This window comes from Tenrec ecaudatus, chromosome 2 (genome assembly GCF_050624435.1).
Source record: "Tenrec ecaudatus isolate mTenEca1 chromosome 2, mTenEca1.hap1, whole genome shotgun sequence".
Lineage (NCBI taxonomy): Eukaryota > Metazoa > Chordata > Mammalia > Afrosoricida > Tenrecidae > Tenrec > Tenrec ecaudatus.
The window spans coordinates 285,725,585-285,797,673 of NC_134531.1; positions in this window are offsets into that span (position 1 = coordinate 285,725,585).

A 72,089-nucleotide genomic window follows, 5' to 3' on the forward strand; every position below is an offset into this window, starting at 1 on the left:
TTAAAGTGATGGAAATTTTAATCTCTGATTGTATATAGCGAGGAAAGAGACTTTGGCTAAACAGAGCACACATAAATCGTCCAGTATTGGTATAATGGCAGGCACATAGACAATGGAACAGAATTGAGAACCTAAAAGAAAATTCACCTACCAATGGACAGTTGGTCTGAAAGCATTAAGTGTGGAAGAGATCATATCTTTAATAAATGCTGGTGGCACAACTGGATATTCATTTGCAGAAAAGTGAAACATGACACATATCACACTATATACAATAATGAACTAAAACTGGATCAAAGACTCTAATGTAAACCCTAAAATTATAAAGAATATCAATGGAAACTAGGTACAAATTTATAGCCCTTAATACATGGCATAAATATGCTACCAAGAATACCTGAAAACACTGAAGTAGAAAAAGACAAACTAGATGACTGGTACTTTCTAAAATAAAATAATTAAGTGCATCAAAAGATTTCACTAAAAGAGTTAAATGAGAACTCAGACTGGCAAAATTTGGGGCTCTAACATATCAGACAATGTGACTAAGCTCTAAAACTTATAGAAAACTACAACACCTTGACAACAAAAAGACAATGGAAATAATCCAATGGATAAATGGACAGAGAACATGAAAAGACACTTTGTGAAAGACGGGCAAAAAACATATAAGGAAATGTTCACAATCAATAGCCCTAAAACCAATGCCAGCAAGTTGTGACTTACAGAGACACTACAGGACAGGGTAAAACTGGTCTAACGGGTTTTCTCTTAATGGACAAATCTTAGTGGGCTCAGAAAGTTTTATTTTCTACTGTGGAGCAACAGGTAAGTTTGAACCATCACCTTGTAGACAGATGCTTAACCCACTATATTCCCAAGTCTCCTTTTCACCAGCCATTAAAGAGAAGCAAATCAAAACAACAGTGAACTATCATCTCAACCAGCATTCATAACAAATTAAAAAAAAACAAAAGGAAAAAAGAGAAACAGAAGACAATAAATACTGCTGACATTGTGGAGAGACTGGAACTCTCAACCATTGAGACGGGGTCTGTAAAATGGGGAAAATACTTTGGGAAATGATATGCTGCTTTGTTAGGAAGTTGGAAATGGAAATAGCATATGACTCAGCAAGCCCAATCAATACCTGACACACCCTGGAGAAATAAGACCTGCGACAAAAATAGATATATGGCCATCCATATTCATGTAAAGGCTATTTACAGTAGCAAAATATGTCAATCACAGAAGGACAAATACTATCTGAGACTACTAATATAAAAAGTACAAAATGGTTTTTACTTTAAGAGATTCTTTGATAGCTCCAGAGATGGAAGGGGAAGGCCAGATGAATCACTGGAAAGGAGAGCCATATAAACTTGGGTGAAGTGGTGTGTGTGGGGGGAATGTTATGTATAACAAGAACAAGAAATCTACTTCCTAAAATATATAACTATTAAAAATAAAAATCAATTACCACAAACCCCCAAAATGTATTAATGGCAATGGGACGGTTTCTGGCATCGTACTCAAGATGGGACCCTCTGCTCAGAAGTCACGCAAAACACAACGTGGAAGAGCAGCCTTCACCTTATGCCAGAAATTGAAAGTATTGTATCTTATCATTTCCAAACTTCAAATGACTAATACTTAGCCTTTAACATTAGTTTTCTGTTACTAACCTGTGTTCATTTCCCAGTAACTTAGAAAAGGAAGAACAGGTTTCATACTAATTATTTTTCTCTTTATTATCTTACTGTAAACTTTTCTCTCCATCGCCTGTGGCTTGCTGTGATGCTGGAAGCTGTGTCAGTGGTAATTCAAACACCAGCAGAGTCACCCAGATTGAACACATTTCAGCAGAGCTTCCAGACTCAGGGCAGACCACGAAGAAGGAATATGCTGTCCATTCCAGAGAGATTAGCTTCTGAAAGCCTTATGAACAAGAACGAAACATTGTCAGATACTGTAAGTCTAATGAAGAGAAGGAGAAAGTGCCAGAAGATGAGCCCCTCCAGCACCCACATATGGTTGAGGAAAAGCTGCCTTCCTAGAGCAGAGTGGACTGCAATGACTTGGATTGAGTAAAGCCTTCCCAAGTAAAGCTTCGCTTTGGGGACCTTTGTGCTGCATCAGGCATGACTCACAGTGAGAAGAAATTGCCATCAATACCAACTAATCATCACAACTTGCACGGAGTATGAATCTAGGAAAATTGGAAGTTGTCAAAGAAGAAATGGAACGCACGAAGATTGATATTGCAAACATTACTGAGCTGAAATGTTCTGGTAATGGCCATTTTGAATCAGAAATCATATGGTTTACTATGCTGGAAATGACCTAATCAAAAGGAATGATGACAAACTCCTAGTCAAAAAGCACAGTTCAGGATTTATCTCGAAATATCACGCTGTCTGTGGTAAGATAATATCTATCAGAAAACAAGAAATCCAGTCAATACAATGATTACTCAAATTTATCACCCATCACTAAAGCTAGTGATGAATAAATTGAAGATTTCTACCAACACCTTCAGTCAGAAATCGTTCAAACATGCAATCAAGATGCATTAGCAATTATTAGTGATTGGAATGCAAAATTTGGAAACTAAGAGGGAGGAATAGTAGTTGGACAATATGGACGTGGTGATAGAAACAAAGGTGGAGATCACGTGATAGAATTTTGCAAGACCAATGACTTGTTCATAGCAAATACCTTCATCAGACAACATGGACAGTGAATATACACGTGGATTTCTACAGATGCAATTCACAGAAAACAAATTGATTACATCCGTGGGAGGAGACGACAGAGAAACTCAATATCGGCAGCTGAAAGTCAGGGGTTGACTGTGGACCAGACCATCAGTTGCTCTGTGTAAGTTAAGGTGGAAGAGAAGAAAATTAAAAACTCCATGAGAGCCAAAATACAGCCTTTAGTCTGTCCCATTTGACTTTCCAGAACATCTCAAGAACGCATTTGACTCATTGAACACTTAATGACAGAATATCTGAGGAGCCATTGGGGACCATCAAGAACATTGTTCATTATGAAAATTAAAAGTCATTAAAATGACAAGGAATAAGTAAAGGATCCGAGTATATGTTAGAAGAGATTCTGACGTTTTCTCTTAATTATACAGTAGCTAAGGCAAATGTAAGAAATGATGAGGTCAAAGAGCTAAACAGACAACTTCAAAAGGCTGCTTGAGAAGACAACCTAAGATATTATCATGAAATGTGCATAGACAGAGTTAGAAAACCAAGAAGAAAGAACACACTCAACATAGCTTAAATGGAAAGAACTCAAGAAAATATTCATATCTCGAGTTTCAATAGTAAGATTCTATGGGACAAAATACTGAATGTTGCAGGAAGCATCAGAAGAAGATGGGTAGAATACACAGCATCACTGGACCAACAGTAACTCGTCAACGTTCACCGTTCCAGGAGGAAGACTATGAGGAAGAACCAATGATGCAGAAGGAAGAAGTCCAAACTGCAGTGAAAGCATTTGACAAAATAAGGCTTCAGGAATTGATGGAATACCAAATGTAATGTTTTAATAAGCTGATGAAGCACTAGAAGCACTCACTCATCTATGTCAAGAGATTTAGAAAAGAGCTACTTGGCCCACTGATGGGAAGAATTCCACATTTGCACTCATTCCATAAAAGGTGACCTATCAGAATACTCCAATTATAGAATATTGTTGCTATCACATGCAAGCGAATTTGTTTCCAACAGTTTTATTGGCATATAATTCACATATCATACAATTGAATAGTTCAGTCACATCAAGAAAAGTTGTACAACATCGCCACAATCAGTTTAGAATATTTTCTTCATTATTGTACCCATTGTTATTAGCTCCTCATTCCCGCCCCCCATGCAAATAAAATTTTGCTGAAGCTGATCCAACAATGATTGCAACAGCACGTTGACTATCAGAAGTCCAGAGGTCTAGACTGTGCTCAGAAGAGCACATACAAGAAGGGATAGCTTCGCTGATGTCAGATGGATCTTGGCAGAAAGCAGAGAACACCAGAAAGATACCTCCTTCCATTTGGTTGACTATTCCACAGGCATTTGACTGTGTGGATCACAACAAACTACAGATAGTCTTCAGAAGAATGGGGATTCCACACACTTCTTTGCTCATGAGAAACTTCTTCGTGGATCAAGAGGCAGGCAGAACAAAGGAATACCGCATGGTTAAAAATTAGCAAAGGTGTACATCCTGGTTGTATCCTCTCACCATACTTAGTCGATCTGTATGCTCAGCCAATAATCAGAGAAACTGGATTATACAAAGACACATGAGACTTCAGGATTGGAGGAAGGCTTAGTCACAACCTGTGACGTGCAAATGATACAACCTGACTTGCTGAACGTGAGAAGGACTTGAAGCACTTGCTGATGAAGATTGTTGTTACCTTAGAGCTTGTTAAATGTTTTAGGCATTGCATTTCTCATTGTCACAGCCGATTCTCACAACAGCTAGCCACACAATGAATCGTAGTGCAGGAGAAATGAAGTTTTCTAAAGAGAACGAAGTTTAATAATTTCATCAGACCATAAGGAATTCTATATTTCAGAATGCCCGTCGTTCCTCAAACTTGACCTTGTTGTCAACACCTTCTCAAGTGAGAAACAACTTAGCCTGAAGATGAGGCCCAAATCTAGAGTCATGTAACACCTCTTAGCACCTGACAATCTCTCAAAACAGAGCTGGTTTGGGGGCTTGGAAAAGCTCAAACACAGGAGAAATTTCTGGAACCCTAAATCTTTGCAGAAGATGAGTAACTCCTCGGATGGGTGATCGTGCTCCTGAATTGTGGCTTGATCACAAAACGGGAGACTGTCTAGGTGAACCCCAACGACTGAGCCACGGGCCTAATTGAACTGGCTGCTCGAGACTAAATTAAACTTCACTTTTAATCAAACAGAAACTTTATTAAAAAAACTCTCCTTCTGTTGTTTTTAAGAAACCATGCAGCCTTTTGTAAAAGTTCCCAGAAGGAACATTAATCAAGATTTTAGCTTATACATAAGTTATTTGATAAAAGATGTTTGTCAACTGCCTTCACAGCTTGATCCAAGAATGCCTTGCTCATATGTCCCAGGGGTTAGGAAATAGAACTGATAGTGTTGACACGGATTACAGTTTAACAGCCTGTTTATAACGTTTGTCCTGTATTCCTTCATGCATATGAACACATAACCATTTGTTGACACCACCTGATAATAAACCCTGGTCTCATTTTATAACTTGGAATGCTATTGTACTCTGTGTATACATGTGCGCTAATAATGTGTCTTCTGATTCGCAAATTTCTTTATATTTCAATAAAACGGTGTCCTTTCTCTTCTATCTTAAACTGGACCATCTAGAAAAGAAAAATTAGTGAAGCTTACAAATATACCAGTGAGGCTTATGTGTGTGTGTATGTGTGTGTGTGTGTGTGTGAGAGAGAGAGAGAGAGAGAGAGAGAGAGAGAGAGAGAGAGAGAGAGAGAGAGAGAGAGAGAGAATGAGAAGCATTTCAAGGAAATGGTTCACCCTGCTGTAAAGACGGACCCCTTCTAAGTGTGAAGGTTAAAGGTCAGGCTTGAGGCTTCTAACTCAGGGAGGTGCCAAAGGCTGGTGAAACCATAGCACTTGGGTCAAAAGAGCAGGCATCTGACTGCAGAGATGAAGGAATTCAAGGTCGGCAGGCAAGACGGCAGGCAGCTGGCACATAGGCTGCAGAAGCTAATGACTCTCAGGATCCAAATCCAGTTGAACTCAGGATAGCGTTGCTAGAATATCGACATATATTGGAAGCTGGCCACACCCCTGAGGAAATTCCCTTTCAACTGGCAGAATGCACATAGCATATCTCATCATGGGCATGACTACATTATATCAGATATCACCATGGGGATGACTATATCATAACTGTCCAACTACTGAGAATGATAGCCCAGGCACGCTGGCACACAACTTTATCCATCACAACTTCTAACTGAGCACAAAACTGGTGTTTAAGTATGAAAAATGTTTAATATATGTGTTTGCTACATATTTCATCCATTTACAGAATATTTTTCTTCCATTGAATTGCCATTAGCAGGTACTCTATTTCTTTTGCTACGCTGTGAACAGAATTTTTTTTCATCTGGCAGCTTCATCTTGCCTTTTTCTTTTCCCCTTTGCATAGCCTCACCCCTTTGACTCTCAGGCAGTTCTATCCAATTCTTTCTCTACATTCTTTTCCCTTGCAGAGTTTTCCAATTAAACATCAAGGAAACAGCATGGAGGCAACATCTGACCTCCCTGGGTTTCAGTAGAGAGAAGGCGAATCTATGTCCACCCCAGCCCAAAGCTGATTGCCTCAAGGCAGAGGTCAGAAACGCTTCTATCCTCCATCTTCTTCTACCTAATTCTAACAGCAACCATTCCTCCCACGGCATTCTACATCGCTGGCTGGGTTCGCTAATCCATTGCCATGGGCACAAGAGTTTGTAAGGGAAACTAACCAAGTACCACAAGTCAGGATCATGAAGCACACTAAAGATATAGGCCATAGCAGTGCCTCCTTCAGCCAGCAGCCTAGTCTTCTCTGGACCTCAGCATCTCACCACATGAACCCCTGGCCTTTACCTTGTCCTATGGACCAGGAATGCCCCCAGTGTTCTGCTTCACTGCCTCACTGTCTGAAAGTCTTGTGGTCTCTGCACTGTGTTGTGACCCTCTTCTCTGGTGCTTCTGAACTTGGTGTGGGCAGGACCTCTGCCGCCTCTGTCACTTCAGTCAGGGATCTAAAATGGATTCCCCAAATGTTCCACTGGTGGCTCTTCTTGCTGCTAGTCTCAGGAAATCTCTCTGTTTCTTCTGAGAGGGCTCTCTTACGCACAGAAATGGCAGCCCAAACTGACAGTCCCTTATTGGTGCTCCCTTACCCTATTTGCACCATATCACCCGAACATTCGGTGTGGGTTACAGAGACATGGCTGGAAGCGCCATGCTGAGAAATTTGACTTCACCACCAACATATTCTTTCACTCTGGTTCTATTCTCAACATAAGCTCAGCAATCATTTGGATTCAATCTACGAAAATAACTCATCAATTATATTCTAAAATCCACTTTACAATTGACTTCAGCTGTAATGCTTTTCCCTATCAAATTCTGACTTCCCTGTTCACCTGTTACACTAACCGCCTGATGGCTTTGTTACCTGGGCCTCACCCTGTTTGTTGTGTTTATATAAACCCTTCGTTCATCTGTCCCCAAGTAACTAAGTCATTCCTTCTTGGTAGCAGATCCATCTGTATCCCAGATGTCGTGTCCATCTGTGACCCCAGTATCCTGTGTCTGCCTGCCCCTCTTACATCTTATATGTTTTCCCTAAGTCACTTTCTCATCTCATATGACGTTATTCCCTCCCACCCCCCATGTACCCCTTTTCTCAACATCGAACAGGAAAGAACTTTGACAGAGGATATATATTTACGGCCTCCACGTTTTCTCTGCAGATGACAGGCATGATTTGAGGAACGTCGAGTGGGTGTTGGAAGGGAGAGCCAAAGGAGGACCGTATGGCCCCAGACCAAGCCAGTGGAAAGGGCACGGATCCTCTTCTCTCAGAATTTAGATGAACATGTTCGCTTTTTTTCATACAAAATATTTATTCATCATGTTTTAAAAATGAATTTACAGGTTTATCAGGACAGAAGGACATGAGACACTTTAAGCACTAAAGGCAAAAATAGCACTTAAGAATCACTTTTAAAAAAAATCATTTTATTGAGGGCTCATATAATTCTTATCACCATCCATCCATCCATCCATTGTGTCAAGAACATATGTACATTTGTTGTCATCATCATTCTCAAAACATTTGCCTTCTACTTGAGCCCTTAATATCTGCTGCTCATTTTCCCCCTCCCTCCCCACTCCCCTACCTGACGAACCCTTCATCATTCATAAATTATTATTATTTTGTCATCTATTACACTGTTCTACGTCTCCCCCTGCCTTCATCTCTGCTGTCTCTCCCCCAGGGAGAAGGTTATACGTAGATTCTTTTAATCCATTCTCCCTTTCTACCCCACATTCTCTTCACCCTCCAGGCATCGCCACTCTCACCACTGGTCCTGGAGAAGTCATCTGTCCAGGATTCCCTGAGTATCCAGTTGCTATCTGTACCAATGTACATCCTCTGGTCTAGCCAGATTTGTAAGATGGAATTGGGATCATGATAGTGGGAGGGAGGGAGGAAGTATTTAAGAACTAGAGGAAAGTTATATGTTTCATCGTTGCTACCCTGCACCCTGCCTGGTTCATCTCCTCCCCACAAACCTTCAGTAAGGGGTGTCCGGTTGACTACCACTGGGCTTTGAGTCTCCACTCTGCACTCACCCACATTTTCAATGATATGATTTTTTTTGTTCCTTGATGCTTGATACCTGATCCCTTCGACAGCTTGTGGTCACACAGGATGGTGTGTTTCTTCCATGTGGGTTTTGTTGCTTCTGAGCTAGATGACCACTTATTTATCTTCGAGCCTTTAAGACCCCAGACGCTATATTTTTTGATAACCGGGCACTGTCAGCTTTCTTCACCACATTTGCTTATGCACACATTTTTCTTCAGCAATTGTATTGGGAAGGTGTGCGTCTTGGAATGCCAATTTAATAGAACAAAGTGTTCTTGCATTGAGTAAGTGCTTGAGTGGAGGCCCAATGTCCATCTGCTGCCTTAATACTAAACATATAAATATATGTACATAGATCTGTTTCACCACACTCATATAAATGTATTTACATATGTACATTCCAGTCTTTAGACCTCTATAAATACCTTTTGTCACCTAGTTCTTTCCTCTATTTCCTTTTACTTTCCTCTTGTCTCAAATCAAGCTAAGCCTTCATTTAGGTTTCAGTAATTTCTCTAGGTTACCTTGCCCTTGCTGAATCCCTACCAGGCCACTCTTTTTTTTTTTAATGAAACTTTGTTTTTATAATTTATACACGAATGGATTGAACAATAGTTGCTATAGTTACCTATTATTCAAGTATTGATTTTTTTAGAAAACAAAAACATTACTTCTTTTGGAGTAGTACTTCTCAAACTGTATACAAATATCTGAAAATTTGGTAAATGTGTTCCTTCCATTGCTTGGTTGATTATAACTAATCTATTTCCAAATTTTCTTTTTCTTTTTTTTTTTTACATTTTATTAGGGGCTCATACAACTCTTATCACAATCCATACACACATATACATCAATTGCATAAAGCACATCCGTACATTCTTTGCCCTAATCATTTTCAAAGCATTTGCTCTCCACTTAAGCCCTTTGCATCATGCATCAGGTCCTCTTTTTTTCCCCCTCCCTCCCCACTCCCCTCTCCCTCATGAGTCCTTGATAATTTATAGATTGCTATTTTGTCATATCTTGCCCTATCTGGAGTCTCCCTTCCCCCCCTTCTCTGCCGTCCGTCTCCCAGGGAGTTCACATGTGGATCCTTGGTTCCCCCTTTCCAACCCACTCACCCTCCACTCTCCCAGTATCGCCCCTCACATCCCTAGTCCTGAAGGTATCATCCACCCTGGATTCCCTGTGCCTCCAGCTCCCACATGCACCAGTGTACAACCTCTGCCCTATCCAGTCCTGCAAGGTAGAATTCAGATCATGGTAGTTGGGGGGAGGAAGCATCCAGGATATGGGGGAAAGCCGTGTTCTTCATCGGTACTACATTGCACCCTGACTGACCCATCTCCTCTCCTAACCCCCTCTGTGAGGGGATCTCCAGTAGCCGACAAATGGGCCTTGGGTCTCCACTCTTCATTCACTATTTTATATATATATAAAATATATGGTGCCTTATACCTGGTCCCTTTGGCACCTTGTGATCACACAGGCTGGTGTGCTTCTTCCATGTGGGCTTTATTGCTTCTGAGCTAGATGGCCACTTGTTCAAGCCTTTAATACCCCAGACACTATCTCTTTTTTTTTTTTTAACAATTTATTGGGGCTGATACAATTCTTTTCACAGTTCATACATATACATACATCAATTGTATAAAGCACGTCTGTACAGTCTTTGCCCTAATCATTTTTTTCTCTTTTCTTCTTTTACATTTTATTAGGGACTCCAACAACTCTTACCACAATCCATACATATACATACATCAATTGTATAAAGCACATCCATACATTCCCTGCCCCAATCATTCTCAAGGCATTTGCTCTCCACTTAAGCCCCTTGCATCAGGTCCTCTTTTTTTCCCCCCCCCTCCCTCCCCTTTCCCCCCTCCCTCATATGCCCTTGGTAATTTATACCTCGTTATTTTGTCATATCTTGCCCTATTCGGGGTCTCCCTTCCCCCCTTCTCTGCTGTCCCTCTCCGAGGGAAGAGGTCACATGTGGCTCCTTGTAATCAGTTCCCCCTTTCCAACCCACTCACCCTCCACTCTCCCAGCATCGTCCCTCACACCCTTGGTCCTGAAGGTATCATCCACCCTGGATTCCCTGTACCTCCAACCCTCATATGTACCAGTGTACAGCCTCTGTCCTATCCAGCCCTGCAAGGTAGAATTCGGATCATGGTAGTTGGGGGGAGGAAGCATCCAGGATCTGGGGGAAAGCTGTGTTCTTCATCGATACTACCTCACACCCTAATTAACCCATCTCCTCTCCTAAGCCCCTCTATGAGGGGATCTCCATTGGCCGACACTTGGGCCTTGGGTCTCCACTCTGAACTTCCCCCTTCATTTAATATAATATATATACACATACATATATATACATATACACATATATACACATACATACACACACTTATATCTTATTTTTTTTTTTTTGCATGATGCCTTATATCTGGTCCCTTGGGCACCTCGTGATCGCACTGGCCGGTATGCTTCTTCCATGTGGGCTTTTTTTGCTTCTGAGCTAGATGGCCGCTTGTTCACCTTCAAGCCTTTAAGACCCCAGACACTATCTCTTTTGATAGCCGGGCACCATCAGCTTTCTTCACCACATTTGCTTGTGCACCCATTTGTCTTCAGCGATCCTATCATGGAGGTGTGCAGTCAATGATATGATTTTTTGTTCTTTGATGCCTGGTAACTGATCCCTTTGGGACCACTCGATCACACAGGCTGGTGTGTTCTTCCATGTGGACTTTGTTGCTTCTGAGCTAGATGGCCGCTTGTTTATCTTCAAGCCTTTAAGACCCCAGTCACTATCTCTTTTGATAGCCGGGCACCATCAGCTTTCTTCACCACATTTACTTGTTCACCCACTTTGGCTCCAGCCGTTGTGTCGGGAGAGTGAGCATCATAGAGTTCCAATTTAATAAAAGAAGGTATTCATGCATAGAGGGAGTGTTTGAGTAGAGGCCCAAGGTCCTTCCGCCACCTTAATACTTGACCTATAAATATCGACACAAAGATCTATTTCCCCAACCTCCTATATATATTTGCATGTACATGTCTTTGTCTAGATCTCCATGAATGCCCTTTGACTCCTAGCTCTTTCCTCCATCTCCCTTGACCTTCCTCCTGCCCTACTACCATGCTTCATTGCCACCTGGGCTAGAGTATACCTCTTCTCTAAGCAACCTTACCCTTGATCATTTCCCAAATGGCCTGCCACTCCCCCTTCTCTACCCTTTGGGGTCCCATGTTTTTCCCTTGTCCCTGGGCTCGCCAACACCACTTCCTTACCCCCCCTACCCCCCACCCCAAGTCCCCCCGGAACTGTCGGTCCCGTTGTTTTTCATCCAGATAGTTCATCCAGCCTGTCCTATTCAGACAGACCTGTGGAGTCACTAACATGCACGAAAACTAGACAGAGGAACACAAAGCAACAGTATACAACCAGACAACAAAACAATCAAAACAAACCACTGAAAAAGAACAGAACAAAACAGTTCACAAGAGAAAAGCTTGTAGTTAGTTCAGGGATCTTTGCTGGCCCTTAGGAGCATTTTCCAGTCCAGTCTGTTGGGGCACCACGCCCTGGCCCCAAAGTCCACTTTCAGCATTCCCTGGGGACCTTGCCACACCCTTCCCTTGCTGTTCTGCTGCACTCCCCCAGTGATTTGCCTCGGTGTGGTGGGATCAGGTCAGGTGCAATTCCCACACTGTGTCTCCGGTGCTGTGCCCTGTATCGCCCTTAGTCACTGAGAGGCATCATGTCTCATAGTAGGGCCAGCCATGTTGTTCTCTCTGTGGACTGGCTGCTCTACTCAGGAACATCATCATCACGGCCTGGTGGGCCAGGCTGTGCTCCACTCTCTCCTCCTGCCCCTTCATCTGCTCCCGTGTGCTCTGATCAAATATGTCCATCTCCCATAGCTGCAGAGTCAATGTCGTCCTTTGGAACAAGTTCTTTTCGGGGGAGGGGCAGGAATCCACTTAATTTATGGTGCTGGGGCCAGCCTCCCAGACCTGTCCACCGGTTCCGTCCTCCACGCCGGGATATTGCATTCACACCTTGCGACACTGGGTTGAAGTCTGGTCCCACTTTCCCTGTGGAGATATAAACCATACCCTCCCCTTGGGTGGATTAATGCCCCATTTCTGTCATGCTGATTGTACTTACCTCAGGGGACTCATGTTGTACCTGTCCCTTTGGGTCTGGCTTACCTCGCTTAACATAATTCCTTCCAGCTCTTCCCATGAAATAACGTGTTTCATGTGCTCATCGGTGCTTTTTAGTGCTGCATAATACTCCATTGTGTGTATGTGCCAAAGTTTGCTAATCCACTCGTCTATCGATGGAAACTTAGGCTGTTTCCAAGTCTTTGCTATTGTGAATTGTGCCGCAATAAACATTGGAGCGCATATGACTGGTCGTGTTTTATTTGCTGCTTCAACCGGGTATATGCCCAGTAGAGGGATGGCTGGGTCGTAAGGTAGATCAATTTCCATTTTCTTTAGGTATCGCCAGATTGCTTTCCACAATGTCTGTACAAATCTGCACGACCACCAGCAGTGGAGGAGGGTTCCTATTTCACCACAGCCCCTCCAACACTTGTTGCTCTCTGATTTACTGATCTGAGCTAGCCTGAGGGGTGTTAGGTGGTATCTCATGGTTGTTTTGATTTGCATTTCTCTTATGGCAAGGGACTTCGAGCACTTTCTCATATATTTATTGGCCATATTGATCTCCTCTCTAGTGAAAGTTCTTCTCATTTCTTTTGCCCACTTCCTTAGGGGGTTAACTGTTTTCCTCTTTTTGCAGGTCATGATGGTGTTGTAGATTTTAGTAATGAGCCCTTTGTCTGACGTGTCATTACTAAAAATCTTCTCCCAGTCTGTGGGTTGCCTTGTCACCCTCTTGGCAAAGTCTTTCGAGGTGCACAGGTGTTTTATTCTTATTAGATCCCATTTGTCGATTTCCAGATCACCTGTGTGTGTCCCCTTCCCTGTTGCAGTGAGCCTATGTGCTCCCTGGGCCAGTGCTCTGAGATTAGTCCCGATTCCCTCCTTAATGGTCCTGATGGTTTGGGGTTTGACTTCTAGATCTGTGATCCACCTTGAGTGTATTCTTGTGCATGGGGTGAGGTAGACGTCTTGTTTCAACTTTCTACATGTGGATATCCATTGTTTCCAGCACCACTTATTAAAGAGGGCATCTGCTTCCCACTTGACGTTTTTGGGACCCTTGTCGAAGATCAGTTGTCTATATGCTGATGATTTTACTCCTGGGCTTTCTATTCTTTTCCACTGGTCTGAGTGTCTATCATTGTGCCAGTACCATGTTGTTTTGACCACTGTAGCTGTGTAGTAGGCATTAAAATCAGGTAGGGCGAGTCCTCCAATTGTGTCCTTCTTCTTGAGGAGTTCTCTGCTAATTCTGGGTTTCTTCCCTCTCCATATGAAGTTGGTGGTCAGTTTTTCCAATTCTTTGAAGAAGGTTGATGGTAATTGGATTGGTATAGCATTGAACTTGTAGAGTGCTTTAGGAAGAACTGTCATCTTTACTATGTTCAGCCTACCTAACCATGAGCAGGGGAGCTTCATCCATTTGTGAAGGTCACTTTTGGTTTCCTGTAATAGGGTTTTATAATTATGCTTATATAGGTCTTTAGTATTTTTTGTTAAGTATATTCCTAGGTATTTCAGTTTGTTCTTGGCTACTGTGAAGGGTACTTCCCTCTTAATCGCCTCTTCCATGGCCCTGTCCGATGTGTATAGAAACCCTACCGACTTCTGTTTATTGATCTTGTATCCTGCTACTCTTCCGTATTCCTCTATTGCTGTAAGTATTCCAACTGTGGAGTTTTGGGGGTCTTCAATGTATAGGATCATGTCATCTGCAAATAATGATAGTTTCGCCTCCTCCTCCCCCAACTGGATCCCTTTGATGTCCTTCCGCTGTCTTATGTTGTTAGCCAGAACCTCCAAAACGATATTGAATAGAAGAGGGGACAGGGGGCATCCTTGTCTTGTACCCTTTTTCAGTGGTATTGTTCTTGTCTTTTCTCCATTGACTATGATGTTGGCTGTTGGTCTTTCATAGATAGCTTGTATGAGCTTGAGGAACTTACATTCCAATCCTATCTTCATGAGTGTTTTGATTAGGAATGGATGCTGGATGTTGTCAAATGCTTTTTCTGCATCTATGGATATTATCATATGGTTTTTATCCTTTTTCTTCTCGATGTGGTGTATGATATTGATGGATTTTCGGATGTTAAACCATCCCTGCATCGCTGGGATGAATCCTACTTGGTCGTGGTGAATGATATGTTTGATGTTCCTTTGTATTCTATTGGCCAATATTTTGTTAAGGATTTTTGCATCTATGTTCATTAGAGATATTGGTCTATAATTCTCTACACCTGTGGGGTCTTTTCCCTGTTTGGGTATCAAAGTAATGCTGGCTTCGTAAAATGAGTTTGGGAGCTTGCCGTTCTTTTCTATGTTATGGAATACTTTGTGGAGGATCGGTGTCAGCTCTTCCCTGAATGTTTGGTAAAATTCTGCTGTGTAGCCATCTGGCCCTGGGGCCTTTTTCCTTGGTAGGTTTTTGATGACACTCTCTATTTCTTCCTTCGCTATGGGTTTGTTGAGGTTCTTGATCTCTGTCTCAGATAATCTAGGGATAGATTGTTTTTCTAAATATTTATCCATGTCTTCCAGGTTTCTGAATTCATTAGAATACAAACCTTCATAGTACTTTGTGATTATCCTTTTTATCTCATTGGGGTCTGTTGTTATTGCCCCCGATTCATCCCTCATCCTGGCTATTGATGATTGTTCCTTTCTATCTTTGGTAAGCTTTGCCAGGGGAGTGTCAATTTTATTAATTCGTTCATAAAACCAGCTTCTAGTTGCGTTAATCCTTTGCATTGTTCTTTTGTCTTCCCACTGGTTTAACTCCGCCCTGATTTTTATTATTTCTTTTCTCTTGCTACTGGAGGGGTAGTTCTGTTGACTCTGTTCTAGTTGTTGGAGGTTTTGACACTATCTCTTTTGATAGTCGGGCACCATCAGCTTTCTTCACCACATTTACTTGTTCACCCACTTTGGCTCCAGCCGTTGTGTCGGGAGAGTGAGCATCATAGAGTTCCAATTTAATAAAAGAAGGTATTCATGCATAGAGGGAGTGTTTGAGTAGAGGCCCAAGGTCCTTCCGCCACCTTAATACTTGACCTATAAATATCGACACAAAGATCTATTTCCCCAACCTCCTATATATATTTGCATGTACATGTCTTTGTCTAGATCTCCATGAATGCCCTTTGACTCCTAGCTCTTTCCTCCATCTCCCTTGACCTTCCTCCTGCCCTACTACCATGCTTCATTGCCACCTGGGCTAGAGTATACCTCTTCTCTAAGCAACCTTACCCTTGATCATTTCCCAAATGGCCTGCCACTCCCCCTTCTCTACCCTTTGGGGTCCCATGTTTTTCCCTTGTCCCTGGGCTCGCCAACACCACTTCCTTACCCCCCCTACCCCCCACCCCAAGTCCCCCCGGAACTGTCGGTCCCGTTGTTTTTCATCCAGATAGTTCATCCAGCCTGTCCTATTCAGACAGACCTGTGGAGTCACTAACATGCACGAAAACTAGACAGAGGAACACAAAGCAACAGTATACAACCAGACAACAAAACAATCAAAACAAACCACTGAAAAAGAACAGAACAAAACAGTTCACAAGAGAAAAGCTTGTAGTTAGTTCAGGGATCTTTGCTGGCCCTTAGGAGCATTTTCCAGTCCAGTCTGTTGGGGCACCACGCCCTGGCCCCAAAGTCCACTTTCAGCATTCCCTGGGGACCTTGCCACACCCTTCCCTTGCTGTTCTGCTGCACTCCCCCAGTGATTTGCCTCGGTGTGGTGGGATCAGGTCAGGTGCAATTCCCACACTGTGTCTCCGGTGCTGTGCCCTGTATCGCCCTTAGTCACTGAGAGGCATCATGTCTCATAGTAGGGCCAGCCATGTTGTTCTCTCTGTGGACTGGCTGCTCTACTCAGGAACATCATCATCACGGCCTGGTGGGCCAGGCTGTGCTCCACTCTCTCCTCCTGCCCCTTCATCTGCTCCCGTGTGCTCTGATCAAATATGTCCATCTCCCATAGCTGCAGAGTCAATGTCGTCCTTTGGAACAAGTTCTTTTCGGGGGAGGGGCAGGAATCCACTTAATTTATGGTGCTGGGGCCAGCCTCCCAGACCTGTCCACCGGTTCCGTCCTCCACGCCGGGATATTGCATTCACACCTTGCGACACTGGGTTGAAGTCTGGTCCCACTTTCCCTGTGGAGATATAAACCATACCCTCCCCTTGGGTGGATTAATGCCCCATTTCTGTCATGCTGATTGTACTTACCTCAGGGGACTCATGTTGTACCTGTCCCTTTGGGTCTGGCTTACCTCGCTTAACATAATTCCTTCCAGCTCTTCCCATGAAATAACGTGTTTCATGTGCTCATCGGTGCTTTTTAGTGCTGCATAATACTCCATTGTGTGTATGTGCCAAAGTTTGCTAATCCACTCGTCTATCGATGGAAACTTAGGCTGTTTCCAAGTCTTTGCTATTGTGAATTGTGCCGCAATAAACATTGGAGCGCATATGACTGGTCGTGTTTTATTTGCTGCTTCAACCGGGTATATGCCCAGTAGAGGGATGGCTGGGTCGTAAGGTAGATCAATTTCCATTTTCTTTAGGTATCGCCAGATTGCTTTCCACAATGTCTGTACAAATCTGCACGACCACCAGCAGTGGAGGAGGGTTCCTATTTCACCACAGCCCCTCCAACACTTGTTGCTCTCTGATTTACTGATCTGAGCTAGCCTGAGGGGTGTTAGGTGGTATCTCATGGTTGTTTTGATTTGCATTTCTCTTATGGCAAGGGACTTCGAGCACTTTCTCATATATTTATTGGCCATATTGATCTCCTCTCTAGTGAAAGTTCTTCTCATTTCTTTTGCCCACTTCCTTAGGGGGTTAACTGTTTTCCTCTTTTTGCAGGTCATGATGGTGTTGTAGATTTTAGTAATGAGCCCTTTGTCTGACGTGTCATTACTAAAAATCTTCTCCCAGTCTGTGGGTTGCCTTGTCACCCTCTTGGCAAAGTCTTTCGAGGTGCACAGGTGTTTTATTCTTATTAGATCCCATTTGTCGATTTCCAGATCACCTGTGTGTGTCCCCTTCCCTGTTGCAGTGAGCCTATGTGCTCCCTGGGCCAGTGCTCTGAGATTAGTCCCGATTCCCTCCTTAATGGTCCTGATGGTTTGGGGTTTGACTTCTAGATCTGTGATCCACCTTGAGTGTATTCTTGTGCATGGGGTGAGGTAGACGTCTTGTTTCAACTTTCTACATGTGGATATCCATTGTTTCCAGCACCACTTATTAAAGAGGGCATCTGCTTCCCACTTGACGTTTTTGGGACCCTTGTCGAAGATCAGTTGTCTATATGCTGATGATTTTACTCCTGGGCTTTCTATTCTTTTCCACTGGTCTGAGTGTCTATCATTGTGCCAGTACCATGTTGTTTTGACCACTGTAGCTGTGTAGTAGGCATTAAAATCAGGTAGGGCGAGTCCTCCAATTGTGTCCTTCTTCTTGAGGAGTTCTCTGCTAATTCTGGGTTTCTTCCCTCTCCATATGAAGTTGGTGGTCAGTTTTTCCAATTCTTTGAAGAAGGTTGATGGTAATTGGATTGGTATAGCATTGAACTTGTAGAGTGCTTTAGGAAGAACTGTCATCTTTACTATGTTCAGCCTACCTAACCATGAGCAGGGGAGCTTCATCCATTTGTGAAGGTCACTTTTGGTTTCCTGTAATAGGGTTTTATAATTATGCTTATATAGGTCTTTAGTATTTTTTGTTAAGTATATTCCTAGGTATTTCAGTTTGTTCTTGGCTACTGTGAAGGGTACTTCCCTCTTAATCGCCTCTTCCATGGCCCTGTCCGATGTGTATAGAAACCCTACCGACTTCTGTTTATTGATCTTGTATCCTGCTACTCTTCCGTATTCCTCTATTGCTGTAAGTATTCCAACTGTGGAGTTTTGGGGGTCTTCAATGTATAGGATCATGTCATCTGCAAATAATGATAGTTTCGCCTCCTCCTCCCCCAACTGGATCCCTTTGATGTCCTTCCGCTGTCTTATGTTGTTAGCCAGAACCTCCAAAACGATATTGAATAGAAGAGGGGACAGGGGGCATCCTTGTCTTGTACCCTTTTTCAGTGGTATTGTTCTTGTCTTTTCTCCATTGACTATGATGTTGGCTGTTGGTCTTTCATAGATAGCTTGTATGAGCTTGAGGAACTTACATTCCAATCCTATCTTCATGAGTGTTTTGATTAGGAATGGATGCTGGATGTTGTCAAATGCTTTTTCTGCATCTATGGATATTATCATATGGTTTTTATCCTTTTTCTTCTCGATGTGGTGTATGATATTGATGGATTTTCGGATGTTAAACCATCCCTGCATCGCTGGGATGAATCCTACTTGGTCGTGGTGAATGATATGTTTGATGTTCCTTTGTATTCTATTGGCCAATATTTTGTTAAGGATTTTTGCATCTATGTTCATTAGAGATATTGGTCTATAATTCTCTACACCTGTGGGGTCTTTTCCCTGTTTGGGTATCAAAGTAATGCTGGCTTCGTAAAATGAGTTTGGGAGCTTGCCGTTCTTTTCTATGTTATGGAATACTTTGTGGAGGATCGGTGTCAGCTCTTCCCTGAATGTTTGGTAAAATTCTGCTGTGTAGCCATCTGGCCCTGGGGCCTTTTTCCTTGGTAGGTTTTTGATGACACTCTCTATTTCTTCCTTCGCTATGGGTTTGTTGAGGTTCTTGATCTCTGTCTCAGATAATCTAGGGATAGATTGTTTTTCTAAATATTTATCCATGTCTTCCAGGTTTCTGAATTCATTAGAATACAAACCTTCATAGTACTTTGTGATTATCCTTTTTATCTCATTGGGGTCTGTTGTTATTGCCCCCGATTCATCCCTCATCCTGGCTATTGATGATTGTTCCTTTCTATCTTTGGTAAGCTTTGCCAGGGGAGTGTCAATTTTATTAATTCGTTCATAAAACCAGCTTCTAGTTGCGTTAATCCTTTGCATTGTTCTTTTGTCTTCCCACTGGTTTAACTCCGCCCTGATTTTTATTATTTCTTTTCTCTTGCTACTGGAGGGGTAGTTCTGTTGACTCTGTTCTAGTTGTTGGAGGTTTTGACACTATCTCTTTTGATAGTCGGGCACCATCAGCTTTCTTCACCACATTTACTTGTTCACCCACTTTGGCTCCAGCCGTTGTGTCGGGAGAGTGAGCATCATAGAGTTCCAATTTAATAAAAGAAGGTATTCATGCATAGAGGGAGTGTTTGAGTAGAGGCCCAAGGTCCTTCCGCCACCTTAATACTTGACCTATAAATATCGACACAAAGATCTATTTCCCCAACCTCCTATATATATTTGCATGTACATGTCTTTGTCTAGATCTCCATGAATGCCCTTTGACTCCTAGCTCTTTCCTCCATCTCCCTTGACCTTCCTCCTGCCCTACTACCATGCTTCATTGCCACCTGGGCTAGAGTATACCTCTTCTCTAAGCAACCTTACCCTTGATCATTTCCCAAATGGCCTGCCACTCCCCCTTCTCTACCCTTTGGGGTCCCATGTTTTTCCCTTGTCCCTGGGCTCGCCAACACCACTTCCTTACCCCCCCTACCCCCCACCCCAAGTCCCCCCGGAACTGTCGGTCCCGTTGTTTTTCATCCAGATAGTTCATCCAGCCTGTCCTATTCAGACAGACCTGTGGAGTCACTAACATGCACGAAAACTAGACAGAGGAACACAAAGCAACAGTATACAACCAGACAACAAAACAATCAAAACAAACCACTGAAAAAGAACAGAACAAAACAGTTCACAAGAGAAAAGCTTGTAGTTAGTTCAGGGATCTTTGCTGGCCCTTAGGAGCATTTTCCAGTCCAGTCTGTTGGGGCACCACGCCCTGGCCCCAAAGTCCACTTTCAGCATTCCCTGGGGACCTTGCCACACCCTTCCCTTGCTGTTCTGCTGCACTCCCCCAGTGATTTGCCTCGGTGTGGTGGGATCAGGTCAGGTGCAATTCCCACACTGTGTCTCCGGTGCTGTGCCCTGTATCGCCCTTAGTCACTGAGAGGCATCATGTCTCATAGTAGGGCCAGCCATGTTGTTCTCTCTGTGGACTGGCTGCTCTACTCAGGAACATCATCATCACGGCCTGGTGGGCCAGGCTGTGCTCCACTCTCTCCTCCTGCCCCTTCATCTGCTCCCGTGTGCTCTGATCAAATATGTCCATCTCCCATAGCTGCAGAGTCAATGTCGTCCTTTGGAACAAGTTCTTTTCGGGGGAGGGGCAGGAATCCACTTAATTTATGGTGCTGGGGCCAGCCTCCCAGACCTGTCCACCGGTTCCGTCCTCCACGCCGGGATATTGCATTCACACCTTGCGACACTGGGTTGAAGTCTGGTCCCACTTTCCCTGTGGAGATATAAACCATACCCTCCCCTTGGGTGGATTAATGCCCCATTTCTGTCATGCTGATTGTACTTACCTCAGGGGACTCATGTTGTACCTGTCCCTTTGGGTCTGGCTTACCTCGCTTAACATAATTCCTTCCAGCTCTTCCCATGAAATAACGTGTTTCATGTGCTCATCGGTGCTTTTTAGTGCTGCATAATACTCCATTGTGTGTATGTGCCAAAGTTTGCTAATCCACTCGTCTATCGATGGAAACTTAGGCTGTTTCCAAGTCTTTGCTATTGTGAATTGTGCCGCAATAAACATTGGAGCGCATATGACTGGTCGTGTTTTATTTGCTGCTTCAACCGGGTATATGCCCAGTAGAGGGATGGCTGGGTCGTAAGGTAGATCAATTTCCATTTTCTTTAGGTATCGCCAGATTGCTTTCCACAATGTCTGTACAAATCTGCACGACCACCAGCAGTGGAGGAGGGTTCCTATTTCACCACAGCCCCTCCAACACTTGTTGCTCTCTGATTTACTGATCTGAGCTAGCCTGAGGGGTGTTAGGTGGTATCTCATGGTTGTTTTGATTTGCATTTCTCTTATGGCAAGGGACTTCGAGCACTTTCTCATATATTTATTGGCCATATTGATCTCCTCTCTAGTGAAAGTTCTTCTCATTTCTTTTGCCCACTTCCTTAGGGGGTTAACTGTTTTCCTCTTTTTGCAGGTCATGATGGTGTTGTAGATTTTAGTAATGAGCCCTTTGTCTGACGTGTCATTACTAAAAATCTTCTCCCAGTCTGTGGGTTGCCTTGTCACCCTCTTGGCAAAGTCTTTCGAGGTGCACAGGTGTTTTATTCTTATTAGATCCCATTTGTCGATTTCCAGATCACCTGTGTGTGTCCCCTTCCCTGTTGCAGTGAGCCTATGTGCTCCCTGGGCCAGTGCTCTGAGATTAGTCCCGATTCCCTCCTTAATGGTCCTGATGGTTTGGGGTTTGACTTCTAGATCTGTGATCCACCTTGAGTGTATTCTTGTGCATGGGGTGAGGTAGACGTCTTGTTTCAACTTTCTACATGTGGATATCCATTGTTTCCAGCACCACTTATTAAAGAGGGCATCTGCTTCCCACTTGACGTTTTTGGGACCCTTGTCGAAGATCAGTTGTCTATATGCTGATGATTTTACTCCTGGGCTTTCTATTCTTTTCCACTGGTCTGAGTGTCTATCATTGTGCCAGTACCATGTTGTTTTGACCACTGTAGCTGTGTAGTAGGCATTAAAATCAGGTAGGGCGAGTCCTCCAATTGTGTCCTTCTTCTTGAGGAGTTCTCTGCTAATTCTGGGTTTCTTCCCTCTCCATATGAAGTTGGTGGTCAGTTTTTCCAATTCTTTGAAGAAGGTTGATGGTAATTGGATTGGTATAGCATTGAACTTGTAGAGTGCTTTAGGAAGAACTGTCATCTTTACTATGTTCAGCCTACCTAACCATGAGCAGGGGAGCTTCATCCATTTGTGAAGGTCACTTTTGGTTTCCTGTAATAGGGTTTTATAATTATGCTTATATAGGTCTTTAGTATTTTTTGTTAAGTATATTCCTAGGTATTTCAGTTTGTTCTTGGCTACTGTGAAGGGTACTTCCCTCTTAATCGCCTCTTCCATGGCCCTGTCCGATGTGTATAGAAACCCTACCGACTTCTGTTTATTGATCTTGTATCCTGCTACTCTTCCGTATTCCTCTATTGCTGTAAGTATTCCAACTGTGGAGTTTTGGGGGTCTTCAATGTATAGGATCATGTCATCTGCAAATAATGATAGTTTCGCCTCCTCCTCCCCCAACTGGATCCCTTTGATGTCCTTCCGCTGTCTTATGTTGTTAGCCAGAACCTCCAAAACGATATTGAATAGAAGAGGGGACAGGGGGCATCCTTGTCTTGTACCCTTTTTCAGTGGTATTGTTCTTGTCTTTTCTCCATTGACTATGATGTTGGCTGTTGGTCTTTCATAGATAGCTTGTATGAGCTTGAGGAACTTACATTCCAATCCTATCTTCATGAGTGTTTTGATTAGGAATGGATGCTGGATGTTGTCAAATGCTTTTTCTGCATCTATGGATATTATCATATGGTTTTTATCCTTTTTCTTCTCGATGTGGTGTATGATATTGATGGATTTTCGGATGTTAAACCATCCCTGCATCGCTGGGATGAATCCTACTTGGTCGTGGTGAATGATATGTTTGATGTTCCTTTGTATTCTATTGGCCAATATTTTGTTAAGGATTTTTGCATCTATGTTCATTAGAGATATTGGTCTATAATTCTCTACACCTGTGGGGTCTTTTCCCTGTTTGGGTATCAAAGTAATGCTGGCTTCGTAAAATGAGTTTGGGAGCTTGCCGTTCTTTTCTATGTTATGGAATACTTTGTGGAGGATCGGTGTCAGCTCTTCCCTGAATGTTTGGTAAAATTCTGCTGTGTAGCCATCTGGCCCTGGGGCCTTTTTCCTTGGTAGGTTTTTGATGACACTCTCTATTTCTTCCTTCGCTATGGGTTTGTTGAGGTTCTTGATCTCTGTCTCAGATAATCTAGGGATAGATTGTTTTTCTAAATATTTATCCATGTCTTCCAGGTTTCTGAATTCATTAGAATACAAACCTTCATAGTACTTTGTGATTATCCTTTTTATCTCATTGGGGTCTGTTGTTATTGCCCCCGATTCATCCCTCATCCTGGCTATTGATGATTGTTCCTTTCTATCTTTGGTAAGCTTTGCCAGGGGAGTGTCAATTTTATTAATTCGTTCATAAAACCAGCTTCTAGTTGCGTTAATCCTTTGCATTGTTCTTTTGTCTTCCCACTGGTTTAACTCCGCCCTGATTTTTATTATTTCTTTTCTCTTGCTACTGGAGGGGTAGTTCTGTTGACTCTGTTCTAGTTGTTGGAGGTTTTGACACTATCTCTTTTGATAGTCGGGCACCATCAGCTTTCTTCACCACATTTACTTGTTCACCCACTTTGGCTCCAGCCGTTGTGTCGGGAGAGTGAGCATCATAGAGTTCCAATTTAATAAAAGAAGGTATTCATGCATAGAGGGAGTGTTTGAGTAGAGGCCCAAGGTCCTTCCGCCACCTTAATACTTGACCTATAAATATCGACACAAAGATCTATTTCCCCAACCTCCTATATATATTTGCATGTACATGTCTTTGTCTAGATCTCCATGAATGCCCTTTGACTCCTAGCTCTTTCCTCCATCTCCCTTGACCTTCCTCCTGCCCTACTACCATGCTTCATTGCCACCTGGGCTAGAGTATACCTCTTCTCTAAGCAACCTTACCCTTGATCATTTCCCAAATGGCCTGCCACTCCCCCTTCTCTACCCTTTGGGGTCCCATGTTTTTCCCTTGTCCCTGGGCTCGCCAACACCACTTCCTTACCCCCCCTACCCCCCACCCCAAGTCCCCCCGGAACTGTCGGTCCCGTTGTTTTTCATCCAGATAGTTCATCCAGCCTGTCCTATTCAGACAGACCTGTGGAGTCACTAACATGCACGAAAACTAGACAGAGGAACACAAAGCAACAGTATACAACCAGACAACAAAACAATCAAAACAAACCACTGAAAAAGAACAGAACAAAACAGTTCACAAGAGAAAAGCTTGTAGTTAGTTCAGGGATCTTTGCTGGCCCTTAGGAGCATTTTCCAGTCCAGTCTGTTGGGGCACCACGCCCTGGCCCCAAAGTCCACTTTCAGCATTCCCTGGGGACCTTGCCACACCCTTCCCTTGCTGTTCTGCTGCACTCCCCCAGTGATTTGCCTCGGTGTGGTGGGATCAGGTCAGGTGCAATTCCCACACTGTGTCTCCGGTGCTGTGCCCTGTATCGCCCTTAGTCACTGAGAGGCATCATGTCTCATAGTAGGGCCAGCCATGTTGTTCTCTCTGTGGACTGGCTGCTCTACTCAGGAACATCATCATCACGGCCTGGTGGGCCAGGCTGTGCTCCACTCTCTCCTCCTGCCCCTTCATCTGCTCCCGTGTGCTCTGATCAAATATGTCCATCTCCCATAGCTGCAGAGTCAATGTCGTCCTTTGGAACAAGTTCTTTTCGGGGGAGGGGCAGGAATCCACTTAATTTATGGTGCTGGGGCCAGCCTCCCAGACCTGTCCACCGGTTCCGTCCTCCACGCCGGGATATTGCATTCACACCTTGCGACACTGGGTTGAAGTCTGGTCCCACTTTCCCTGTGGAGATATAAACCATACCCTCCCCTTGGGTGGATTAATGCCCCATTTCTGTCATGCTGATTGTACTTACCTCAGGGGACTCATGTTGTACCTGTCCCTTTGGGTCTGGCTTACCTCGCTTAACATAATTCCTTCCAGCTCTTCCCATGAAATAACGTGTTTCATGTGCTCATCGGTGCTTTTTAGTGCTGCATAATACTCCATTGTGTGTATGTGCCAAAGTTTGCTAATCCACTCGTCTATCGATGGAAACTTAGGCTGTTTCCAAGTCTTTGCTATTGTGAATTGTGCCGCAATAAACATTGGAGCGCATATGACTGGTCGTGTTTTATTTGCTGCTTCAACCGGGTATATGCCCAGTAGAGGGATGGCTGGGTCGTAAGGTAGATCAATTTCCATTTTCTTTAGGTATCGCCAGATTGCTTTCCACAATGTCTGTACAAATCTGCACGACCACCAGCAGTGGAGGAGGGTTCCTATTTCACCACAGCCCCTCCAACACTTGTTGCTCTCTGATTTACTGATCTGAGCTAGCCTGAGGGGTGTTAGGTGGTATCTCATGGTTGTTTTGATTTGCATTTCTCTTATGGCAAGGGACTTCGAGCACTTTCTCATATATTTATTGGCCATATTGATCTCCTCTCTAGTGAAAGTTCTTCTCATTTCTTTTGCCCACTTCCTTAGGGGGTTAACTGTTTTCCTCTTTTTGCAGGTCATGATGGTGTTGTAGATTTTAGTAATGAGCCCTTTGTCTGACGTGTCATTACTAAAAATCTTCTCCCAGTCTGTGGGTTGCCTTGTCACCCTCTTGGCAAAGTCTTTCGAGGTGCACAGGTGTTTTATTCTTATTAGATCCCATTTGTCGATTTCCAGATCACCTGTGTGTGTCCCCTTCCCTGTTGCAGTGAGCCTATGTGCTCCCTGGGCCAGTGCTCTGAGATTAGTCCCGATTCCCTCCTTAATGGTCCTGATGGTTTGGGGTTTGACTTCTAGATCTGTGATCCACCTTGAGTGTATTCTTGTGCATGGGGTGAGGTAGACGTCTTGTTTCAACTTTCTACATGTGGATATCCATTGTTTCCAGCACCACTTATTAAAGAGGGCATCTGCTTCCCACTTGACGTTTTTGGGACCCTTGTCGAAGATCAGTTGTCTATATGCTGATGATTTTACTCCTGGGCTTTCTATTCTTTTCCACTGGTCTGAGTGTCTATCATTGTGCCAGTACCATGTTGTTTTGACCACTGTAGCTGTGTAGTAGGCATTAAAATCAGGTAGGGCGAGTCCTCCAATTGTGTCCTTCTTCTTGAGGAGTTCTCTGCTAATTCTGGGTTTCTTCCCTCTCCATATGAAGTTGGTGGTCAGTTTTTCCAATTCTTTGAAGAAGGTTGATGGTAATTGGATTGGTATAGCATTGAACTTGTAGAGTGCTTTAGGAAGAACTGTCATCTTTACTATGTTCAGCCTACCTAACCATGAGCAGGGGAGCTTCATCCATTTGTGAAGGTCACTTTTGGTTTCCTGTAATAGGGTTTTATAATTATGCTTATATAGGTCTTTAGTATTTTTTGTTAAGTATATTCCTAGGTATTTCAGTTTGTTCTTGGCTACTGTGAAGGGTACTTCCCTCTTAATCGCCTCTTCCATGGCCCTGTCCGATGTGTATAGAAACCCTACCGACTTCTGTTTATTGATCTTGTATCCTGCTACTCTTCCGTATTCCTCTATTGCTGTAAGTATTCCAACTGTGGAGTTTTGGGGGTCTTCAATGTATAGGATCATGTCATCTGCAAATAATGATAGTTTCGCCTCCTCCTCCCCCAACTGGATCCCTTTGATGTCCTTCCGCTGTCTTATGTTGTTAGCCAGAACCTCCAAAACGATATTGAATAGAAGAGGGGACAGGGGGCATCCTTGTCTTGTACCCTTTTTCAGTGGTATTGTTCTTGTCTTTTCTCCATTGACTATGATGTTGGCTGTTGGTCTTTCATAGATAGCTTGTATGAGCTTGAGGAACTTACATTCCAATCCTATCTTCATGAGTGTTTTGATTAGGAATGGATGCTGGATGTTGTCAAATGCTTTTTCTGCATCTATGGATATTATCATATGGTTTTTATCCTTTTTCTTCTCGATGTGGTGTATGATATTGATGGATTTTCGGATGTTAAACCATCCCTGCATCGCTGGGATGAATCCTACTTGGTCGTGGTGAATGATATGTTTGATGTTCCTTTGTATTCTATTGGCCAATATTTTGTTAAGGATTTTTGCATCTATGTTCATTAGAGATATTGGTCTATAATTCTCTACACCTGTGGGGTCTTTTCCCTGTTTGGGTATCAAAGTAATGCTGGCTTCGTAAAATGAGTTTGGGAGCTTGCCGTTCTTTTCTATGTTATGGAATACTTTGTGGAGGATCGGTGTCAGCTCTTCCCTGAATGTTTGGTAAAATTCTGCTGTGTAGCCATCTGGCCCTGGGGCCTTTTTCCTTGGTAGGTTTTTGATGACACTCTCTATTTCTTCCTTCGCTATGGGTTTGTTGAGGTTCTTGATCTCTGTCTCAGATAATCTAGGGATAGATTGTTTTTCTAAATATTTATCCATGTCTTCCAGGTTTCTGAATTCATTAGAATACAAACCTTCATAGTACTTTGTGATTATCCTTTTTATCTCATTGGGGTCTGTTGTTATTGCCCCCGATTCATCCCTCATCCTGGCTATTGATGATTGTTCCTTTCTATCTTTGGTAAGCTTTGCCAGGGGAGTGTCAATTTTATTAATTCGTTCATAAAACCAGCTTCTAGTTGCGTTAATCCTTTGCATTGTTCTTTTGTCTTCCCACTGGTTTAACTCCGCCCTGATTTTTATTATTTCTTTTCTCTTGCTACTGGAGGGGTAGTTCTGTTGACTCTGTTCTAGTTGTTGGAGGTTTTGACACTATCTCTTTTGATAGTCGGGCACCATCAGCTTTCTTCACCACATTTACTTGTTCACCCACTTTGGCTCCAGCCGTTGTGTCGGGAGAGTGAGCATCATAGAGTTCCAATTTAATAAAAGAAGGTATTCATGCATAGAGGGAGTGTTTGAGTAGAGGCCCAAGGTCCTTCCGCCACCTTAATACTTGACCTATAAATATCGACACAAAGATCTATTTCCCCAACCTCCTATATATATTTGCATGTACATGTCTTTGTCTAGATCTCCATGAATGCCCTTTGACTCCTAGCTCTTTCCTCCATCTCCCTTGACCTTCCTCCTGCCCTACTACCATGCTTCATTGCCACCTGGGCTAGAGTATACCTCTTCTCTAAGCAACCTTACCCTTGATCATTTCCCAAATGGCCTGCCACTCCCCCTTCTCTACCCTTTGGGGTCCCATGTTTTTCCCTTGTCCCTGGGCTCGCCAACACCACTTCCTTACCCCCCCTACCCCCCACCCCAAGTCCCCCCGGAACTGTCGGTCCCGTTGTTTTTCATCCAGATAGTTCATCCAGCCTGTCCTATTCAGACAGACCTGTGGAGTCACTAACATGCACGAAAACTAGACAGAGGAACACAAAGCAACAGTATACAACCAGACAACAAAACAATCAAAACAAACCACTGAAAAAGAACAGAACAAAACAGTTCACAAGAGAAAAGCTTGTAGTTAGTTCAGGGATCTTTGCTGGCCCTTAGGAGCATTTTCCAGTCCAGTCTGTTGGGGCACCACGCCCTGGCCCCAAAGTCCACTTTCAGCATTCCCTGGGGACCTTGCCACACCCTTCCCTTGCTGTTCTGCTGCACTCCCCCAGTGATTTGCCTCGGTGTGGTGGGATCAGGTCAGGTGCAATTCCCACACTGTGTCTCCGGTGCTGTGCCCTGTATCGCCCTTAGTCACTGAGAGGCATCATGTCTCATAGTAGGGCCAGCCATGTTGTTCTCTCTGTGGACTGGCTGCTCTACTCAGGAACATCATCATCACGGCCTGGTGGGCCAGGCTGTGCTCCACTCTCTCCTCCTGCCCCTTCATCTGCTCCCGTGTGCTCTGATCAAATATGTCCATCTCCCATAGCTGCAGAGTCAATGTCGTCCTTTGGAACAAGTTCTTTTCGGGGGAGGGGCAGGAATCCACTTAATTTATGGTGCTGGGGCCAGCCTCCCAGACCTGTCCACCGGTTCCGTCCTCCACGCCGGGATATTGCATTCACACCTTGCGACACTGGGTTGAAGTCTGGTCCCACTTTCCCTGTGGAGATATAAACCATACCCTCCCCTTGGGTGGATTAATGCCCCATTTCTGTCATGCTGATTGTACTTACCTCAGGGGACTCATGTTGTACCTGTCCCTTTGGGTCTGGCTTACCTCGCTTAACATAATTCCTTCCAGCTCTTCCCATGAAATAACGTGTTTCATGTGCTCATCGGTGCTTTTTAGTGCTGCATAATACTCCATTGTGTGTATGTGCCAAAGTTTGCTAATCCACTCGTCTATCGATGGAAACTTAGGCTGTTTCCAAGTCTTTGCTATTGTGAATTGTGCCGCAATAAACATTGGAGCGCATATGACTGGTCGTGTTTTATTTGCTGCTTCAACCGGGTATATGCCCAGTAGAGGGATGGCTGGGTCGTAAGGTAGATCAATTTCCATTTTCTTTAGGTATCGCCAGATTGCTTTCCACAATGTCTGTACAAATCTGCACGACCACCAGCAGTGGAGGAGGGTTCCTATTTCACCACAGCCCCTCCAACACTTGTTGCTCTCTGATTTACTGATCTGAGCTAGCCTGAGGGGTGTTAGGTGGTATCTCATGGTTGTTTTGATTTGCATTTCTCTTATGGCAAGGGACTTCGAGCACTTTCTCATATATTTATTGGCCATATTGATCTCCTCTCTAGTGAAAGTTCTTCTCATTTCTTTTGCCCACTTCCTTAGGGGGTTAACTGTTTTCCTCTTTTTGCAGGTCATGATGGTGTTGTAGATTTTAGTAATGAGCCCTTTGTCTGACGTGTCATTACTAAAAATCTTCTCCCAGTCTGTGGGTTGCCTTGTCACCCTCTTGGCAAAGTCTTTCGAGGTGCACAGGTGTTTTATTCTTATTAGATCCCATTTGTCGATTTCCAGATCACCTGTGTGTGTCCCCTTCCCTGTTGCAGTGAGCCTATGTGCTCCCTGGGCCAGTGCTCTGAGATTAGTCCCGATTCCCTCCTTAATGGTCCTGATGGTTTGGGGTTTGACTTCTAGATCTGTGATCCACCTTGAGTGTATTCTTGTGCATGGGGTGAGGTAGACGTCTTGTTTCAACTTTCTACATGTGGATATCCATTGTTTCCAGCACCACTTATTAAAGAGGGCATCTGCTTCCCACTTGACGTTTTTGGGACCCTTGTCGAAGATCAGTTGTCTATATGCTGATGATTTTACTCCTGGGCTTTCTATTCTTTTCCACTGGTCTGAGTGTCTATCATTGTGCCAGTACCATGTTGTTTTGACCACTGTAGCTGTGTAGTAGGCATTAAAATCAGGTAGGGCGAGTCCTCCAATTGTGTCCTTCTTCTTGAGGAGTTCTCTGCTAATTCTGGGTTTCTTCCCTCTCCATATGAAGTTGGTGGTCAGTTTTTCCAATTCTTTGAAGAAGGTTGATGGTAATTGGATTGGTATAGCATTGAACTTGTAGAGTGCTTTAGGAAGAACTGTCATCTTTACTATGTTCAGCCTACCTAACCATGAGCAGGGGAGCTTCATCCATTTGTGAAGGTCACTTTTGGTTTCCTGTAATAGGGTTTTATAATTATGCTTATATAGGTCTTTAGTATTTTTTGTTAAGTATATTCCTAGGTATTTCAGTTTGTTCTTGGCTACTGTGAAGGGTACTTCCCTCTTAATCGCCTCTTCCATGGCCCTGTCCGATGTGTATAGAAACCCTACCGACTTCTGTTTATTGATCTTGTATCCTGCTACTCTTCCGTATTCCTCTATTGCTGTAAGTATTCCAACTGTGGAGTTTTGGGGGTCTTCAATGTATAGGATCATGTCATCTGCAAATAATGATAGTTTCGCCTCCTCCTCCCCCAACTGGATCCCTTTGATGTCCTTCCGCTGTCTTATGTTGTTAGCCAGAACCTCCAAAACGATATTGAATAGAAGAGGGGACAGGGGGCATCCTTGTCTTGTACCCTTTTTCAGTGGTATTGTTCTTGTCTTTTCTCCATTGACTATGATGTTGGCTGTTGGTCTTTCATAGATAGCTTGTATGAGCTTGAGGAACTTACATTCCAATCCTATCTTCATGAGTGTTTTGATTAGGAATGGATGCTGGATGTTGTCAAATGCTTTTTCTGCATCTATGGATATTATCATATGGTTTTTATCCTTTTTCTTCTCGATGTGGTGTATGATATTGATGGATTTTCGGATGTTAAACCATCCCTGCATCGCTGGGATGAATCCTACTTGGTCGTGGTGAATGATATGTTTGATGTTCCTTTGTATTCTATTGGCCAATATTTTGTTAAGGATTTTTGCATCTATGTTCATTAGAGATATTGGTCTATAATTCTCTACACCTGTGGGGTCTTTTCCCTGTTTGGGTATCAAAGTAATGCTGGCTTCGTAAAATGAGTTTGGGAGCTTGCCGTTCTTTTCTATGTTATGGAATACTTTGTGGAGGATCGGTGTCAGCTCTTCCCTGAATGTTTGGTAAAATTCTGCTGTGTAGCCATCTGGCCCTGGGGCCTTTTTCCTTGGTAGGTTTTTGATGACACTCTCTATTTCTTCCTTCGCTATGGGTTTGTTGAGGTTCTTGATCTCTGTCTCAGATAATCTAGGGATAGATTGTTTTTCTAAATATTTATCCATGTCTTCCAGGTTTCTGAATTCATTAGAATACAAACCTTCATAGTACTTTGTGATTATCCTTTTTATCTCATTGGGGTCTGTTGTTATTGCCCCCGATTCATCCCTCATCCTGGCTATTGATGATTGTTCCTTTCTATCTTTGGTAAGCTTTGCCAGGGGAGTGTCAATTTTATTAATTCGTTCATAAAACCAGCTTCTAGTTGCGTTAATCCTTTGCATTGTTCTTTTGTCTTCCCACTGGTTTAACTCCGCCCTGATTTTTATTATTTCTTTTCTCTTGCTACTGGAGGGGTAGTTCTGTTGACTCTGTTCTAGTTGTTGGAGGTTTTGACACTATCTCTTTTGATAGTCGGGCACCATCAGCTTTCTTCACCACATTTATTTGTTCACCCGCTTTGGCTTCAGCAGTTGTGTTGGGAGGGTGAGCATCATAGAGTGCCAATTTAATAAAAGAAAGTATTCATGCATTGAGGGAGTGCTTGAGTAGAGGCCCAAGGTCCTTATGCCACCTTAATATTAAACCTATAAATATAGACACATAGATCTATTTCCCCATCCTCATATATATATTTGCATGTACATGTCTTTGTCTAGACGTCTATAAACGCCCTTTGACTCCTAGCTCTTTCCTCTATCTCCCTTGACTTTCCTCCTGCCCTACTACCATGCTCTGTCCCTACCTGGGTTACAGCTATACCTCTTCTTTACATAACCTTACCCTTGATCATTCCCTACCAGGCCTGCCACTCCCCCCTCACTACCACATTGGGCTCCATGTTGTTCCCTTGTCCCTGTGTTTGTTAACACCACTTCCTTACCCCTCCCACCTCCCCCTATCCCAAGTCCCCCCAGAACTGTCAGTCCCCTTGTTTTTCCTCCAGATAGTTCATCCAACCTGTCTTATTTAGACAGACCTGTGGAGACAATAACATGCATGAAAACAAGACAGAGGAAAACAAAGCAGCAGTATACAACCAGACAACAAAACAACAACAACAAACCACTGACAAAGAGCAAAACAAAACACATCAAGAAAGAAAAGCTTGTAGTTAGTTCAAGGATAATTTGTTGGCCCTTAGGAGTGTTTTCCAGTCTAGTCTGTTGGGGCACCACGCCCTGGCCCCAAAGTCTGCTTTCAGCATTCCCTGGGGACCTTGCCATTCCATTGCCTTCCTGTTCTGCTGCACTGCCCCAGTACCAGGCCACTCCTTGGATCACTTATTGTTCCACTGTCCCTGGGTTGGTCACCACCACCTCCTTGTCCCCTACCCCCCCTTCCGTGTTCCCCGGAACCATTGGTCCCATTATTTTCTCCACCAGACTATTCATCCAGTCTGTCTTATCTAGACAGATCTGTAGAGATAGTATTATGCACCAAAAATCAAGCCATTGCAAGATAGGCAATGAATGAAAACACAGCTATGACAATAAAAAGGGAAACCAATTACCCATAGAAGAATAAATTAATTAAAAGAAAAAATTTTTTAAAGAAAGCAAAACCTGTAAATAGATCCAGGTCTGATTTTTTATCTCTAGGTGTGTCCTTCAGTCAGGTCCAATGCGGTACCATGCTTTGGCCCTGAGTCTGTCCTTTGTACTACCTCAGGGGTTCCCTGTTCTGCTCCCATGTTTGCTGTGTCGCAAACTTTTAGTAGTTTGCCTCAGTGTCCCAGGATCACTCTGGGCCAGTCCCGGCCCTGAGTTTCCAGTGTTGTCCTCCTTAGGGCCCTGGGCCATCGGGGAATGGTGTGTCTCATAGTGGGAGCAGCCATATTGTCCACTCGATCCATTAGCTGTTCAGAGCGGGGATATCATCCTCCAGGCCTGATGGGCCAGGTAGTGCTCCACTCTCTCTTCCTCTCCCTTCATTTGCTCCCATTTGTGTTGATCAGACATGCCCCTCTCCCCTAACTGCAGCTTCAGTGCCGTCCTCTCAAGTAAATTCTTCTGGGGTGAGGGGCAGTTGTTCACACAGCTGATATGGGGGCCGAGCACTCAGATCCCTCCAGTGGCTCCCCACTCCTTGCCGACACAAGAATCACTCTGAACTAGGTTTTTTATTCCATTTTTCCACAAATGTTTCAAAACTCCCCCATCTAAGCCACGAGGAGCTGATACCAAGGGCTCAAGTAGGAAGCAAATATTTTGAGAATGACGATGACAACAAATGTACAAATGTGCTTGACACAATGGATGGATGGATGCATTGTGATAAGAGTTGTGCGAGCCCCCAATAAAATGATTTATAAAAAAGCAGAAAGTGGGAGACAGGCTTCCCTCATGGATGACAGTCATCCCAATGATTGTGTTGAATATATGCTCTTCTCTAAGTTTGGTGTCTTTGTATCACGTACATGTCAGCATGGGGTGAAGGAAGAGAAGAATGGTCACGCTCAGTTCCCCTCAGTCAGTGCCAGCGGTTTGCAACCTGCCCACACCAGCATCTCCTGGGAGACAGTGGATTTCTGCTGCTGCATCACCAACCTGTTGCCAAGGAAACAAGAGAGGGCAAAAAAAAATCCTCAATGACATTCAATTTCAAGGCAGTCAAGACTTCCCTGAAAAGAATTTCAGCAGTCCTATGAAAGAAGCAGAAATAAGCTTCTAATTATAAAATTCAAAACCATTTCCTCTTACATCAGGTTATGCCGTCTGCTAGATCACAGTCTTCCAATCAGTCTCTGTTTACCAAGGCATACACTCCAGATGTCAGAAGAGCAAGGGAGCTTTCCTGGAGGGAGAACGGCAAAGGGGGGAGAAAAGGGAGCAAAGGGGAAAACAAACTGCAAACACAGAATGGGTGATGATGCAGTGGTCGAATGAACAAGTGACATCCTAAGTCCTAACCTAGCTAAGTAGAGCTAGCAGGTGTTTCCATGGACATCTGTCAGATTGTCAAGGTGTGGTAAGGGAGCACCGTGGCGAGAAATTGAGAACACATAGGAATAGCAGAGAGCATGAGACTGCATGCAGCCCTTGGGTGTTTGCGATTGGACACGGGCACAGGGCAGGGCTGCTGAGGCACTGCTCTGCAGGAGAGCTTTTTTCTTTCCACCCCGCTCGACAGAACATGTGTTCTAGATCCTCCACTTTTATGGATTTAGTACAGGTACCTTTCCAGAGTATAGAAGTTTAGCTGCAAAGTTACATGGAAGAACATGAAGATGTGTCCCATACATGGGTGAGTCTCTTGGGGTGGGAAACAATGGCTTTCATATCTTGCCCTGGCTGATCTCTGGGCTGTTCTTCCATGCTCTACTCTGGGGTTCCAATCAGCTCCTCTCTCTTCAGTAGTCCCGATCCATGCTGGCCAGCTTTCTATCCTTTGCTTTTCTTCCCTATGGAATTTCAGGTTCTGTCACAGATGCACATCCTCTACTTAAAGTATTGATGGAGGCCCAAGACCAGCAATTTGCTTGCTTTCATGCGTAATGCACATCATCCAGATTCTGAATCAGTGAGTGGGTTTGGTCTCCAATCATTTTCAGGTGATACCAAGATTCCTGGGCCCTCATCCTAGATGACATATTCCCTCAAGGCATCAGGTGATTCAGGTGACTGTCTAGCACAGTGTCTGGCAGGGCTTGTGAAATCAAATGAACTGTTGCCCCCACCCACCCCAGAAAGGACTTCAAAAGCTTCACATGACGCCTGGTGTGACAGCACTCTGGATCTACCTCTTGTGAAGAGACTGCCAAACTGGTGGCCACATCTGTTTCCTACTCACCCTGGTCGCAGGCATGGCTTCACTTCCCAGCTTCCTTTGAAGGTAAACCTGGTCTTATGACTGAGCCACCACCAGTGGGAAGTAAGCATCCCTGCCCCACCACTAACGCTTAGGCTTGGGAGATAGGCTAGCTTAGCAAACAGGGGGAGTCTAGGTCCCTGAACCCTCCCTTGAAGGAGGATCCAGCCACTACTCTGTGTCGCTCCTTTTCGATTGTATATAAATAAGAAATGTTTATTTTTCTTGGACCATCATGCACTTTTTGATAGAAACTAGAGTCAGCTTAATCCTGTATCTCGTAGCTTTTATCACATTGTATTTTAATTTTATGTCTCTCACAATATGTGATTTTTCAGCAGTACTTAAATGTTTTGTGTTTCAGTAGCACAATACTTACAGACCCATTTACAAAGAGAACTGCAGAAAGAATCAAACTAAGTTCATGAGAGTTTATTTTCTTGGTTGGGGCACAGAGGATGAGAAAAGATACCCCTACGGTGGCTTCTTGACATGAATGGCAGATGTGACCTTCCCCTGGCACATTTAAGTTCCAGGAAATCTTTGTGCAGAATGAGAAGAAAATTTAGGACGAGTTTTGGGAAAACGAGTAAATGCTTAAGGTAAATGAGCAGTGTGCAAAACTGGAAAATAGTGCCCTAGCACAGACCCATTGTTTAAGGGGGAAATGGGTATGTATGCAAGGATGAGTTAAAAGTACTGCTAGAAAGTCATAGAGAAACTGACATCTACAGACCAAGTACTGGTGTTACCCCACCCCCCTAAATATGTCTGACTATTAATATGACGATTAAATATTCACATTAACTGTGAGAGACACTGTTTAGAAAGATTACCAATGAGCATGGTTATTTCTGATTATTGGAAAAGGAAACCAAAACTGCTTTTAGTGCTGTGAGAATGCTTGAGAGATCAGATCACTATTCATTTCTTTAAAATCTGCCTTCGTCCTCCTACAGTAGATGAAAGAATGTCAAATTGACAGAAATGAGTTTAAAAAGCTTCGGGATCTAGGAGAAGTTAAGTGTTAATGTTTACCTGTCATCATACTATAGAGTAGACAACATCTTAGAAATAGATCTAGTTTTTCAGCTATTTTATTTCTGGTGCAAAGGTCTGTGACACACCACACCCAGCACTTAGAGAAACGTATATATTAGCTCTCCTTTGATCACCTCTAACGACTTCTCTGAAAATAGCCTTTTGTAATTAGGGTCACTGTCTTTATCCTAAATATTGAAAAATGCTCATTGGCAAGCTCTCCGCTATGCAAAGCACGGATAAGGTTCTGCTGATTATCTAGCAGTGCTGTGCCACAGTCTGGAGTCTGAGGGCTCGATGCCGTTGTGAGAGGAGCGGAGTTGTCAGTTGTTGCTGCTGCGGCAGCTGCCGGAGCAATCGCTGTTACTGCCGCCAGTCTGTAGGAAGGCATCCCTTTTAGAAGCGCTGAGTACATTTTCAGAATACGTAATCAGATTTGCTCCGCCTACTTGCACACGCCATCGAGCACTTTGTAGCTATTCAAGTAATGCGTTGATATTGAATTTCATTCTTGCCACTTAACACCAAGATGCAAATACATCATGGAGCTGTCTGAATATCTGGTCCAAGTTTAGGGATTGTCGGCTAGAATACGTTTTAGGAGCTGTGCAAACAAGGCAGGGAGTGGTGTCTGACTTCCTGTGACTTCCGAAGGAAGAAGAAGACAGCTCATCAGCTCAAGGTCAATGCCAATGCAGTGAAGGTCAGCTATGCCTCCACCCTCCTTCCTCCTCTGCTAATTCTGACACCATCTCTCCTACAGCCCTTTTTCCTTCTAAACGGCAGTCAGTAATCCACTGCAATGGCCACACAGAACTCACAGACGATATTTACAAGTGTGGGGCTTTCACAGGAAAACAATAGGTTAAAATTCAGGATCAGAAATGTTTGAGAAATGGTTCTTGGATCAGGATAGCCTTTGCCCAGCCATGCCTGTAGACAGGTCTGGCCCTCAGCTCCTTGGCCTGGTCTATGTTTTGCTCAGGTAATGCAACAAAGCTTGTTTAGTCCGGTTGGTAAAACCCAAAGGGAACTTCACTCCACCATAAGTCTCAGTCCAAAGGTGCCCGGGTCTTGTTTTGTGGATATGCAAACCCGGCTCTCCAATTAAGTGTCTGGAACCACCCTACTCTGCAAGCAAGCCTCTTACCCAAAGGCATTCAACTTGGTTTTGGGCCAAGAAGCCTCTCACTTTGTCTCATGCTTTATGTCTGCTGCAGATATTCCTCTGGTGTCACAGTTTTCTGTCTCCAGGGTCTAGAAGATTCAGCATGCAGAGAACTCGGGGCCCCAAAGATGCACTCTGATTCTGGCTCTTCCTTCTTGATGAGAGTTTAATCTTCCTGTCTGCTTCTCTGATGGCTTATTATATATATAAAAAGGTGACAAAAATCAATGAATCCTCCAGTTAAGAGTTCCAAGTCTTTGCAATCACAATTAACCTTGTTAACAATCACTCATACATGAGTCATATAAGCTTATGAGTCATTTCCCTCACTTTCTCTTAGCAGAGCCATCGATCAAAGAAGAAACATTCTCAGTCTATGTGGTAAACACAAAGACCCGAAAAGAAAATGTCAAAGGGCAGCTGGAGAAGACAAATAATAAAGCGAATCTGCAAAGACCTAGAATTAGAAAACCAAAAGGGAAGAATACATTCAGTATACTTTGAATGGAAAGAACTTAAGAAAAAAAATCAAGCCTCAAGTTGAACTCTTGAAAGATCCTATGGCAAATGATACATGATGAGAGAATCATCAGAAGAAGATGGAAACATTACACCGAGTCATGCACCAATAACTAGTCAACATTCCCTGAGTTCAGGAGGCAGCATGTGAGCATGAACCAATGGGACTGAAAACAGAAGTTCAAGCTACACTGAAAGTACTAGCCAAAAACAAGACTCTGGGAATTGATGAAATACCATTGAAATGTTTCAGCAAGCCAATGAAGCACTTGTCTATGCCAGGAAATTTGGAAGACAGCGACTTGGCCAACTGACAGGAAGAGATCCCATTCCAAAGAAAGGTGACCCAACAGAATGCTCCAATTATAGAACAATGTCATTGATACCAAATGCAGGCAAAATGTTGTCTAAGATCACCCAACAATGATTGCAGCAGTACATTGGCAGGGACCTGGCAGAGGTTCAGAATGGACTTGAAGAGGGCGTGGGAACAAGGGAGATCAGTGCTGATATCAGACTGATCTTGGTTCAAAGCAGAGAATAGCAGAAAGATGTCTACTTGTGTTTTATTGACTATGCCAATGCATCCAACGGTGTGGATCATAACAAACTATGGATCACCTTGAGAAGAATGGGAATTCCAGAACACTTCCTTGTGCTCATGTGGAACTTGTATATGGAGCAAGGGGCAGTTGTAGGAACAGAGCAAGGCATAGTTTAAACAGGAAAGTTATGTGTTATGGTGGTACTCTCTCAATCAGATAAGCTGAATTATATGAATATGCTGAGAACCTGATCTATACAAAGAAGAATGTAATATGAGGATTGGAGGAAGACTCATTAATAAGTTATAAAATGTAGAAGTATAACATTGCTTGTGGAAAGAGAAGAGGGTTTGAACTTTTACTGATGAAAATTAAAGGCAACAGCCTTCAATATGGATTATCCCACAATAAAAAGGAACAAAAATCATAACTGGACCAATAAGCAATATGATGATAAATGAAGAACATTTTGAAATTGTCAAGAATTACATTTTACTTGGATCCTCGCTCCATGCATGTGGAAATGGCAGCCAAGACATCAAATGATTCAACAGTGCTCCAAAATACTTCTTAAAAGTGTCAAAAAGGAAAAATGTCACCTTGAAGATTCAGGTGTTCCCCAGTTCTACCTTACAAATCCGGCTGGATCAGAGCACCCACACGGGCACAGATCAGAGGTAGAAACACAGGGAATTGAGGACGGATAAACCTCTCAGGACCAGTAATGAGAGTAGACATACCAGGAGGGTAAGGGGAAGGTGCGGGGAGAAAGGGGGAACCGATCACCATGATCTACATATAAACCCCTTCCAGGGGGGATGGACAACAGATAAGTGGATAAAGGGAGACATCAATCAGTATAAAACATGAAAAAATAATAATGATAAATGATCAAGGTTTTGTGAGGGAGGGAGGGTAAGCAAAGGAGGGAAAAATGAGCTGATACTAAGGGCTCAAATAGAAAGAATATGTTTTGAAAGTGATAATGGCAACAAGTGCACAAATGTGCTTGACACGATGAATGTACGTATGAATTGTGATAACATCTGTATGAACCCCATTTAAATGATTTTTAAAAGAAGGAAGGAATCAAGGTGTGTGCCTAAGCCTAGTTGTGGCATTTTCAATTGCCTGTATACATGTGAAAACTGGATACTGAATACCATGAGTAATAAAATCAATGCATTTGCATTATAATGCCATTGAAGAATATTAAATATGTCACAGATGGCCAAAATAATAAACATATCTATCTTGGAATAAGGACAACCAAAAGTATCTGCGGATACTAGGATGTCAAGATTTCATTTTATTTACTTAGGACATGCTATCAGGAGGGACTTGTCCCAGGAGATCGCCAGGCTTGCATAAATATCCTGTAATTCTTTAATATTTCTTCCCCTGCAACTGTGGTCTCCGTTTCACCTCATTAATCTTGTGAGACCTGTGTATGTTCATTGTATAATTAAAGTCATCCGGTGCATAAATCCAATACAGACAAACCCTTCAGAAATAGTAATGAGAGTAATGACTCCCTGAGGATATGGGAAGGGAGTGAGAGGATTGATAACAATAACTGTCTAACCCCACTCGAGGGGAACAAATGACGCAATTGTAGGAAAGCGGATACATTGGATGGTGTAAGATATGCAAGATAATAATATAATAATAAGGGTCCCTGGGGCATAGGGTGGGGGAAGTAGGGAATGTAGGGGAGCTGATATCAAAGAGTTCAAGAAGAAAAAAAAATTGAAAATGATGGTGGCAGCAACTGTACAATTATATTTTATTCAATTGAATTATAGATTGCTATAATATCTATAAGAGCTCCAGATAAAATGATTCATAAAAAATAGGGAGACATTCCATGAGAGAGTTTGACACTGTGGCTGCAGCAATGAGCACAAACACAGCAATGACTGTGAGGCTGGCATAGGACCAGGTAATGCTTTGCTCTGTTACAGGCACCAGGATTTACGCGATAGCTCCTTATACATGAGGATGGCACTACCTTCTGTGTAGTTGCGCATGCCAGAAGCTTATCAATCATCCCTGGTGCTTCCATTCGTCCCACTCACTACATGTTATCCACCATTAAGTTCTATTGATCATATTCAAACATACAAATGTTCCATTCACTTGTATCTGCACCCACATCACTGTCATCTATCAGCTAGTCCAGTTACCACCATCTTTTGTATGAACTCCAGCGGTCACCACTAAAGCCATGGGTGCTGTCCTGGCCTCGATTTGATTTTATTTTTGGCAGCCAGAGTGATAAGAGAATGAGAGTCCGGCTGTAACAGTGCCACGTAGCATAGAACTTAATGCTGTTTGATCCCAAGTCATTTCCACGATCGTTTGCAGATCCAATCATTGTGAGGAATCATTTTTATGACTGATTTTCTGAAGTAGATTATCAAGGCTTTCTTCGTAATTTATGTTAGTCTGGCAGCTCCATTGAACCTGTTCAGAATCAAAGTAACATGCAATCCTCCAAGGACAGGAGGCCTAACACTTACTACCACCTGCTTATTTTTATCTTCATGCAAATTATCATGGTATATAATGAATTTGTTTTACTGATTCGCCTGTTTACTTACTTTTGTCACTTTTCCACAGTATTTTAATCTCCATGAGGGCAGAGATCTTGGCATTCTTATGCACGCTTGATTTCCCAGCTCCTGGAGTCCCGTTGGTGTAGTGGTTATCTGCTGGGCTACTAACAACAACGTCACCAGTTCAAAACCACCAGTTGCTCCATTACAAAAAGAAGGAAATTTGTATTCTCATAAAGAGCTACAGTTCCGGAAACCCACGAGGGAAGTTCTACCCTGTCCTATGCATCAGCATGGACTCTCTGCAGGGAGAAAGAGAGCACAGTGATTAGCAAAGAGCATATTCCCACTAGGTATTTATCTACTGATTAAATGAATGAGTGCATTGTGTGGCAGGATGCAGAAATAGGTAGGTGAGGCCCAGAAGCAAGCAAACAAACAGAAACATCTGACATGTGAATTGAGAACTGGGAACTGAATTCTTTAGAAGTAGAACCATCACATTTGAGAAAATGGAGAAGAAAGAGCCTTTCAACAACAACAACAAAAAACAAAATAAATACACATCGGTGGCTTAAGGAAAGAGCAAGGTCCCAGAAGAAGGAGGTGTGAGGGAAGAACCTGGTGTTCTATTGGCTCCCAGGGCTAATCACCCAAAACCCATGGCCCCATCCCTGGGAGGACAGAGGATCCCTGGTGGCAGACTGGCCGTATGCTGGGTGGCTGAGCCACAAGATCAGCAGTGTGAAGCCACCAGCAGTTCCTTGGGGAAAAAACAACAACAAGGTTTTCTGTTCCTGGTAAGGTTTCAAACCCCAAGGGGGCCCTTTACTCTGTGGGTGGCTGGAAGTGAGAACTGCCCCCATGGAGGGGGAGGGGTGGTGGTGGTTTGGTTTTGGGTTTTATGGGAGGAAAGAAGATGTAAAAATCATGGACTGGGCAATACCAAATGCTTTGAAGAAATAAAAGATAATGATTTAGTCACTCAGCGGCTATAGGCCATCTTTCAGGAACATTCACTTTCTGACATATTATGCAATTAATGTATTGATGGTGTTTCTTTCTACTGTTGACTTTTAGAATTTTGCCCAGACTGCATCTAATATATATAGCTCTTGAAGTCAGGGAATCTTTCTTGGTTTACTTTGAAGCCAATTCTTCCTAGAACCCTTCTTGAACCAAGTAAAGGAAACAAACTCCATTTTTTTAAGTGCCAGCTTACAGACAAAGGAATTATTTATTAGAGTGCTTAATTCCTTAGTGGCTTCAGAGTATAAGAGATATTGCTCATTATTAAATCAAGCCATTGTTCTACCAGTGAATCACTGCTTCTAAGGTATGTGCTCAATCATCCTCACCGATTTACTGTGGGATCTGGAGATAGGCTTACATGGCAGCAAACATTAATGATTGCTCATTCTGTTAAATGGAAGCTATTCCTTTCCATCGTTTTATGCAAGAACAAGAGCACACACCAGAAGGCTGATTGGTGTCTTTACAATTGCGGTCCATACTCCTTCCTAGTCACTGAAGCTACCATAGAGAATGTGGGACCCACAATGTTTGCAGTTAAGGTCAAGAGAGCCCAGACTTTTCTGTAGCTCAAGGACTCCCTAACTGAGAACTCCACAGGATATTTTCTAACCAATGAGACTAGTTATGCAACTGGCAGATTATTGCTAAAAATAACTTATTCATTTAAAAATTCACCCTACATCTCAAGGGATCTATTTTTTGTCTTAATTCATTTTTCTCAAATGTTCCAGAAAACATGTGTTTTTTTAATTTCCTCAGTTCAGTGGGAAAAATATGAAATTAACTTTGTCATATTTCATGGTTCATCTCTTCTCTAGTCTTCTGAATGTATTTCGTTGCTCTTTATGAAGTCTAAAATTTTACAGAGTTTTAAATGAATTTATGTTTATATATATCCTGATATTATGAAAAATGATACAGGACTACACTATGGCACTCTGAGATACTTGTGGTAGCTACATAATTTCATGTCAACATGATAAATGACTACAGAGGTGGAGTCTAGCCAGTCAATCAGGTCACAGCCTGATGATGCTTTCTTGTGGGTGTGACCTTCTCCTGAGGATTCTGGGAACTCATTTCATAAGATAAATGAGCACATTTATCTTAGGTATATCTGGTATATGAATAGTTCTTTTAGACACAAACTAGTTCTCTGGACTGCCAATGTAGAAAATGGGAATCACTACTTCTTAGAAACTTGAAACAGCAAGGTTTGCGTTTTCTTCCTCTCTTCCTCCCTGCAGGAGAGCCACACACTCTCTGCTTCCTGTTGAAGAGCCACATGGAGACCTGTGCCAGTGCTGAGATGCTTCGGATCCACAAGGCAGTTTCACCCACCAGCCTGCCATCTTGCATTCAGCATTATTGCATGTGGCTGAGTGAGTCTGAAGAGGAATTTATGGATTAGTAGCAGATATATGGGCTAATATCAGATTTATAGATTTGATCTGGACTGGGTTGGAATGTTGCATCAATATACAATTGCTCTTTGATATAAAGCTCTCTCTGGGTTTGTTTCTCTAGCCAGCCTATAGTAAAGGGAGAGAGGCCCATTGAGGTAATGTGGAGGAAAATGCCTGAGAGGAGAACTTATTAGAAATGTGGGGACATTTTGGAGGGAGAAACACCTGTATATGTCTTCAATGAGGTTGAAAATATTAAGACTAAGTATTCATGCATCTGATTTTTCAAAACAACAGGTATGTGTCACCTACTCATATTCAGACCTTGAAAAACCATCACTACAAGTGACACTGAGCCAAAAGGATTTCAATAGCAGAACATCAGTACCCGGAGACTGTGGAGTAGAAAAGACACATATTTGGACTTCTCTCCACTGATTGGTCAGCTACTGTTTCCATGGTGATTCATATATAGCTCAGACCTTTTCCCTCTGCTATCCTACATTACCTCTATTAAGTAGCAGAGAAAACTAAGATTAATAAAAAAGATATTTACCTCCTGGTTCTTTGCCAGTAGGATTGGGGGAAGGTAGGGGGAGAAAAGGGGAATCGATCACAAGGATCAATCTAGAACTCCCTCCCAGGGGGACAAATAATAGAAAAGTGGGTGAGGGATGACGGAGGACGATGTAAGATATGGAATAATAATCTCTAACTTATCAAGGGTTTGTGAGGGAGGGTGGGGAGGGAGCGAAGAAGGAAGGGGGGAGAAATTGGAAGCTGATATCAGGGGGTCAATAGGGAAGAGAATGCTTTGAAAATGATGATGGCGGTATATGTGTGAATGGGCTTGACAGACTGGATGGATTTATGGATTGTGATAAGGGATGTAAGAGCCCCCAATAAAAGTATTAAAATAAGAAAAATGGAAAAAATATATTCAGTTTACTTAGTAAACATTATTTAGTTTTACAGTCTTTGTCATGATAACTGATTACTCCAATTTAAAAATAGTTCCAGACAATATCAAACCCCCAAACAATGGCAAAGCGTCAAAGAAACCTTATCATTGTGTCATCTAGTTGGTAAAAACGATCTTTAGATAATTCCTTGGACATGTACATTTAGGAAAATAATGCTGTGTGCTTTAAAGTAGAAAGGGTGAATCCTCAAGGGTTTTTTAAAGTTTGTTTTTCACATCTGTGCTTGGGTTTCTCATGTACCATGAGCACATTTATCTTAGGTATGCCTGGTATATGACCAGTCCTTTTAGATACTGCCAATGTAGAAAATGGGAATTACTACTTCTTAGAAACGTGAAACATTAAGGTTTTGGTTTTGTTTTTTTGCTCTCCCTCTTTTTCCATTAATGGCAACCAAAAATGTCTGATTTGCCATTGTAGCGGAATTGGTTGTTGCCGTGGAATTGTCCACCTCATATTATCCACTCTGATTTTGATAGCAATATGTGCTTTACCTGATTTGCAAGAATTATTCCACTCTTCCCTTGAGAGAATGCACTTTGCGGCATTTCCAAGGATAGGTGGGGCCTGAAACTCTGCCTGGTAAATCAGGGCCTCCCGCTCGCCAGGGACTGAGTTAAGGTCAAGTCAGTAGCCTGGTCCAGGACAGGAACAATTCAGTCTGGAACTTTTGCCTGAGCACCAAGGGAGCCAGGCTAGAATTGAGATGCAGTGTTGCTCTTGCTAGGGACCCTCAGGGCACATCCCACTCACAGCGACCCTGTGTAGGACCCAAAGCACTCGATAGCCGTGTGCCACCCGCCAATTGTTGTGTGTTAGGCGATCGTTCCTGCCAGTGTCTCAGGCCATCGTGTTGAGTGTCTTCCTGTTTTTCACTGTTGTTCTATTTTACCGAGCGTGATGCCCTTTCAAGGGGTTGTTTTTTCCTGAAAACATGCCCAAAGTACCCGAGACAAAATTTTGTCATCATTGCCTCTAACTGGCACTTTTTCAAGACTGACATTTGTGTTCTGCAAGTCCATATTTCCCGATATTCTTCATCAACACCATAATTCAAAAGCACCAAATTTTCTTCAGTCTTCCTTGTTCATTGTCTAACTTTCACAGGCAGATGAGGTGATTGGAAAGTCTATGTCTTGGGTCAAGTGCACCTTGGTCCTCTAAAGGACATCCTTGGTTTTCAACCCTCTAAGGAGGTCTTCTAAGGAACATTTGCTCATTGCAACACCGCCTGTGCTTTCGTGGTTGCCACTTCCATCAGCACTGTTTGTGGAGCCCGACGAGAAGAGACCCTTGACAAGTTCAATCTTGGTCAATGTGTGAGAATTGTTATTTTATTTGCATTGAATTGCAAACCATACTGAAGGCTGTTTCTTTTTTAAAAAAAACATTTTATTAGGGGCTCATACAACTCTTATCACAATCCATACATATACATACATCAATTGTATAAAGCACATCTGCACATTCCCTGCCCCAATCATTCTCAAAGCATTTGCTCTCCACTTAAGCCCTTTGCATCAGGTCCTCTTTTTTTTCTTTTTCCTTTCCCTCCCTCCCGCTCCCCCCTCCCTCATGCGCCCTTGGTAATTTATACATTGTTATTTCATCATATCTTGCCCTATCCGGAGTCTCCCTTAGCCCCCTTCTCTGCTGTCCATCTCCCAAGGAGGAGGTCACATGTGGATCCTTGTAATCAGTTCCCCCTTTCCAACCCACTCACCTTCCACTCTCCCAGCATCGCCCCTCACACCCTTGGTCCTGAAGGTATCCTCCACCCTGGATTGAAGGCTGTGTTTCTTGATCTTCATCAGCAAATGTTTTAAGTCCTTCTCCCATTCAGAAAGCAAGGTTGTGTTATTTGCATATTGCAGGTTGTTGATAAGCCTTCCTCCGATCCTGATGCTCTATTCTTCTTCCTATAAACCAGTATCTCAGATGATTTGCTCAGCATACAGATTGAATAAGTAGGGTGAAAGGATACAAGCCTGATGCACACTTTCCTGATTTTAAGCCATTTGATATTATCTTGTGCTGTGTGAGTGACTGCCTTTTGATCCATATGCAGGTTTCACATGAACACAATGAAGTATTCTCGAGTTTCCATTTTTCTCAAGGTTATTCGTAATTAGTTAGATCCATATAGTTGAATACCTTTGTGCAGTCAATAAAACACAAGTAAACATCTTTCTGGTATTCTCTGCTTTGAGCCAAGATTCATTTGATAGCTCTCCTCCCCTGTAATCTTCTGAATCAGTCTTGAATTTCTGGCAACTCCCTGTAAGTCTAATGCTGCACTATTGTTGAATGATCTTCAGCAAAATTTTACTTGAATGTTATGCTAATAATATTTGTAGATAACTTCTGCATTCTGTTGGGTCACCTCTCTTTCAAATGGGTGAAAATATGAATCTCTCCTAGTTGGTTGGCCAGGTAGTTGTTTTCCAAATTTCTTGGTATAGAGTAGTAATGCTCCTAGTACTTCATCAGCTTGTTGAAACCTTATAATGGGCATTTAATCAATTCCTGAGCCTGTTTTTTGCGAATGCCTTCATTGCACCTTGAACTTCTTTCATGAGTACCACTAGTTGTTGATCATACAGCATCTCTTGAAAATTTTGTATATCGACTAGGTCTTTTTAGTACAGTGATTCTGTTATGAGCTTACAACACACGGAATCCAGAAACAGGAATGGGAGTAGTGATGCCAGAAGGGCAGGGGGAAGATAGGGAGAGGAAGGGAGGAAGGGGGAACCAATCACATGATTGACACATAACCACTACCACCCCTTTCAGGGGGATGAACAGCAGAAACCTGGGGGAAGGGAGACAACAGTCAGTGTAAAATGTAACAATAATAATAATTTATAATTTATCAAAGGGTCCTGGGGAAAAGAATAATGGCTCTCTCTCTCTCTCTCTCTCTCTCTCTCTCTCTCTCTCTCTCTCTCTCTATATATATATATATATATATATATATATATATATATATATATATATATATGCTTGATACAATGGATTGTTGTAAGAGCCCCTAATAAAATGATCTTTTAATTAAAAATGCAACATTTGGCTATAAATTTTTCTTCAGTTCTTTGAGATTGAGCTCTGCTGAGCATGTTCTTCCTTCATAATTTCAGGTCTTTGCACATTCCATATAATACTCTACTTTGTGTTCTGCAGCTGCCCTTTGCAATTTGCTGAGCGGTTCTTTTATTTCATCATTTCTTCCATGAGCTTTCACTGCTGTACATTCAAGAGCAAGTCTCAGAGCCTCTTCTGATAACCCCACTCTGATTTTCTTCTTTCTTCCTTATCTTTTTAATGACCTTTGGCTCTCCTCGTGCATGATGTTCTGATCCAGACTCATAGTAGGGCTATCCTTAAATGCTACTTATATAGAACATAGTTCATTTTTATCAAATTGATTCTCATTCAGGGCAACTGCATGTGCTGCAGAGTGATAACACTGCTCTGGAGGAATTCCTTGGCTTTCATCTTTTCAGAAACCAATCTCTGGGCCTTTCCTCTGCAGCATCCCTGGGTGGGTTCAGACTGTCAATAGTTAGATGAAGTTGAAAGCAAATCACCTTATGGCGCCTAGGGACCTTGGCATATAAAAGCATTCCGTAAGTTAGTTAGGCCATCGTGTTTGGTAAAGTAGAAGAAGGTCATTGAGCAGAGGAAGACCTTCGATGAGATGGACTGACCCAGTGACGGCAGCAATCGGTTCAAACATAACCACCCTTGGGAGTAGGGCACAGGACCAGGCAGGGTTTGTTTTGTTGCACATAGGACCACAATGCATCAGAAGCAATGTGAGAGCACCTACCAACTGCAACCACAATAAATGTCCCCACTGTTCCTTATTTATATTGTTTGAGTCCTTGGATCGGACCAGGTCTACAGTAGAAATTGCTGCTGGACTTCTCAGTTATATGACCTCAAAATTTTGTGTTCTCCATCTCGCTCTTAAGTCAGTTTGAATTAATTTTCTGTGACTTGTATTTGGAGATGTCCGAATGTTTATCTTAAAAGTTGGTCTCCTGCTGGATAGGGCAAGATGACAAAATAACAATCTCTAAATTATCAAGGGCTCATGAGGGAGAGGGAAGCGGGGAGGGAGGGGGAAAAAAAGAGGACCTGATGCAAAGGGCTTAAGTGGAGAGCAAATGCTTTGAAAATGATGAGGGCAAAGAATGTACGGATGTGCTTTATACAATTGATGTATGTATATGTATGGACTGTGATAAGAGTTGTATGAGCCCCTAATAAAATGTTTAAAAACATTTGGTCTCCAACTCATGATAACGCAATGCAAAATGGGATCAGAATACTGTGCTTCATTGGCTTTTCACTGAGGGATATTTGTAATACTTTCAAACACATACCTGAAATGCGGTTGAAGATTTATGCAGAGAGACAATCACACCTGAATTGTCCAACAAAATCTTAAAGCCCTACCTATGTAATCATACTATGTTGCCTTTAAAATGATGTCCTTTATAAGCATTTTTAATGTACTGACTTATGATATATTAAATGTGAAAACAGACTATACTGTATGTATTTCTAGTAAATCTACCTATAGTATAATCTCTAATACAGAAAAAATGTATATTTAAAGAAGGCTAGAAGGAAAGTCACAAAGATCTCAGTAGAGGTTAGCTGTGATTCTTGAGACTATGGGCAACTTGGTAATTTTAATTTGTTTTCCGCTTTACATTTTTCTGCATCTAAGAGGTCTTATCTCCTCTGAGAAAGAGAATCAAATGCAACATCAGCCCCAGACAGATTCCTATACGGCAGAATTCAGGCACATCTCCACTTTCCAAATTTCTTTACAGTTCTGACCACAGATTTGATCCACTTTGCGGCTGGCTTTGAGATCATTCATTGCAAAGGACTATACACAACTGACTCAGAAATAATCCTCACAGTTATGGAGTTTATTAGGGAAGATAAGTGACAGCTCCAGATCAGAAATGTTCACAGTGATCATACTCTTCTTACCTGTGCCTACAGGTAGGTCTCCTGATTCTTTGCTTCTCAGCCACTCAACCCTTTGACCTCTGTCCTGTCAGGGCAATGTTACAGAGCTCTCGTAACACTACCGATAAATGCTCAGTGGGCACCCCACGCTGCTATAAGCTTAGCCTACATGTAGCAAGCTCGAACTCTGTGGGGCAGCAAACCTGGCTCCCCAATTAAGAGCCAGGAAGCATCCCACTCTGAAAGCCAGCCTCTCACCCTGAAGCACTCGGCTGCACACACTCCATGGACCAAGGCCACTGCCCTGCCTCATGTTCTAGATGCTTCTGCAGTCTGTCTCCTGGATAGAGGAAGTTCAACACATAGGAGTCTTAGGGTCCAAAGGCTGTGCTCGCCTCTTGACTCTTCTTTCTTGAGGGTGACATCTCAACCAACTACCCCGGCTTCTGCGATGGCTAAGTTTAAACCCAGCAGGACAGCAAAATTGACCAACCCCCATAGTGGTGTTCCAAGTTTTTATTTTTAAATCACTTTATTGGGGGCTCATACAACTTTTATCACAATCCACACATCCATCCACTGTGTCAAGCACATTTGTACATTTGTTGCCATCATCGTTATCAAAACATTTGCTTTCTACTTGAGCCCTTGGTATCAGCTCCTCTTTTCTCCCCTCCCTTCCCCTCCCTCCCTCCCTCATGAACCCTTAATAATTTAGAAATTATTATTATTTTTTTCATGTCTTACACTGTCCAATGTCTCCCTTCACCCATTTTTCTATTTTCTGTCCCCCCAGCGAGGGGGGTATATGTAGATCCTTGTGATTGGTTCCACCTTTCTCCCCCCAACTTCCCCTTACACTCCTGGTATTGCTACCCTCAATATTGGTCCTGAGGCCTTTATATGTCCTGTATTCCCTGTTTCCAGCTCTTATTTGCACTCGGATAGGTGCTCTGGTCTAGCCGGATTTGTAAGGTAGAATTGGGATCATTATATTGTGGGTGGTGGGTGGGGAGGAAACATTTAAGAACTAGAGGAAAGGTGTATGTTTCATCGGTGTTATACTGCACCCTGACTGGCTCGTCTCTTCCCGTGACCCTTCTGTAAGGGGATGTCCAGTTGCCTACAGATGGGCTTTGGGTCTCCACACTGCACTCACCCTTTTGCACAACTATATGATTTTTTTGTTCTTTAATGCCTGATACATGATCCTATTAACCCCTCGTGATCACACAGGACGGTGTGCTTCCTCTAGGTGGGCTTTGTTGCTTCTCAGCTAGAGGGTCCCTTGTTTTTACCCTCACAATTAACCCTATTAACAATCACAAGTGGATCATGCAATACTATCAGAATCTTCTCCACCTTCTCTGTCTCAGGCCCCTCAGGAAAAGAGGAAATACAACTACTGGGCCTGGTCTCACCCAGTCATTGGTGGGAGTTACAAAGACTATGGCCGGTCGAGCACTGAAGTAAATCACTACACCCTGTGTGCTTTCTAAATCATGCTACAAACACTTACTGATATTTCATCATATACTGATATTCATCATAATGAAAAAGAATTTTTCATTAGCTAAATAGAATTTTACATACTCCCCAAATAGATTTTTTTAATTATCGTAGACCTATACTAAGAAAAAGGAATTTAGGATAATGCAGGAATATAAAGCATCTTAGAAATGTTCCCTAATTCTTCTACCTTAATGGATAAGGGAGCTGAGACAGAAGTTGTACTTACTCAACATCTCACAGTATTTGGCAGATATTTTAAGACTCAAAAGACATGGATCTGAATCATATTTCAGTTTTTTTCATTTCCATGATAATGTTTTTCCTACATGCATCAAGGAGTGGACTCACAGATCTAAATTTGCATCTGGTTTCCATAGTAACTGCTTTTCAGCTTTTAGCATTCGACAACACCTGTTGTCCGGTGGCAAAAACCTCCAAATAACATCACATATTACGGAGAAACAAAATGGATGCATGATCTTGTTCACAAATAGTACTTCTCTTGTACACTATTTCTCACTGATTGTTGCATATTATCATATACCTAAAACAACCTCCTTACCAGAACTTAGCATCCAGCAACTGTACTTTTTGAATTTAAAAAGATTGAATCCTTATTTTCACACACATTATGCCAATGCAGAGCTCCAAACTACACATAATGGAACATAACGAGTAGAATTATGTTGTATATTTCACCTGATATTTGAAAATTGCAACAAAGTTAAAATTCTCACACGCACTGTCTGGTTTTCTACATTTGCACAAGAATATACAGTCACACTTCTAAATATAACAAGTTATTTTAGAAATTGTGCAAACCCCCTTTTTGGATTTATTTTTAGTTGTTTTTACTTGCAAGGAAAACATCTCTGGGGGGGAAGACTTAAAAGTTCTCCTTAATAAAGATGGTTTCTCATCTTTTTAAATTTCAGTACCCTAAATTATGATCCGAAGACCCTCCCTCCCTGGAAGACTTCCTTTGCTAAGAAGAAGCAAATAATTTTCAGAAACTAGTTAGGTTTTATCATCTCTGGAATATATATGAATAACCATTTAAAGTCAGTAAGAAAAACTCAAATGCATTCATTTATTCACTTATGTATTAGTGGTGTTGTTATGATTTTGGTGAAAGTTTATACAAAAAATTGATTTTTCATTCAACAATTCATACATATTTTATTTTGTGACACTGACGACAGTCCACACAATATAACTGCATCCTTCCCACTTCCTCCTTATGTTTATGACTCCTCTTCATTTCTTTCCTCTCCCTTCCTACCTTCCAAGGGGATCTGATCGTCATTCTCAAAACATTTGCTTTCTACTTGAACCTTGGTATCAGCTCCTCATTTTGCCCCCACCCTCCCTCACTCATGAACCCTTGATAATTTATAAATTATTATTTTTCCATGTCTTACACTGACCAATGCTTCCCTTCACCAACTTTTGTGTAGTCCGTCCCCATGTATCTGTAGCTCATTGTGATCGGTTCCCTCTTTCTCCCCTCACCTTCCTCTTCCCCTCCTGGTATTGCTACTCTCATTATTGGTGCTGAGGGACTTATCTGTCCTGGATTCCCTGTGTTTCCAGCTCTTTTCTGTACCAGTGTACATCCTCTGGTCTAGCTGGATTTGTAAGGTAGAATTGGGGTCATGATAGTGGGCGGGAGGAAGCATTTAAGAACTGGAGGAGAGTTGCATGTTTCATCAGTGCTATACGGAACCCTGACTGGCTCATCTCTTCTTTGCTCCATAGGGTTCCAATGGCTAATTTGTAAAAAAAAAAAACAAAAAACAAACCCACCAGGACCCATAGTTTTCTCTCACTCTATCCAGGACCTCCTATTTTGATCCCTTTTAGAGAGATCACAAGTGGTAACCAAGGCCCATCTAATTCTTCTGGCCTCAGTGTGGCAGAGGTTGAGGGTCACATCGTCCATTAATCTTTTTTTTAAATCATTTTATTGGGGGTTCGTACAATTCTTATCACTATCCGTACATACATCCATTGTGTCAAGCACATATGTACATTTGTTACCATCATCATTCTCAAAACATTTGCCTTCCACTTGAGTCCTTAATATGAGAAGCTTGTTTTCCTCCTCCCTCCCCAATCTTTGGACTAATGACTTCCCTGTGTTTTCAATTTTCTTCACTCTTCTTTGTTCCCAAAGGGAAGAAACCTATCTTGGTACCTTAGACGGCTACTCACACGCTCCTAATGGCCTACTCCATGCCCACCAAAGGATGGAGACCATTTCTTTATGGGATCATATTATGCCATGGACGTTGGCATCCTTTAAGACTATGGCCCTGAATCCCCAGGTCCAAAGACTCATTTACTCTAGGAGCTTATTTCAGGCTAAGTTTTTTGGTAACTTTGTCCCCCTTAAACTGTATTGCTGTTGCTTGGGGCCTTTGAGTTGACCCCAATGTAGAGCAAACCAGAACATTGCTGGGCCCTACACCATACTCACCATTAAAGCCTATCGTGGAAGCCAGTGTGGCGATGCAACCCACTGAGGCTTGGAGCCTCTACTGTACCAAACATCATGTCGTTAAAAAAATCACTTTATTGTGGGCTCTTACAAATATAACAACCCATATTTCAATGAGATTGAGCATAATTGTACAATTGCTGCCACCATCCCATCTTTTTCAAAACAGTTTCTTTCTTCTTGAACTCAGAATGTAATTTTCCAGGGCCTTATCTCTCCTGATAAGGACACAAGACAAAGTGTCACCAACATCACTTTCAGGGAGGATCCTGGCTTGCTCCCGCAGAGTCGGATTCAGTGGTTTTTTCTGATCTGACTGTCCACTGTATTTTCAATAGTCTTCTCCAACATCAGAATTCAAAGGAATCAATTCTTCTCCAGTCTTTCCTATTCATTGTCCAGTTTTCATATACATATACAGCAGTTAAGAATATGGCTTAGGTCAGCTGTACCTTATGCTTGACTGTATTCTTGGATATCTTAGGCGTACCTCTAAAGACTTATGTAGATATATCCTCTGACAAGACTATGTAGATTCATGGGGGAAAAAATCCCACTCACTTCCCATGCCATTTGAGCTTTCTTGTCTATATATGTATATATTGCTAGATTATTATTGTTGTTTTATTATTGTTCTGCGCAGTAGTATTTACCTTTGTTGCCAATAACTGTTGTTCTTCTTCCAGGATTGCATACTAACTGCTTTTCTGTCCACCCAAGTTAATATGTGTCTACCCTATAGTTAATGATTCAGCCCTTTTTTACCTTCTCTGATAACTTTTAAAGAATGATTCTGTGCCTGTGTGTTGCAAGTGCATTTTGAGAAATAATATGAAATAGTTTATAGCAGATATAATAAGATAGTGTGGCTTATAGTCTATAAAAGAATCTACTGAAACCAAAGCATTTTAGCTAGTCACTTGAGTGTATGTGGTATTAATTTGTTTGCTTGCTACTTGATAGTTAGATTTATTATCAAAGAATTAATCCAGCTTCCTGCCAACAGAGTAGGTGAGGAATTCTCATTAGCATATTAGGTTCTGTTCTTTAATCTCTACTTGTGATATTCTAGCTTTCCCCCACCTTTCTTTCTTTAATTAAAATACTTTTCTAGGGCTTTTTTATAGTCATAGAGAAGCTGAACAGAAATCACACAGGTTTCCCCAATATTCCTTGTTGTCTTGCCCAGTTTCTCCTATCTTGCACTGGTGTGGTACATTTGGTATTACTGGTAGACTAATAAGGATGAATGATTTTTCATTGAAATCCACCATTTATATTTGGATTCATTCTTCATTTTGTAGAGTACAATGAGTTTTGACACATGCACCATGTGTGTTGTCCATCATTACAATATCATACAGAACACTCTCCCTGTCCTGAAAACAACAGTAGCTCTACCAATGGATCTCCCCCTTCCCATCTCGGATCCTCACTGCTCTGCTTACTGTACGTGTTCTTCCTCCAGAATGTCATAAAATTGGAATCATAAAGCATATAGACTGGTTAGTCATGTTACTCCTTTATACAGTCATATATCATTTAATTTAATTTGTTGTTGTGGAGAATATAAAGCAAGACATACATCAATTTAATAATTTCTGCATGTACCATGTGGTGACCTCAATGCCATTCTCCCAGTTGGGTAGCCATTCTCACCCTCCTTTGGGGGTTCTTTCACTCACATTCTCTTACTTCCCCATATAATTGTTAAACTTGCTATTATAAATTTGATCCCTTCTTTCCTAAATAGGCCCTTAAAAATGATGCTTATGACATATTTTCATTGTTTGGCCTTAAGAACTCAAGGAATTTTTTTTGGGGGGGGTATAAGTTTTAAGGATGATCTAATGACAAGTTTCAGGGCAGGAATTTCAATAGTTTCATGCTAGTTTCTTTAAAGAGTGATTTTTTTCTACCCACTATGGCTTTTTTCTCTTTTGCTCTCCCTTCATTGTGAAGCAGGAGAAACTGAAAAAGAAACTGAAAATCATGTGACCTCATGATTCTTTGCAGAATGGAGGAATCACATCTCTCTCACGTTGTAAAATTTGGATGAAATGTAACAAAGCATGTGTTAATAAACATGAAACTTATCAGGCACTGCAAATACTATTTCTCTGACTCTTGTTTGCTCCCATCTTCAGATCTTCAATTGAAGGCAAGGTTGGCTCTTTCCTTGTGCCCCCCAAAGACCAGTATTTCTCTCTCCTACAAGTCTGACTCCTGGCTTCATCCATCGTCCCCCTGTTTTTAATGGCCAGCAGCAGCCATGCCCCTAAGAAAAGGACCTCTTCTTTGCATTGGGATCAGCGCTGCCAGTCCCTAACTTCAGTGAAGCAGAACGTGACTTCCAGATCCCTGACAAGAATCAATCAAACTGGCATTAAAAGACACTTGTAACATGATGTGCACCATGCCAAGCACACAGCAAATATTCGGTGTTATCCATTTCCATAAATTATTTTTGGAATGAACAGTTAGGCAGGCCAATTACGGCATGACGGGATGGTTAGTTGATCCATATTGAATGAACTGATAATGAGGGTGGTGGTGAACATGAAACCAATTTCTGGTTAAATAGGAATTTGCAGCGATGAAATTTCAGATGGCATGCGAAGTGGAGGCTATCTTACTTCTCTTAAGACAGAGTATTAAGTTAGATTAAGCCCAGATGAAAAACCACAATCCAGGCATTACTTCATCTTCAGTTGAAATCAGTATAGAATGACCCCTTCTAAAACCTTTCACCTTGAAGTTCAGAAATACTATTCTGTGACACAGTTGTCACAAATGCTAACAAGAATGAGAAATGAAATTGTTCTGATCTTTACTTTGTAGCCCTACCTGTCAGATGCGATCAGTGTTGCCGTCAAAATGGGGGGAAATAGGAGAAAAAGTAAATATTGTCATACTGCTCTGAAAGTCCTGCAAGTGAAAGTCACTCACTCTGTTCTCAAATTTTCCCTCTGTCATCAAGAATGTTGGCCATGAGTAAAAACTCCTGCTCAACAATAGCCCCTGTAGAAGTCAGAAAAGCCATAAAATTACCAAGATCGTGGCTCTTAACCTGGAGTTCATGGGCTAAGTTTAGGGGAGTTTTTGAAATATCTGAAATGATGTGCCAAAGTTTCATGAATATTGCTAAGAGAAGTGACTTACTAGAAGTAGAATGTTGGAGGTCAAGATCAAACTTTGGTGTTAACTTTCTTCCCAGATAAGGATGCGCCTGGACTAATATCATATGATACAATAATAAAGGGTCAACCATTTGAAAAATATTCCTTCAACATAATTTCATCAGCTGTAATTGTAAATTCATGAATGGTGACTTAAAACCTTGCCTTACTTTCGTGACAAGAATTTCCTCTCTGGGATCAGGTACGGTCCAACTTGTACAAATTGTGTAATAAACACCCTGTTATGGGGCTGAGGCCAAGGAAAACTACACTGACATGTATTGCACCTGCTCCTGCTCTAAAAGATTACCTTGCTTCCAAAAATGCCTTGTATTATTGTACAAATAAATAAGAAATTCAATTTAGCTTTATAAAGGATGTCTGTATGTGTGTGTGGTCACTTTGTGGTTCTCTGTGATAATTCCAAGGAGGCAGTCTGTGGATTTTTAACATATCTGAAGGAATACATGAACCACAGGTAAGAAGCACCAAGCTAGATAAATAAATAATTTTAGAGATATGGGAATTAAAGTTTGGAAGGAGCTAGATGATTTTTCCAATGACAATTGGCTGAACCAGACATAAGACACAGCTCTACCTGTGCCCAGGTCACCCTTTTTTGGGTCACTAAACCCTATAGAAACAGTAATTTAGAACACTCAGAGATGATTAGTGAGTGTGACCGGTAAGTTTATTGTGCCAACCTGGCCAATAAGAACATGTGTACATGAGGGCAATGAATGTACAAATGTGCTTTACACAACTGATGTCTGTATGGATTGTGATAAGTTGTATGACCCCCTAATAAAATGATTTTTTTAAAAAAGATGTGGGATTAATAAGGTCACCGTTTGATTGGAGGGCAAAGAGACAGATGGCTCAGCAAGTCTGTCCCCCCTCTCTCTTGTTCTCTGGTAATCAGACCAGTGTGTGGCTGCTTTAGCTAGTTACCTGCCTCAACGTGTGAGCTACACTACCTGTGGGACAGCCAACACATGGATTGTGTCACTAGAGCTTGAGGTTCCTTTGAGATCTGCTTCGCCACACTGCTGGTGTGTGCATTGCTTGATTGCTTGAGCTTGAGGCTGTGGGATCGTGCCATCTTGCATTGCTTGAGTTCAATTACCCATCCATTCTGCTTCACTAAGTTCCTGAGCTGCTGATTATTGGAGACCCACCCTGCTGCCTGTGGCTGAACTGCCTGCATTGCTCAAGGGAACGCTCGGCTGCCTGCTTCCTTGACCTTGGACCCAGCAGTCCTCATGAGTCCCAGGACTTCCAATATTTTAACTGTTCCATGGAAGTGAGTTAAACTGAGCTCTCTGTATTGCTTTGTGAACTAATCAGCTGCTATATTCCTTCATGCTGTACATACCTCTATCACTATCTCTAGCTATATCTATTTATATATACAAAGTCATAAGTGTTGTGGTCTTGTTTTTCTACAGAATCCCGTCTAAAACAGTGAGATGATGTCTCAATCACCTCTACTCTAAATTGAGATTCAGAAGTTGTACCATGGTTTATGTGCCTATTTTATTGTAATCTGTGGTCAGAGTGAATGTCATACACAAGAGTAACCAGAGAGCCAACAGAGTAAAAACACCAAGAACCTCTGGATCTTAGATGGAATTACACATTATGTATATGTTGTTGGATATGGTAGGAGATCCTCTTCTGTTACTTAGTGAGTGCACTTTGCATTTAAAACTAACATTTCTTCGGACAGAACAAGATAAGCCCAAACCAAAAACCAAACTCAATGGCATGGAGTGCATTAAAAGCCAGCGATCAGATAGGATGGAACAGAAATAGAAAATGGGTGCTGTTTGCCTCAACATCCTCATGAAGAATGGTGGGTGAATTTGAACCAATGACTTTTCAGTTAGCAGCCCAGTGCATAACCCACTGTGGCACCAGGATAGTGTTCAGGGGGGAGGGGGGGGGGGAACTGCACAACTTTAGATGTAGCAGATTTGCATTTCCTGTTTGGCTTGAGCTGCACCAAGGAATGCCTTGGTGGTCACCATTCTTTCGATGGGTGTGAACCTCCATTTCTAATGGGCTTCTCATTTTTATTTCTAATGAGAGGGGCTCATGCTCTGGAGTATCCTAGAAAGGCCACTTACCCCATTGGCAGAACTATTTCACAAAAACAGCATCTTAACTGAATGGTTATTTCAGATCTCTCCTTCTCCTACCTTGCCCTTGGCCTTGATTGCTCTCTAATTGTTTTCCCACCTCAGTTCTTACTATCACTTTCTGTTTGGTTCTATCTGAATTCCATTAGTTAACCACTTTTTTTCACAGCTTAAGTCACATATTTTGATACAGAGCTTCTTGAGCATTCACCAGGATGGCACCAAAAGGACTTTCTGGGATCCAAGACTGTACGACATGCTATTTTAAAGTCAAATAAATGGCCCTTGGGATGCACTGTTTATCTCACAGCGTACCAGCAGGATGTTTATGGAAACATATGGCAGCGCTCTAGGAGACCAAAGTCTCGTGAACGAAGTATCTTCTCAGCATTGTCAACTTCCCCTCATTTGTCTACCCTAAGGGTAGCAGTGCACAAAGTTTGTTGAGCATCTACTGTATGCCAGCCATGTAAAGTGATTTAAATGAATTTTCTCTTTCAAATAGCACAGTTAAATACCACAAGTGCCATGATCCGTTCTCTTTTAGAGATGAGGAAACAGATTCCGAGAGCTAAATACTTAGTGAGAGGAGGAGACAACTTCTACCCCAGGCAAGTCTGCCTTCAAAGTCAACATGACTAGCATGCCTTACATGAATACATTTGAAACTCTTAACACACATAACAACAGTTTCAGTTTTAACCACCTCTTGGAGTTATAATAATAACTGGCAAACTTATTATTAGTATAGGACAAACAGTCTGTGCACGGCTTTCCAAAAAGGAGTACTTTTCTATTTCATAATCTAATTTATCTGTTTACCATTTGATGAGTGAATCCTCATTTGTTTGATTTATCTTTTTGATTAAATTTCAAATGTGTTCCATTTCAACTTCTGTCACTCAATCCATCCATTTCTTTTTAGATTAATGATTTTATTTTTGCATAAAATAATTCTATATCTTCTGCTACTTTATTTGGCCTTTGGTTAACCAGTTGCCATGGAATAAAAAACTCACTGTGTGGCAGAGGACCACTGTGCTCCATGGGTTTTCTGTTTCTTTTTTTCTTTAAATCATTTTATTGGGGGCTCATTCAGCTCTTATCACAATCTATACATGCATCCATGTATCGAGCACATTTGTCGCCATCATCATTTTCAAAACATTTGCTTTCTATTTGAGCCCTTGGTATCAGTTCCTCATTTCCCCCCACCCTCCTTCACTCACGAACCCTTGATAATTTACAAATTATTTTTTTTTCATGTCTTACACTGACCAATGCTTCCCTTCACCAACTTTTGTGTAGTCTGTCCCCCTGTGTCTGTAGATCATTGTGATTAGTTCCCTCTTTCTCCCCCCACCTTCCTCTTCCCCTCCTGGTATTGCTACTCTCATTGTTGGTACTGAGAGGCTTACCTGTCCTGGATTCCCTGTGTTTCCAGCTCTTTTCTGTACCAGTGTACATGCTCTAGTCTAGCTGGATTTGTAAGGTAGAATTGGGGTCATGATAGTGGGCGGGAGGAAGCATTAAAGAACTGGAGGAGAGTTGCATGTTTCATCAGTGCTATACGGAACCCTGACTGGCTCGTCTCTTCTTTGCTCCATGGGTTTCCAATGGCTGATTTGTCAAAAGTAAATCACCAGGCCCCTTTTATCCTGAGATGCCTATGGGTGGACTCAAACCTCTGACCTTTTGATTAATTGTCAAGTGCATTCACCATTTACCACTCCAGGACTCCATCCTTCAAGTAACCCATGAATATTCTCATCTGTCCATCTACTGTATATACTCGAGTATCAGCCGACCCGAATATAAGCCAAGGCACCTAATTTAGCACACAAAAAACTGGGAAAATGTATTGATGGAGTATAAGTCTAGAATGGGAAATGCAGCAGCTATTGGTGAATTTCAAAATAAAAATAGATATCAATAAAATTACATTAATTGAGGCATCAGTAGGTTAAATGTTTTTGAATATTTACTTCAAAGAAAAGCAGTAAACTAGCTCTAGAAAAGTGGGTCGACAAATACAATGTGTTATCAACAATAACTGTACACGCTGTGTTACTACATGCATTACATTACTACATCCACTGCCTTACCGCATGTACACAGCACAGCTTGTATAGTTTGAGGGCTCATGCAGGCTAATGATCTTCCAGAATGTGATGACATAACTGTTTGCATAGAGCAGCCTGTATTATATATACATGCCGCACTGTGAATGCATTACTGCATATGCAGCGTTACCACATATGTAAGGGAAGTGCTAACACAACACATGCAGCAACACAGTGCATACCCACCACAGCGCGTATATGATGAGCCCTAACACAGGCTGCTCTGTGCAAGCATAGTCAACACGGGGTCCAGATAGGGGTTAATAAGGAAATAAAAATAAAATATAGTAGACTAAGTGCTGTAAATAAACGTACTGTATATCCAAGACCAGACATATACTGGTACTAGTATTCAGCAATTTGGGGGCAGAGCAAGGGGGCGTGACCAAGCACAGGGTAGACTGTAGAGGCTGCGTCATTGGTCACAGCCCTGGAGAACAGCGGGAGAAGAAGAGTGGCCTCATCCAACATTCATCTGACAAGGAGGCGGTGTGCCCCAGGTACCAGCACACAGGTGCCAGCAAGTTCTTGCCCAGGGTGTCAGGGACAATACAGAGGCTGCCAGTGTGCAGGAGAAAAGAAGAGTGGTGACATCAAAAGTCATCAGACCACCCACAGAGGCTTCAGGTGCTTGCAGATGAGCTGGAGAGACTGGAGAACACCTGCAATGCACCGGAGAGCAGGTAAGTGGGACCCTCATTCGAGTATAAGCCGAGGTGGGCTTTTTCAGTATAAAAATGTGCTGAAAAATTCAGCTCATACACGAGTATATACAGTACTCATTTAACATCCACTTATTAAATATTTACAATACATAACATTATTTTTAGCACTAAACCCAATACAAGAAAAATGGAGGGTCTCTGTTGTCAACAAGTATTGTTGGTCAGGTAGTTCGAAGTCATTACCAGCAGTCTTGGGAACATAGTGGGCTGTACAATGGGCTGCTAATCACAGGTTAACCGTCTGAACCGTTACTGCCCCACGGAAGATGAAACCTTCTCCTCCCAGAAAGATTTACAGCCACAGAACCCATAAGAGCAGATCTACTCTGTTCTATAGGGCTCTGTGTTATTCAGGGTTCTCTAGAGAAACAAAACCAGAATACTAATAATTATACACACACACATATGTGAAATAAACAGTTAAATTATAAAGCAGTACAAATGGCTCAGCGCAACTCACTCCCATGAGACAGTTGTGAGACACTGGAAGTCCTTCAAGTCTTGAGGGCTGCCAGTTAGTCCTCTGTAGAGCAATTCAGGCTATCCAGGCACAGGCAGCAAACAGCAAGGCAGGTCACCAACAGTCAGGCAGATGACAGGGTCTGACAGTCCCCAGCTCAAGAGATGTCAATTCCAATGGTGTGGCGAAGCAGGTCTTGAAGGAACCTCATATTACAGTGACACAGTCCACAGGTTAGGTGTCCCACAGGTAGTGTAGCTTGCAAATGGAGGCACAGAACAAGCAAGGCAGCCGCACACTGGTCTGATGATCACAGAGCAAGAGACTTGAGAACTAGAAAGGCGAGGCTTACGGAGCCATTTATCCCTCCACCCTTCAATGAACCCCACATGTGTTTATTGGCCAGGTTGGCACAATAAACTAACTCAGATTCCTATTAGTCAAGGTTGATCCAATGACTGTGACTATATTTAATATTTTCCTGGCCCCTCGTCGTGCTTTGGTTGCCAGTACTGCTTGGTTTTATAACAGCAGTAATTGTGGTCTTAAAATTAGTCCTTAATCTCACCTTAATCCTGTCCATCAGTACAGTAAAGAACATGCTTCAAAATGGGGGTATAGCCATAGGCATAATATCCAGAATTATAATACAACACATAAGGAAATATGGCTTGCCTACCAGAAATATAATTGACTACCACTCATTTTCTCCTCCCATTTGCATATGTAAGAGACGGGGAATATTTCCTCTGCAGCAACTGCACTTGAATTACTCAAGAGTCAGTGGTCATGCTGCAAAAGGGGGAGGGACCAAAGTTGGATGCAGAGAGAAGAGGGAGAGCAAATAAACTTTTATCCTGACTTATCAGCCTTTCGTCTCCTCCGACTCTCCTCAGTTGGAAGTCTCTTTCTTCCTGCAAATGGCAGATTCAGCCCTGTGCAAGCGAACAGACCAGAAGCCTACGCTATCCATAGTGATACTTTGGATGCTCAATAAAGACCTCCTAGCCATTGAATGACCACCAGGGAAGGCCACCACCAACAAGCTCCTCACACATGCACTGGGTTTCCAGTGGGTTTTGCAGCACCAGTCTCGTAAAAGGGAACACCTAGTTGGCAATCAACAGTATCTGAGGAAAGTTTCCAACATCAACGGTGAGGGACCAACCAACCTAACCAACAAACAAATAAAGCTGAAAGACATGAAGATATTCTATCAGTCTCTCAAATATTAATATCAATATCCTCAGAGAAATAAGAGACTGTATTGTATTGTTCACAGAAAAATTATATATTTTTTTGAAATGGCAATCAGGAGAAGAAAGAACATTTAGACAATAAAAGTAGTACAACAGAAATATGAATATCTAATAGTAGAGTTGGAAGAAAATTTTGAAAAGTAGAACATAAACAAGGAGATAGATGATAAAAGAGATTAAATTAAAATTATAGGCTTGCTTGAGGAAATCCAGAATCTAGCTAGTGGGAGTCCCAAAGTAATAAAACAAGAGATAATGAGTACTAATTTTTCAAAAGAGCACTTCAAATCATTTCAAGGACCCAAACATATCAATCTTCAGTCTGCTGAATCCCCAGCTCAATATTGAGAAAAGAGACCCGATCATAAGACCCCCACATTAGGCAGAAGAAGTTCCTCCATGGTTCCAGAGAGAAGAGGTCACGCAGGAAAGAAAAGATTAGCAGTAAGAATAACTTCCGACTTAGCAGCACACATGAAACTTGGAAAACAGTGGAGTTTTTCCTTCAAAAGTTTGAGTAAAAACATATTTGGCCTAGAATTCTTTACCAAGTCCAACAAGCCATCAAAATTTTTTTTGGTGGGGTGGGGGACCAAAGCGAAACCAAACTATTTTCATGAAGTTATCAGTGACTGTGCTACATTAAAATCTTAGAACCAATAATGAGAAAAATATAGAATCTAAAAGACAAGAGATCCAGTCATGTGGACACACAGGCAAGTTCCAGAATAGTTGTCAAGGGAAGTCCGAGGATGGCAGCTTTGAGGGAGTAATCAATTTACTGGATGTGAAAGGGGGTCCATTTGCAGAAAGAAATATATCTATATCTAGACAAACCAAACCAAAGTCACTACCATTGAGTTGATTCTGACTCATTATGACCCCATGGGGCAGGGTCGCACTGTCCTTGTGGGTTTCAGAAACTTTCACTCTCTAAGTGAGTAGAGAACTCTGTCTTTCTCCCAAGGAATGGCTGGTGGTCTTTGAACCGCTGACCTTGCATTTAGCAGCCCAACTCGAAGCACAACACCACCAGTGTTCCATTATATCTATACACTTGTATAGACAGCTATTTGCCTCTCTGTGCATAAAATAGTCTTTCGGTAACATTAAATCTTCCAGGCAAGGAAATGAATGAACACTGAGTGACAAGTGTAGAATAGGATATCAGGCATACCCTAGTCATGTATACCTTTTTGTGGCTCTTGAGCTTACCACAATCTAGCAAATAAATCAACATTTTAAAATATTAAAATAAGAATCAGGCAGTGTACGACGAGTTTTCCATGAGTGAGTTTGGGACACTCTGAGTGGGAGGGAGGGGTCTTTAATACATAACCATACTGATAGGGCTCTCAAGCTGTCTTGAGCATTTTGAGCATTGTTTGATGCTAGCATGTATCCCATGTTATTACAGTTACTCTAACCTCACTGCCTTCAATTCGATTCTGACTCACAACAAACCAATAGGCCAGAGAAGAACTATAGCACAGCCACTAAGAACTTCATAAAAATAGTTTGGTTTTATCCCCCACCCCCCGACCCCCATCATAACTGATGACTGGTTTGGCTTGATAAAGAATTCCCAATGTGTTTTTACTCAAACTTTTGAAGGTTTGAAGCATTTCTCCAAGGCTGTGAACCTTCAGTGAAGCAGACAGGCATCCTACTCTAGTTGGTGGGTTCAAACTAACCCTTTCGGTTAGTTGGGAGTGCAACCATTGAGCCACCAGGACCCTTAGTATTATAGTTAGCTATTTCTGTCTTTGCTACTGGAGTAAAAAGTGGGGATCAATAGATATCAGTACATTCATTTATTCCTCGCGCCTTAGGTATTAGATGAGGTATTTATTCAACCCACTATCTTTTGGTGCCTGGCCTGGTCACTGACATAAGAATTCAACACGGAACTTTTGAGTGAATGCATGAATAAATGAATAACCTGAATTCAAAAATTCACCACAGGATTTGAAGTGATAGCTTTTTAAAGTCAGCATTTTCCATAATCCTGCAAACCTCTACATTTTTCACCAATGGGAATTTCTATCTTTTCTTGCCTCAAAAGTTAAGCTACCATTATATTAATATACCTATCAAAATGCATGTGAAGACGATTCTTATTTCACCTGTAGAAAGATCAGACATATTCATCAGACACAAAAGGGACTCGAGGCTACTTCAAATTCTATTTTATGTATTCTCTTTTCCTCCCTGGCATGCTGCATATTTGAAAATAGCACAATTGTATCAAAAAGAATAGACAGGCATAAGCAATTAATGTTTTTAGTGTAACATGTTTCAGAATTATCACTCGCATCTCTTGAGCAAAGCCTTTCTCGCAATAGCCCAGGGGAAGGAGGACATTTTGATAGGAGTAAACGGATACAAGCAGCCTGGACTGGTGATTCCTATCAAGTCACTCACCATGTCAACAGCACAAACAGCTTTCACTCAAGCAACTCTGTGCCCTGGGGTTTCATCTACATCCTTTCTCAAACTGAAAACCACAGTTAGACGGAATGAGATCATGAATAAATATGATGAACTCCGAGTCCAGCGGCTCTGAGAAGAGGAGTCCATCAGAAGAATTGAGTCCAGTCCTAGCCAGGGACTGAGCAACTCGAGTGGCAGCGAATACATTCCTTGGGAAACATGATTGCTGGTAGCTGTGCCAATGATTGCTGCGTGATTTCAGGAAGATTTGCCGAAAACCTTTTTTTTTTGCAGAAGTTAATCCGTCCCAAAGCTCATTTTCCGTATGGATTCACCTTGATGGCAGTAAGCTCGAGATACAAATCACGCCTTCTGACAATGTTTTAATAGATTGGCATACGCATTCCAGGGAGCAGAGATGGCTTTATGAAAGAATGTTCACTATGCATTTGGCCCACCTGGGTTCTCTTCTTTGCCAATTAACTGCAAGTGTAGCTACAGCTGCCTGTCCGTGGATGCTGGTGTTTTGCTGTGAAGTGTTTCCGTGGTGCTTCAAAACTGTGAGGGATGAGGGAGAAATGCCTGGTGATCTGTTTCTCAACATCAGCCAATGAGAATGGTATAGATCATAATGGTCCCAGTCACAGCCACTTACCGGAACGACACACCACTGGGCAGCATTACACATGGGGTTGCCAGGAGTTGGGGGTCAACTCAAGAGCAACCAACAACAACAACTATATTTGTTCTCCATCCCTTAACACCGTTATTGTCATGAGAGCAGAAGCTAATCTCATCAATATTGTTGTCTGTTTTTAATTCCCCGTGCTTAACCTAGTACTCAACAAATACTGCCCACAAATAGATGCCAGTGCATAAAGACCATAGTGGATGGGGTTATAATTGCTCCTGTGGGTTTCTGAGACTGTAACTCTTTACGGCAGTAGAAAATCCCATCTTTCTCCCATAGAGGGACTGATGGTTTTGAACTGCTGACCTTGAGGTTAGCAGCCTGATGTGTAACCACTACACCACCAGACAAAATCATGTAGTCCTTGTTCACTGTCAGTATGTCATACTAGATACTGATTTTATCCTGCGCTCAGGGATTTTGTCCCTAAGAAATTGAGTCAATTTAAGATATGCAACAATAAATTAAGTGTCAATTTATTCTTCCATAAAATGACTAGGTCACTTTGAGTTCCAAAGTTCTTTAATTTTTCACAAGTGTAAGTTTACATAAGTATAAATATTGTAGGGAAAACAAGTTGATGACAGTCTGACATAGAAATAAAACATAAAATACAGTAAGCTTGTTTTAAGCCCTCACCATGCATTTGGAATCATGCCAAGAAAGCTATTGACATTCATTCAATCTTAACAACAATCCTTCTCTATAAATGCTGGTTATCTGCATTTTGTCCATGAAAAAACTGAGGCGTCCAAAGGTGACTAAGTTGAACAAGCCCACAGATCTAGTCTCAAGGGTTTGAGCTTTTCCATCACAACCATATTTGGACTTGGTCAGATCTAAGTAGGTCTATAATCAAGAGGGGTGAGTTCAATATAATCTTTTCTATTAATGTACAATTTTCCTTTAACATAACCAATAGTATGAAATACAACAAAGCTTTCCTAAACTTTATTATAAGAAAGTTTCAGCTGTAAACTTTCAATAATAACCAAAACATGGAATAGAAATCTAGGAACATTTTGAAATCCATTTTATTTTGGATGATTTCCAAATGTTCCCATATCCAAACTTCTAGCTTAAAGTACTATGATGTCTATGATAGGATAATATCTATATGCCAATAAAGAAGTCCAATTAATACAACTATTATTCAACTGTTCATACCAATCATTAAAGTTAAAATAGAGAAATTAAGGAATTCTACCAACTTCTTAAGTCTGAACTTGATCTCCATTAATTATTGGTGACTGGTATGTTGAAGTTGCCAAAAGAAAGAGCAGTAATTGGAACATATGTCCTTGGTGACAGAACTAAAACTGGAGGTTTTGTGATAGAATGTTGCAAGACTAGTTATTCTTTATGAGTAGCTCTTTTTTCAATAATATAAATGGTGACTGTACACCTGAATTTCAACAGATGATATACACAGGATCCCAGCTGGCTGTATCTGTAGGAAAATACAACGGAGAAGCTCAGTATTACCAGCCAAAACAAGGCCAGGAGCCGATTACAGAACAAACTATCAATTGCTCATATGCAACGTTAGGTTGACATTGAAGAAAATTAAAACAAAACCATAAAATTCAAACTGAAAGCTTAAATATATTCCAGGTGAATTTAGATATAATCTCAAGTACAAATAGCTGCATTAAATACTAATTATTAAAGACCTAATAATCTGTGAGATGACATCAGAGACATCGTATAAGAAAGTACAAATAGCTGCATTAAATACTAATTATTAAAGACCTAATAAGCTGTGAGATGACATCAGAGACATCGTATAAGAAAAAAACAAAGTGTTATTAAGATGAGGAAAGAAAAGATCTAAGTGGATGTGAGATGAAACTCTGAAATCTGTCTTGAATATAGAGTAGCTAAAGCAGATGGTAGAATGATGTAGTAAAAGAGCTCAAAGAGAACCTTTTTAATGGCACTTCAAGAAGTCAAAGTAGGGTATTATAGTGCAATGTGAAAAATATCTGGGGTTTGAAATTCAAGAAGAAAAAAAATTTCAACACATCTCAAGCTGAAAGAAAAGAACAAAACAATTCAAACCTTGAGTGGCGATATTGAAAACTTACATTAGCAAAATATTGAATGATGTAGGAGGCATCAAAAGAAGATGGGAGGAATCCTTGGAGTCAGAATACCAGAAAGAACTGGGAGACATTCAAGCACTTCAAGAGGTAGTGTATTGTCAAGAATCAATGGTACTTCAGGAAGATATTCAAGCTCTGTTGATGGTATTAGTGTGAAATTAGGTTCCAGAAACTGATGGAGAACCAACTGAAATGTGTCAACAAATGGAAAGAGCACTGGAAGCACTCATCAAACTATGCTAAAAAAAAAGTTTGGAATTCTGCTCATTTCAAAGAAAAATGACATACTAAAATGAGGAATTATTGAACAATGTCATTAAAATCAAATACAAGTAAAATTTTCCTGAAGATAATTCAACAATGAGTGCAGCAGTGTACCATCAGGGAGCTACTAGATATTCCAGCTGTACTCAGACAGATATCTACTTATGTTTTATTGACAATGCAAAGATACTCAACTGTGTGGAACATAACACACTATGGGTAGCATTGAGAAGAATGGGAATTCCAGAAAACTTCATGATGCTCATACTGAAACTATACATCCGTGGTTCTCAACCTTCCTAATACCACGGCCCTTTAATGCAGTTCCTCATGTTGTGGTGACCACCCCCAACCATAAAATTATTTTCGTTGTACTTCATCACTGTAATTTTGCTAATGTTATGAATCGGGTGACCCCAGTGAAAGGGTCATTTGACGCCCCCAAAGGGGTCGTGACCCACAGGTTGAGAACCACTTCTGTGTATGGACCAAAAGGCAGTTATTCACACAGAACAAAGGAATAATGTCTGATTTAATATCAGGAGAGGTGTAATTTTCACTACATTTATTCAATCTGTATTTTGAGCAAATAATCCCAGATGCTGGACTATGTAAAGCAGAACTCTGCATGAGGATTGGAAGCAGGCTTTTTAGCAAACTGTGATATGCCAATGACAAAACCTAGCTTGCTGAAAGTGAGGTGGACGAGAAGAAGTTGGTGGTGAAAATCAAACCTACAACCTGCAATATAAATTGCAATTCAATGTCAAAGAGACAAAACTCCTCACAACGATAACAATCCTGAAACTGGACAAATACCCAACATCATGATAAAGGGAAAAATGATTAAAGTTGCCAAGGATTTTATTTTGCTTGGATCCATAGTCGGAATGACCAAAATATGGAATGATAGACTGCATTGGTCAGATCACTGCACAAGGTCTCTTTAAGGTGTGAAAGAGCAAGGATGTCATTTTGAGAACCAGGGTGCACCTGACAGAAGCCATCGCATCTTAAATAGCCTCTGAAGCATGGGAACACAATGGATAATGAAGAGCAAGAAAGAATGGGTGCATTTGCATTATGCTATTGACCAAGAATATTGAAAATATCATGGACTGACAGAACTACAAATCTGCCTCAGAGGAAGTATAACCAGAAAGGGCTTAAGAATCAAGGATAGCAAGATTTTTTCTCACATGCTGTAGATGTGTCAGGAGAGACAGTCCCAGGGAAATATTGCCATGCTTGAAAGAAGGTCAGAGGAAAGAGCAAGAATCTCAAGAACTGGGTTGGCGCAATGGCTGTAATAATGTGTTCAAACATAACACAACTGTGAGAACTGTGCAGGACAAGACCTTGTTCCACTCCGTTGTGCACAGGACCTCCATGGGTCTGAGCCAACTTGAGGATATCGTCACAAACAGCAGCAACATGTGGCTGGTGGCGACGGTATTAAAAGCACAGCTACAGGCCCAGCTATCTGTGGAGGACATGAGAGTCGAGGAAATAACAAAGAATTGTTCACATAATAAAGGAACATTACAGGTAACTGCAACAAGTTCCCAGATACTAACCTGTTCTAGAATTTAAAAGCTTAATTGGGAGAGTTGGTACTTTTGAAAAGAGTCTGTCTTTGGACAGAAGTGTAATAATATGATTTCCTGCCTTAGAGTAATACAGTGTTTATGTAGGAGAGTGTTGCTCTTTTTTGGTAAGTTGGAATGCTCATTATCTTGCTCAGAGCTTTCTCACCAAGGTTCAAAAAAGACTAATGATCAATTCTGTCTATGCAAGTATAACGACAGACAGAGAAAGGGGACGAGGGGGGGCAGATAGAGAGATATCTAGCAAATATATTATGATGTTAATAACGGAGGTTTTCTCTGAATTATTCATTCCTAATGTTTTATATTATAAGAGTTTTAACTAGTTTTATTTGGTAGTGTGAACAAAGAATGGTGAACAATTAATTTTCCTGGAACATAGAATAAGAAAGAGGATAGAAAACTAAGAATCTTGCTGTATGTATGGATTGTGATAAGAGTTGTATGGGCCCCTAATAAAACATTTTTAAAAGAGAATCTTTAGTTTATTTGAAAGAAAGCAGGAAATGTTAAAAATTATCAATCAGGGAAATGGTATTGTTTACGTATATGTAAGAAGAAGTCAGCAAAAAGTGATAAAGGCAAAGGAAAGGCTGGGAGGAGTTCAAGAGTTAAAGCAACAATGGTAAATACCATTATGTATAAATAGCAGTGAAATAAATCCAACACCATGGGGTTGATTCCAACTGATAGCCATCCTGTTTAGTGTTACCAAGGCTGTCAGTCTTTATGGGAGCAGATAGCTGCGTCTTTCTTCCTTGGACTGGCTGCTGGGTTCCAACTCATAACTTCCTGGTTGGCAGGGGAGTGCTTACCTAACAGGGAACCAGTGTTCTTCACGATTCCACATCAAGCCCCAGCTCCCTGCCAATGAGGCAATTCTGACTCAGGCAACCTTGCAATCCCCAGTAGCAATAATCTATGGGTAAATGCATCGCTGAACAGTGTGGGAAGGAGAATCATATGGGTGTATGCATATCGTATATATGTATGTCTCTGTGTACACACACACATATATGAATAT